The sequence below is a fragment of the Lactuca sativa genome, chromosome 8, assembly GCF_002870075.4.
Source record: "Lactuca sativa cultivar Salinas chromosome 8, Lsat_Salinas_v11, whole genome shotgun sequence".
Classification (NCBI taxonomy): domain Eukaryota; kingdom Viridiplantae; phylum Streptophyta; class Magnoliopsida; order Asterales; family Asteraceae; genus Lactuca; species Lactuca sativa.
This window is the reverse complement of record NC_056630.2, coordinates 308,912,473-308,984,561: the sequence shown is the minus strand read 5'-3', so window position 1 is coordinate 308,984,561 and position 72,089 is coordinate 308,912,473. Positions and strand designations below refer to the sequence as shown.

Genomic DNA, 72,089 nt, shown 5'->3' with positions numbered 1-72,089 from the left:
AATGAAGAAAATCGTAACGCCTGGTTCCTGGTATGTATTTAACTTATAAATTATTCTTTTTATAGAAGAAACTCGAAGACTTGGAAGCCCCAGACTCGTCGAGTAGAGATTATAAGGGTCGCATATTTAAAGTGACCTACTCGACGAGTTGGGAGGCCTCAACTCGACGAGTAGGCTGAGGGAAATGAAACCCTAATTTCTAGGGTTTTGCACATGTGACAACCCGTATTTTCAAACTTGTAAAAGTCAACCAAAGTCAACAAGGGTCTAAAATATCAAATAGAAGTCAAATTTATTGCTTTATTAATTAAACGAAGTTAAATTAATGATTTTAATATATATATATATATATATATATATATATATAATTAAACGAAGTTAAATTAATGATTTTAATATATATATATATATATATATATATATATATATATATATATATATATATATATAAACATTTTAGTAAAAGTGTTGTAAAAATTAGAAATGGAATGCACAAAAACCAAGGAATCTCGTATGAGAAGTTTCCCCACCGAAAACCCTCGCATGAAGTCATTTCCTCGTAACGCAAACATGTGAAGCAACTCGTTTTCGGCCAAGAACCTTCGGACCAAAAACGAGCATTCGGCCGCAAACGCCTAGACCGCCTTCTGACCGCAAACGTCTTCGGGCAGTAAACCCTCCTCGGTGGGTTTCCTTTTTCGGCCAAAAATACTTACCTCGGTCATCAGTATGGTTATAGGAACTCACATGAAAAAACAACGACTCATTTACGTAGTAATACACTTTTACTTAAACAATCAAAAGGAGTATTTACATTGCATCTATCTTATAGAGCAAACATATTTTCAGTTAGTTTTACTATAAATAAAACTAAATATCATTAAACTAAGTATGGCATTTATACTTGTACCTTCGGTCTTGGAACGTTTAAGACTACAACCCGATATTATTAAGGAAAATATAGGATTTTCCAGAATCACTATCATAATTTTATAGGTGAACAGTTTACAGTTCGAGTTTCTGAAAACAAACACAACTGCTTATCGAAAACAATGCTTTACAGTAGAGCAAATACAACTAAGAACATATTTACAAAGGATTCAACACTCATTTTCAAATAACATATTATCAGATAGTTTTATTTGATTATTAACCATACATTCGGATTTCAGGGCAAATGTACTTTCAAATGTTTTATTTAAATAATAAAACTATATTACATTATTTGTAAGTATTAAATTTCTAAAATTTCCACATAAGTTACACAAAAAACAAAAGATTATATTGTTACTAACATGGTACAAACAGAAGTTCAGAAAACATATATTGAGTATTCTTTCATTAAAGTCTATGATTACTTAATGTATACGTTAGGATTCTATATAATGAAGGTCCTATAAAAAGTGGAATGTGTGATTTTTGCCTTTCTTCCTATTCCTTGTTTGGTTGTGGGCTTAGGACAGATCCACCCAATCAACTGTCCGTTCGAATTTTATTATATATAATTTGTATACACTAAGTAATCTTAGGAGGTAACAGTATGGGTCATACTAAGTACATGAATCAGATTATCGAATCATAGGTTATAAACATAAGAAACTTATACTTTTTAGTCTCAAAGTACTAAGATTATAATTTGTTTACTAAGAAAATATTGGATTTTCTGGAGGAACATATGAATGTTTCTAATAATAAAGAACATATTTTTTCCACTAAAATACTTATGAACTCACCAACTTAAATGTTGATACTCTCTTTTCAAACCACTTGTATTCTCAGGAAAGTTAGTAGCATGTACTCTCTCGGGCGTTATGAAGACGGAGCATAGTAGCATTACGCCTTATCTTTTGCTATAGTTTTAATGTTAAACAAGTAATGTTTTGAACACAATGTAAATATTATGTTACTAATACAATGGTTGTTGTTGCTTAGATTACTATTTTACAATTTTTTTGATATTGTACATGACGTCATCCGCCCCCGAACATTTTCGCTGTTCCAGTTTAGGGGTGTGACAGCACCCTATTTAAAGAACATAAACTCCCCTAACCAGCCCCTCATCAGCCTCCTTAAACCTTAAATCGTATTGCGAGATCGTTGTTGGGAAACTAGAGGTTTTGAGTGGATTTTTGTGTGTTCTTATGCTTGGTGAAGGACTTAGAAGAGCTTGAAGGTCATTGAGCCTGAGGAGAGGCACTACATCTGGGATCTCACCTGTCTTTGGCAACTTTTTGAGGTATAAAGTCTCAAACTTGGTGCTTAATAGCTTAGATGTGTCTTGGTTTTGTTTTCTGGATCTTTTAGACTCCATTGTTGGAGCATGATAAACCATAATAGTTGTGATGCTGGAAATTGCCATTCTCAATGGTAATTGGTCCCTAGATTCATAAAAAGGGGTCATAAACCCTTTCATGCTTAAGAAAAGACCATGTCCGTAGAAGTAGGTTACTATATCTCGAGTTTAGATCCATTTGGGGCATGAAAAGCCATCAAGTTGTCGACTTTACAGATATATACAATGGAAACAACGTAGATCTATATTTTGGAACCTTACATCTGAGGAGAGGGCTTAATAGATTAAGAACTATAAAGAACTCGATGAGTTGGTTCGGGGGTGTCCTGATTCTGTGAAAAAGAGAAACTCGGAGAGTTAAAGGGGAACTCGACAAGTTGGATTGCGATTTCACGATTACTGTGATTCATGGGAACTCGGCGAGTTGAAGGGCAAACTCGACGAGTTGCTTCAACTTTGAGCGTTGACTTTAACTTTGACTCTGACCTTGACCAAAGTTGACCGTTAAGGGGTTATAAGTATGAAAGGATACTTAAAGGAAATCTTTTATGTTTAGGAGTTTGAGTTGGGTTAATATTCGGAGTTGGGGACTATTCAGCTACTTTCCAGTATTCGGGTCGAAGGCACCAATGTCGACCTACTAGTAGTTGTTTATAATAGAGATAATTGTCTTTGTGATAATTGTCTGGTATGCCACTATCTGTTGAGATTTATGTGCTAGTATGCTATGTTATTAAGTGGTAGTGTTAAGGGTGAATAGACCCTACAACCGGTTGAAATACACCGGAGGGTAGGTCGGGCACCCAAATATGCCTAACAATATGTTTATGCTATGTTATTATGTGGTAGGGGTAGGGGTGAAATAGACCCTGTAACCGGTTGAAATACATCGAAGGGTAGGTCGGGCACCCAGATATGTCTGCCAGGGTAGGTCGGGCACCCAGATATGCTTGACAGGGTAGGTCGGGCAACCAGATATGCTTGACAGGGTAGGTCGGTCACCCAGATATGCTTGATAGGGTTGGCAGGGCATCCATATATGTCTGGCAGTATGTGATTATGTGGTATGATGGGGGAACGCACTAAGTGACGGGTTTTTGGCCATATGAACATTCCTATGTGCACATGCAAACCCGAATGCTTGGATCTAGGTTTCTCTAATTAAACATGCTTTGAATCCAAGACTTCTAATGACTAACTAGGTATAAGAACAATACAAAATCAGATCTAGAAGTTTACCTTTGAATCTCTTGTTTGATCTTGTTGTCTTGGAGCTCTAGAGTCACAATTGTCACTCCTCTAATGGCTTACAAACACCAACTAGCAAGGAGGATGATTTGAGAGAGAGGAGAGATTAGAAATCGGCCAGGGTTTCTTTGCTTTTTCAGAGGTGCCGATTTCCCTTTCCCTAGGGGTCTATTTATACTTGTAAGGCTCCTAGGGTTTCACCCTTAAACCCTAGTTGGATAATTTTTCCTTAAAGCAATCCAAATCCTTACCAAAGATAAGCCTTGGACGAATTTGAGGCTATCCCAAGCCCTAGAATTCATCCAACCTCTATCCAAGAAGGATTTACAGCCCAAAGTGCAACTATCAAACAATTGACAGTTTATACCCTCTTATTTAATTAATCTCTTTAAGTCACCAAATTAATTCTAATTAATCTATACTTATATTAATCAAATAACAATATTATTATTCCTTATATTATTCTCATAATATATTAATAATATTTATTCTCTCATAATAAATCATCCTATCAAGTTGCTATGGTGAAGGCAACCTAAAAGGACCATGCACAATCGGGTCAAATACTTGTCTAATATAGTTGCAGCCTTAGACACTATTCCAACACTAAGCTTCGTGCTTACGGTTTTTAGTTTTTGTTTCAGGTACTTCTTCTTCAAAAGGAAAGGAGTCGGTATGATCGCAACGCATCATACTATGATTTTTCCACATTATGAGATTTTTGGTGGATTGTACTTTGATATTATTTTCCTATGATATGTTGTGGTTTTTGACACCTGGGTTTGATTATGATTTGGATGGCACAATTGATGTTTTCAAACCACCATATTTATAAACTACTTAATTAAAAATGAAATTTTTAGTCATAAATTTTAGGATGTTACAAGTTGGTATCAGAGCCTTGTTTTGAGGGATTCGGACACACTTCCGGGGTGTTTGGACTCAAATTGAGGGTTTGAGAAATTTTTACAAGAAAAATAATTTTTCCAAAATTAAAATTAAGGGATTTTATAAAGAACAAGGAGTGTGATGAATGCAATCGGCGGGGCTCAAGTAAGTTTTCCCCAAGATACCCATATATGTTATGCTATGATATGAAGTATGAATATGTGAACTGCATGCTAGATTAGGGATAAGGATCTAGGAAGGATGCCTTGTATGCCAACTGTATGTGCTTATTGAACTGCCTGCTACTACTAATTAGTTAGTGATATGATAGCCTGATTAGGATATGCTTGGTTTTAGTTACTCAATGCTCGAATGTTGCTTGCTTTGTGCTTTTAAGAGTCCTAGTTATCTTTAATTAACTAGTAAACGAATACGTTAAGTTACATATTACAAGGACTAAATAATTTGAGAAGGATAGGTCTAGCCCTATTTTGCAGCTCTTGTCTGAGTCTAACTGTTGTAGGGTATGACCTCTCATTCGAAGAATTATCTGGTCTTAGTAATATTTAATGGTATGCACGAGCTAGTTAGGGAGAGATAGCAAGGACTTCTTATGCAGCTGATGGTAGAGAGTGGGTCAGAGATTACCCTAGGGCAAGCCTAGGATGAGATAAGTATTAGAAATTATTTGATTGTGAATCATATACATGGATAAGAAGCGACTTTAGGAAACCAAGGCAAACCAAGGGGAAAGTAAGGTAGTATGGGCCCATACTACTGAAAGCTGAGGATCCGCACTCGACTCTTGGGAAGCTGCGGGGAACCAAGAATAGCAGAGTGTGAGACCTTTTGATGTTATGTATGACCTTGATGATTGTGTGTTTTGTTTCGGAATGGTGGTCACACGTCATGGAGCAGGAGGTTCAGGGTATGGGTCAGGTTCGGGTATGGGTTCCGAGCAGTTTGATGATGGATTGCGCGAGTTCATTGCATCCGAGATTATGAGAGGCATCCTTGAGGCGACCCCAGTGATTTTTGGGTTGATCAAGGAGGGTATCATTGAGTTGATGGAGGATCACCTTAGGGAATTCAGGGGTGACATGGCACCTGGCCAGTCAGGGACTCGTACGCTCTCCTTCAAGGGCTTCAAGGGATGCGGAGTACCAGACTTCTGTGGGGTGAAAGACCCCATTATGGCGAGATGCTGGATCGCAAATATTGATTCTCCATAGATGACAAGCTTCTGCCCAGAAAGGTCGAAGGTCATATTTGTTGCTGGTTGTTTAAGGGAGCGAGCAAGAAACTGGTGGGAGGCGGTTAGTGATACATTGGGAGCCCCAACCATTGAGGCCATGACCTGGTAGGATTTTGTGTCCAGGTTTCGGACAGAGTTTGCGCTAGCTGTAGAGGTTCAGCAGTTGTCAGGGAGTTTTTGGATATGAGGCAGACTATTGAGACAGTGGCGGAGATTACCGCCAAGTTCATGGAGAGGGCCTTGTTGGTGCCGCAGTACGCGGGTGATGAGGAGATGAAGAAAACCCTGTTCCATGATATGTTGAGAGCTAACATTCGGAAATATGTTAGTGTTGGATTAGGTGTCTAAGCTTATAACTATAATTGGTATGTACTTGACCTAAGAGTAGCATGGTCCATTTCGAGTTGCATATCACCAGAACAATTTGATAGGATGGATACTTTAGTAACATGTTACTTATGATTTCTTAATATATTATAAGTTCTAATATGTAACAACATCAATTTTCAAAACAATTTTTCATTTTTCAAACAACATAAAACTCATACAGTACTTTCAAATCTCATGTTCGTCAAATATCATCATAATAAAAACATATCCCAAGATAAAAAAAAAATACAATTCTCCGTTAGTGTGTATGGATCATGTCGGCGCCTTCCCACGATCATCACTGGTACCTGAAACACATATCACACAACACGGCAAGCATAAATGCTTAGTGAGTTCCCCAAATTACCATATACAACACATACGCCACTTAAGGCCATAGCTCTATGGGACCTTCCGATCCATGTGTCTCAGGGGACTTCTGTCCCAACTCAGGTAGACCTTCCGGTCCTACCCATAATAACCTTCCAGTCCTCATCATCTTGACCTTCCGGTCCATACATTGTTGACCTTCCGGTCTATATCATAATGACCTTCTGGTCCATACCATACTACTCATAACATAACATAGTACATACATATCATATAACAACATACATCGCATTCTACACATAGCACATAAGACCTTCCGGTCACACGTAATTACCACTCTAGGTTAAGTATAGTGAGAAGACTCACCTTGTACGAAGTCGGATAAACTCTTGCACTCGAATATCCTAACCTAGCCTCCTCCTATCAACATGATAACATCTCTAATCAAAATCCTCTCATGTTCTCATCTATAATAATGGGTAGAAGACCATTCTACCCTTCTCTGACCTCTCTTGAATCTGATGGGTTTTGGCCATATGAACATTCCTATGAGCACATGCAAACCCTAATGCTTGGATCTAGGTTTCTCTAAGTAAACATGCATTGGATCCAAGACTTCTAAAGGCTAATAGAGTATAAGAACAATACAAAATCAAAGTTAGAAGTATACCTTGAAACACTTGTTTGATCCTCTTGTTCTTGGAGCTTTAGAGTCACAAATGTCACTCCTCTAATGGCTTACAAACACCAACTAGCAAGAGGATGGTTTGAGAGAGAAGAGAGGGATTAGAAATCGGCCAGGGTTTCTTTGCCTTAGCAGAGGTGTCGATTTCCCCTGCCCCAAGGGTCAATTTATACTTGTAAGGCTCCTAGGGTTTCACCCTTAAACCCTAGTTGGATAATCTTTACTCAAACCAATCCAAATCCTTTCCAAGATAAGCCCTTGGACGATTTGTGGCTTATCTCAAGCCCTAGAAATTGCCCAACCCTATCCAAGAAGGATTTACACCCAAAGTGTAACTATCAAACAATTGACAGTTTATACCCTCTTATTTAATTAATCTCTTTAAGACACCAAATTAATTCTAATTAATTTATGACTTATATCAATCAAATAACAATATTATTATTCCTTCTATTATTCTCATAATATATTAATAATATTTATTTTCTCATAATAAATCATCCTGTCAAGTTGCTATGGTGAAGGCAACCCAAAAGGACCATGCACAATCGGGTCAAATACTTGCCTAATATAGTTGCAGCCTTAGACACTATTCCAACACTCTCCCACTTGGATAAGTCTAGTAACTATATGCACAAGTACAATTTGATTTGCAATCGTAGCTCTCAAAGACGCTGTTAAACTCTGATCTAATCAATCTTGTCCTTTAGATAAGGGATCATACAGTCCTATGTTAGATATCATGCTGACAATTCTATGGAATAATTTGTGTAGCATTTTGGTTTCTCGATCTCCGATTCATTTGACATAGAACTTAATCGAACACATCAATTCAGTTCAGACCGGGCCCGGCACATAAGTCAAATCAAATCATCGAGCGGCCGAGATATCGCTTTTACCTTCTTAGGATAAAAGTTACAGATAAACTTCGACTTATATGCATTTACTTATTCATTAATCAACTATACACAACAATGCGTTTTATAACATCGAGTTACTGATGCGTTTTCGCATTATCAATGTACAACCAATTAACAAATAACAAACCATATACCTAGGTTTTAAGACTATATGATATTATCGTCTTGCGATCACCCTTTTATATCATATTCCATAAGGTGATTCCAGCAAGCACGGGTTTGTTCCAATGCTCAAAACTAGTTCATAAGCACTCATTAATGTTGCAGCAACCCTTTGCTATGTCTAAAACCATTTAGACAATCTACACACCGGTTCATGACAATCTTCATTCATATCTACTTCCAGCATATGAACGATTGTGGACAATTTGAATAATTCGATTATTCTTAATAAACTCAATTATTCTGGAAATCAAAACATGCAAAACGAAACAATAGTTAAACAATTAACACAAGACAGTAACATTACTCATAAATAATACTCCTTTATTTAATCATCAAATGTTAATTACATTTATCTATTACACGTTTCTACTACTATCTAATCTATGCTAATATCATCCTTCAGCCCAATACTCCTAGCATGCTGCAAGTACTTAACCCTACTCAGTCCCTTCGTAAGCGGATCTGCTGGGTTATCTTCTGATGATATCCTCTTCACTACGAGTTTTCCTTCTTCTACACGATGTCTAATAAAGTGATATTTTATGTCGATATGTCGAGATCTACCATGATCCCTTGGTTTCTTGGTCAAGGCAATTGATCCTTCATTATCATAGAAAATCTCCATGGGCTCCTTTATGGTAGGTACAACTCCAAGAACAGCGATGAAGTTCTTCAACCATATTGCCTCCTTCGACGCTTCGCTCGCTGCAATGTACTCTGATTCGCACGTTGAATCAGCTACGGTTTCCTGCTTGGAACTTTTCCAAGTCACTGCTCCTCCATTTAAGGTAAAGACCCAGCCCGACTACGAACGGTAGTTGTCCCTGTCGGTCTGAAAGCTGGCGTCACTATACCCTCGCACCTTCAAGTCATCACTCCCTCTAAGGACTAAGAACCATTCCTTCGTCCTCCGAAGGTACTTAAGGATATTCTTAACCACAATCCAATGGGCTCTGCCAGGGTTCCCTTGATATCTGCTAACCATGCTCAAAGCAAAGGCTACATCAGGGCGAGTACAAGTCATAGCATACATGATTGAGCCAATTGCAGAAGCGTATGGTACTCAGCTCATTTCTGCTATTTCAGCTTCAGTACTCGGACTTTGAGTCTTACTCAACTTGGCATTACTTTGTATCGGTAATTCTCCCTTCTTCGAGTTTTCCATACTAAAACGTTTTAGTACCTTCTCTAAGTAAGTGTTCTAACTAAGTCCTATTAGTCTCTTACTTCTTTCTCTTACTATCCTTATTCCCAAAATATAAGAACCCTCTCCGAGGTTCTTCATAGTGAAGCACTTCCCGAGCCAGGACTTAACCTCCTGCAATGTCGGGACGTCGTTTCCTATGAGTAATATGTCATCGACATATAGAACGAGGAAGCTTATTATACTCCCACTGGCTTTGACATATACACACGACTCATCTTCGCTTCGTACAAATCCAAACTCTTTGACTTTCTCATCGAAGCAAAGATTCCATCTGCGAGATTCTTGCTTAAGTCCATAAATGAACTTCTTAAGCTTACATACTCTATTCGGATGCTTCAGATCCACAAACCCCTCTGGCTGAGCCATGTAAACATCCTCAGCCAACTTCCCGTTAAGGAAAGCGGTCTTGACATCCATTTGCCAAATCTCATAATCATGAAATGCGGCAATAGCTAGCATCACTCTAATAGACTTAATCTTCGCAACTGGTGAGAAGGTCTCATCATAGTCAACTCCGGGAGTTTGAGTAAAGCCCTTCGCAACCAATCGCGCTTTATATGTGTGTACGTTTCCATCCATGCCGGTCTTCTTCTTGAAGATCCATTTGCACCCAACGGTCTTACGTCCGGGCACATTATCAACCAAATTCCAAACTTGGTTATCATACATGGATTGGATCTCGCTATCCATTGCCTCTTTCCATTTCGCAGACTCTGGGCCTGCCACGGCTTCCTTATAGCTATTAGGTTCATCAAGGTTTATTAGTGTACCATAACTAATATACGTGTCCCCTTTGGTAGTAATATGAAAACCACAAAACTGGGGTTGAACTCTAACTCTTTCGAAACGTCTAAGAGGTAAGGATTCGTCGATCGGTTCAATCGGAGTTTCCTCCTCGGGTTGAGTGCCAGCGGTAGAGGTTCCTTCATCTATCGACTCTTGAATCTCTTCAAGCTCGATTTGCATCCCACTGTCTCCTTAGCTTATGAGTTCTCGATCTCGGAAAACTCCTCTCCTCGCAAAGAAGACAACATTGTCCTTCAGTCTATAGAAGAGATATCCAAAGGATTTCTGCGGGTAGCCGATGAAAATACATCGCTCACTACGAGGTTCGAGCTTGTCGTGAGTATCTCGTCTTACGAAAGCCTCGCAACCCCAAACCTTGATATGTGCCAACGAGGGAGCTTTCCCTGTCCACATCTCGTGAGGCGTTTTGGCAACCTTCTTACTAGGGACTTGGTTAAGGATATGGGCGGCAGTCTCTAAGGCATACCCCCAAAAAGAGATTGATAATGAAGCACGACTCATCATAGAGCGAACCATGTCCAACAAGGTTCGATTACGCCTTTCTGCCACACCATTCAATTGTGGTGTCCTAGGTGGCGTCAATTGTGAAACTATTCCACACTCCTTGAGATAATCGTGGAACTCAAGACTTAGGTACTCTCCTCCTCGATCGGATCGAAGCATCTTGATTTTCCTGCCCAATTGATTCTCCACTTCATTCTTGAACTCTTTGAACTTTTCAAAAGTTTCTGACTTTTGCTTGATTAAGTAGATATACCCATATCTAATATAGTCATCGGTAAAAGTCACATAGAAGCGGTTCCCATCCTTTGTGGTTGATTTAAACGGTCCACATACATCGGTATGTATTAGGTCATATAGACCCTCACTCCTTTCACACGTACTTGTGTAGGGTGACTTAATCATCTTTCCAAGTAAACAAGACTTGCATGTGTCATCTTCCCTAAGGTCGAATGACTCCAACACTCCATCCTTTTGGAGTTGGGCTATGCGGTTCTTGTTGACATGTCCAAGACGACAATGACACAAGGATGATCTATTCATACTATTGGAAGAATCCATGCATAAAACATCATTTCCTAAGTTGTCTACAACCATAACGGTTTCATAAATTCCATTACATGGTATAACTTCAAAATAAAAGTCACCATTTAGATAAGCCAAAATAGAACCATTCTCATTATTAACAGAAAATCTAAAACCTTGTCTAAACAAACCATGAAATGAAATGATGTTTCTAGCCATTTCTGGCGAATAGCAAAAATTGTTCAAATCTAAAGATAAACCATTCCGAAGCACTAAAGAATATACTCTAATCTTGGTCAGAGGCGACGATCTTCTGTTCCCCATGATTAAATTTATTCTTCCAGCCTCCACATCCCTATTTCTTCTTAGTCGCTGCACATTAGAACAAATGTGGTAACCACAATCGGTATCAAGAACCCAAGAAATAGCATGAGATGAATCGTTAGATTTAATTGTGTATATACCTGCGAAAGACAGCTTGATCTTTGCTTCCTTGATGGCTTGCAGGTACTCTGGTCAACTTCTCTTCCAATGTCCTATCTTGTGGCAGTGGTGGCACTCTGCCTCCTTTGGGTTAGGGAAGTGTTTAGCAGGATCAACTTTGGTCCCACTAGAAGAGGCACCATCTCGGGACTTAACCTTGCGATGGTTCTTAGATGAATCCTTCCTCTTCTTTCCCCTTCCTTGTCCAATAGCCAACACAGGAGCAGCGGGCAGATTGGGAGTTGGTGCAACATACTTGTCCTTGAAGTTGCTCTCAGTGACCCTCAAGAGACCTTGGAGCTTGCTTAGGGTGACCTCTTCTTTGTTCATGTGGTAGGTCATCCTAAATTGATTGTAACTTGGAGGCAAAGAGTGAAGCACCATGTCGATCGCCAAGTCTTCCCTAAAGTCAACATTCAACTTGCGAAGACGGTCGACATACCTTTTCATCTTTTGCAGGTGCACGGTAAGAGACTCTCCATGACCCATTTTAGCGGAAATCATGTTAGTGAAAATCTCATAACGCTCTTGTCTCGCGTTTTGGTGGTATCTCTCCAACAAGTCTTGGTGCATCTCGTACGGGTACATGTCCTCATAGGACTTTTGGAATTCGGAGTTCATAGTGGCTATCATGATGCAATGTACCTTCGTTGCATCACGCTCGTGAGTTTCAAAAGCGATCATTTCAGCCAAAGTAGTGCTTTCAGGGTTGATTTTCTCGAGCTTCTCATCGAGGACATACTCCTTGTCCTCATAGCGAGCAATTGTGCAAATGTATCTTATCCATTCGCTAAAGTTCGTCCCATCGAAAGTAACCTTTTGACAAAGGCTCATCAATGTGAATGAACTAGCAGCAGCGTTGTTTGCGTTCGACATCTACAAATAGAAAGGACAAAGATAGATTAGAATATGAATCCCTAATTATCACCCAATAAGAAAATTAGGGCTAGGATCCAACAACAATATTTACATATTAGAAAAGGGATGCCATAATCTGACATGCAAACAATTTGAAGGTAAGTGAATGATGATTCACTAATTCTCCATCACAAAAACATAACTTTAAGTTCTAAATGTATTGAGAATTCCTAGGTCTAGATGAGATTCATTGAAATTTTTCAATGGCATGTTTAAATCTCGATATGCCCCTCTTGTTTGTGACTGGGATACCAAGGATCACAAAGCGGGTGTGAATTACCATGCAAATTTACATGGTGCCTTCATTGTAACGATCACCTATTCGATGTGCCGGTAAAACACACACGCTCCATCGAACTATGACAAACAATGAATCACCCTTTGCCACCTTTTCTTAGAACCAATTAGTGTGCCGGTAAACCACACACGCCCTACTAACTTCTTAGCAAGGGTGCAAAGTGTAATTTTGTGGGATTGCATCAATTCACTTTTCCTAAAGTAACTAAGATTGGGAAATTTTTGAAAAACATGTAGTTACTTTGTATTTCATATTATACTTTTAATGAGAGATGAGGTTGCCCTATCCTACCCGTTCGGCTAACGACCCTCCACCAATCAAGCAAGCGGTGGGTGTGAGTGTACACCCATTAAGCGCCATTTTATAGGCCGCAACCTTATACCCACCTTATAGATCGGCTTCGTGAATGAGGCCTACTAACGGTAAGACTAGCATTTTGGTTATACATATATATACATATTAATCTTGTAATATTATATTAGTATAGGGTTGAATTTTTTAAACTTGTAAAATTCTAGGGTTTGAAATTTAAATTGTCTAAATTAAGCTTTTAATCACAAAAACATAAATTTCAAAACTTGAGGGCAAGTTTTAAACATTTAAAACATGGAGGATCAAATAACAAATAATCTCAATTAACAATTAATTCCATAATTATCCATATTTGATTTATTTAATGATATCTTGCAGAATAATTTACCAATTTAATCAATATAATTAATTAATTATCACATAAGGAAATTAAATATTTTATTAATTGATAAATATCTTTAATTAGATCAAGATTATAATCATATATATCAAAAAATCGGATTAGGGTTGATCTAATATGATAAAGGCAAGTTTCCATAAGATAAATATCAAAAAATCCCGATTTTGGTCCTTCCTGACGCTCGGACTCGCTGAGTTCTCAACTGGACTCGTCGAGTCCACCATTGGACTCGTCGAGTTCATGACACAGAAACACAAAATTTGAATTTTGCAAGTAAGAAACAAACAATCAAGCATCAATTTAATAGAAACCAATCTAGGCTCTGATACCACTGATGGGTTTTGGCCATATGAACATTCCTATGAGCACATGCAAACCCTAATGCTTGGATCTAGGTTTCTCTAATTAAACATGCATTGGATCCAAGACTTCTAATGGCTAATAGAGTATAAGAACAATACAAAATCAAAGTTAGAAGTATACCTTGAAACACTTGTTTGATCTTCTTGTTCTTGGAGCTTTATAGTCACAAATGTCACTCCTCTAATGGCTTACAAACACCAACTAGCAAGAGGATGGTTTGAGAGAGAGAAGAGGGATTAGAAATCGGCCAGGGTTTCTTTGCCTTAGCCGAGGTGTCGATTTCCCTTGCCCCAAGGGTCTATTTATACTTGTAAGGCTCTTAGGGTTTCACCCTTAAACCCTAGTTGGATAATCGTTACTCAAAGCAATCCAAATCCTTTCCAAGATAAGCCCTTGGACGATTTATGGCTTATCTCAAGCCCTAGAAATCGTCCAACCCTATCCAAGAAGGATTTACAGCCCAAAGTGTAACTATCAAACAATTAACAGTTTATACCCTCTTATTTAATTAATCTCTTTAAGTCACCAAATTAATTTTAATTAATTTATGACTTATATCAATCAAATAACAATATTATTATTCCTTATATTATTCTCATAATATATTAATAATATTTATTCTCTCATAATAAATCATCCTGTCAAGTTGCTATGGTGAAGGCAACCCAAAAGGACCATGCACAATCGGGTCAAATACTTGCCTAATATAGTTGCAGCCTTAGACACTATTCCAACAGAATCAGCTTGACCAAAACCCCAAGGTCAACGAAAGTCAACTCTAGTCAACGGTCAAACTATGACCAGACTCGTCGAGTGCACATGGGTGACTCGGCGAGTCTAAGCGTGTCTTCTGAATCCTTCAAAGGTCTCACACGACTCATCGAGTGAGCCTTCCACTCGACGGGTTACCACTAGTCATAAATCGCAGGGCAATTCCGACTGACTCGTCGAGTTCCCTTATAGACTCAGCGAGTTCCTTCCATGGCAACACCCAAATGACTTTTTGAGGTAAGATCTGTTTCTCTAACTTATAGATCTGACCTTACCATACTCAATAATCATGTAAAAGTCCAACCTTTACACTCATGCAACGTCCATAATGGTTCTTTTGGTGAAATAGCCTTTAAAATGGCAATCTAGGTTCGTATCTCTAATGGAATAGCATAAATCAGGGTAGATAGGACTCTCTGGACCTCTTAAGGTCCAGATCTAAGAAGAACTCCACCTTGGGACCTCATATACTTTGAATCGAAGCTAAAGAAGGCATAAAAGAACCCTAGATTCAAGTTGACCACCAAATACATGAGATTGAGCACAGATTTATACCTCTAGCAGCCTCTTCTGATCAAATGGTGGTAGATCTGAGCTCCTCATCCCTCCTAGCTTGCCCACCTTCCTTCTTTCTTGCAAAATCACACTTAAAATGATGAAAATGGCTTACTCTCTCTCTCTCACTACGCTCTCAGGTGCTCTGGTGCTCTCAAGGGTGAAGGTAGCCGGAAATGAGGGCCATAAGATCCTTTAAATAGGGCACATGCTCGACGATTTAGGGTTTCTGTCCATAACGCAAACTAGTCGAGTCCATTAGTCGAATCGTTGAGTCCATTCATTAAATCCAGTCAGCAATCGCGATCCTACTCAACGAGTTTATGCGCCAACTCGTCGAGTTCCTCTTCTTGACACAAAATAATTAATTAAAATGGGATACCTGGAATTCCGGATGTTACAATTCTCCCCCACTAGAATCAGACTTCGCGCTCGAAGTCTCGCTCTACAAACAACTCTGGATGCTACTCTCGCATCTCCAACACCGGCTCCCAAGTCAGCTCGGACCCTCTCCGATGCTGCCACTAGACCTGAACTCGGGACACCTCCTTGTTCCTCAGAACCTTGATCCTCCGATCCAGGATCACGATCGGCTTATCAACATAATTCAGGCTCGCATCCACCTCAATATCCTCTAGTGGCACTACCGCCGACTCATCGGCCATACACTTCCTCAACTGATACACGTGGAAGGTATCATTTATCTGGCTCAACTCCGCAGGTAGCTCTAAACGATATGCTACCCTGCCCACCCTCGCAGTCACTTTGAAAGGACCGATGTACCTGGGCCCCAGTTCACCCCTCTTCCTGAATCGGATCACCCCTTTCCAAGGAGATACCTTCAGGAGTACGAAGTCTCCAACCTGAAACTCAAGCTCGATTTGTCGACTATCTGCATAACCCTTCAGGCGGCTCTGAGTTGTCAGCAATCTCTATCTGACCTGCTGTATATGCTCAGTTGTATTGTAACGTCCCAAAATTCAAAGCCAAAAATTTCATTTTTAATTAGGTTATTACATAAAACCAAAGTGTGAATAATCAAAATATAATATTATGAAACCATATCAGAGTATAATCCCAAGGATCTCGTGTGTGAAAAACATAGTGTGATGCGTTGCAACCAACCTGGCTCCTTTCCTTTGAAACAAAGTACCTGAAACCAAAACTGTAAACCGTAAGCACGAAGCTTAGTGAGTTCCCCCATCATACCACATACCACATAACACCATCGGTATCTCAACCGGTAACTGCCATCGGTATCTTTCAACCAGTAACCGGGGACTATTTCACCCCTACCATTATCACATAATAATATGCCATAAACATACTGATCACGTACTAACATGATAAACATGCTGATCACATACTAACATATCATAAACAGACAGATAACCATTACATGGGTTCTTTATACCCCTTCAGTATCTTTCAATCGGTAACTGCCATCGGTATCTTTCAACCGGTATCTGCCATCGGTATCTTTCAAACGGTATCCGCCATCAGTATCTTTCAACCGGTAACTGCCATCGGTATCTTTCAACCGGTATCCCCCATCGGTATCTCTCAACCGGTAACCGGGGACTATTTCACCCCCTACCACTATCATATAATAACATGATATAATCATACAGTTAGGGATTACAGGGGTACTGACCTACCCTTCGATCCTAACGACCGAGTCAAGGAAGAACTATTCCCTGCTACTACCACTGACACACATAACACATCACATAAGCATATCACATAAGCATATCTCATAAGCATATCTCATAAGCATATCACATAAGCATATCTCATAAACATATCTCATAAGCATATCACATAAGCATATCTCATAAGCATATCTCATAAGCATATCACATAAGCATATCTCATAAGCATATCTCATAAGCATATCACATAAGCATATCTCATAAGCATATCTCATAAGTATATCACATAAGCATAACTCATAAGCATATCACATAAGCATACCAAGATAATTATCACAAAGACAATTATCTACCAAATACCCATGTTGGTGGGTCGGCGTTGTAGCCTTAGACCCACCCCTACTAAAGGTAACTCACCTCGCACTGCTGAAGTCCCACAGACATAACTCGAAATTGCTGAAGTCCCGCAGACTTCACCCCCACTGCTGGATGACAGATTCCCGAACTGTCAACACCAAAATAACACCCAATTAATAATTGGGTCCCAACACATAATCATAAATGATGGCTTGGATAATTACTACATTACCCCAAGGTTGGCTTTATGCAAGCCCAAGGCCCAATCTGTGACAACCCGAAGTTATTCTGTTGCCGTAACTCGTTCTGTCCGTAAAACCGTCTTTAGCAACTCGTTTCGATTTCGTTTTTGGGCTAAATTATTTAAATTTATATGTTATTTACAATCTCATGAGTGTCCAAAGTCCTTAGAAACTCATGTAAACGGCCCAAATCATATCTAATTAGTGATTCAAAGTCTAATTAGATACAAATGTATATATTTTCATATTACATAGGAACCTCACACGCGTCCAAGCCCCGAACTAACGTTTAGCATCCAATCAGGCACATTCTTCAATCGGTGAGTTCATACCCCTACCCTTTTTCCATGTTTTTCAATGTTTTCAGGGGGGAATACAAGCAAACTATAAATGTTTTCAAAACCTAAAACTGATATATTTCTATAAATATCTGGCTAACCTTTAAATATCTTTACCCCTTATGTATTATGCTAAGCATAAGGGATGTTTTATCGATTATAACTACATGGATTTCAGTAAAGGAAACAATCAAATCAATCAAATTATTATGGGAATAATTTGGGATCTTTAGTTCTTGTTTAATGAGTACAGATTTATGTAAAATTATTAGATAAATTGTGTCTGATTCAGTTTATCTCTGTTTAATTTAGATTATATTGCCAGATAATTCCATTGTATTTAACTGTTTTCACTGTACTATGTTTCAAAATGATTAGTATGTTTGATAACGTCTGAAAACACCATGAATAATTTAATACTAGCTTGTCAGATTCATCATTACCCTTTGGGTTATCAATAAATCCTCCCTGGAAGTGTAACCAGAGTCTCCTGGAGGGAGAGCGTGGAATTTGTTAATAGATCTATTCGGGACTGACAATCCCACACCTAAACTGCTAGCTACAGTTAGGCGGACACGCCTGGGGTGACAAATTCTGGATATCGTCCGACGTATGACGAACGTCAAGGAGGTCTCGGTGTCGCATCAGCATGGTTACCCGACTCACAATACGTATTAATATAAGTTTATTCACGGATTTGATTTTATATCTATTTTCAATCTATAGTATCTATATCTAGTGCGGGATGTTAATCTCATGGTTTTGAATCTATATCTAGTACGGGATGTTAATCCCATGGTGTTGAATCTATATCTAGTGCGGGATGTTAATCCCATGGTTTTGAATTTATATCTAATACGGGAGGTATTCCCATGAATTTTATTCTATAGTTTTGTGTATTAAAAAACTATTTTATATCTAGTACGGGATAGTATTCCCATGGTTTTCAATCAATACTTTTATGTATTAAAAATATCTACTGTTATACTGGATGGTAATTCCCAGTGGTTTTCAATATATAGTTTTATGTATTAAACTATACATTGTGGTATTTAACTAAACTTTGCTTTTAGGAAAATAAGGGTTTTTCCTGGGATAACTGAACTGTTCTTAAGTAGACCGTGTAATTAATGGATAACTAAACTATACTTATAAGAAAATATGGGATTTTCTTGGATAACAAACATTTCGGAAAACCAAAGGAAACTTGTACATTTTCAGAAAACAAACCTCTTATTAACTCACCAGCTTTATGCTGATTTTCAAACTGCTTGTATTCTCAGGTCCACATTAGACAGGTACCAGCGATCCTTTTGGCGAAGACAGAGTGCGTAAAAGACACGTCTTTACGTTTGTTCATATCATATATATGTATAAGACATGTAACTCTTTGTTTTCAGACAATGTAAATGAATCTATGTATTGTAAAGTTTTGTGTTTACTATGCTTACTATGTACATTGGTTGTGATATTCATGACGTCCTCCGCCCCGGAACGTTTCCGCCTTTGGTTTCGGGGTGTGACACAATCTATGGCCCAAAATTCCAACTATGGCTTAAAGCCCAACATATGGCCCAATTTTCCAAATTGGGCTCAGGCCTATACATGGTCTTACTCTAAGGTCCAACATCATATAATCATTAAGGTCCAAACTATGGCCCAACTTTCCAAATTGGGCCCAAACCCCTTACATGGGCCTTACCCCAAAGCCCATTAATTATTCTAGTCCATTTGCTTGATCATGGATGGCCCATTTAATAACCCAATTATCAGGCCCAATAGAAAGGCCCAATAATAAACCCAAGTGAAATTAGGGTTTCACATAAAATGACGATTAGGGTTAAGTGTTCCTACTTAACCCATTAAGGACTTAATCCTTTAAGTCCAATGTTGACTTAGGTTGATTGCAAATAATTATTAATTAATCCCGATGCGATCCCGATAAATCCAAAATTAGGGTTTCATGGCATTAGGGTTTTCCAAACCCTAATTAGGGTTTCCAACCCATCTTAGCCCAATAGGACCGTTAGTTAAGTCCTTGGATCCATTAGGGTCCATTAAGCCCATTAGACACATGTTTGGGCTTTTGTGCCCATTAAGCCTCATTGGGCCCATTAGGGTTTTAGTCCCTTGGCCAAACATCCCCAAACTAGCAATCCCAACACAACTAAGCACACCGCCACCCTACACGGCGGCCGATGGCGGCAGCCACCACCATAAGGTGGTGGTTTTCAGTTTCTTTTATTATACCAAGCTGTAATTTACATTTTACATTGCTAAATATCAAAATAACACACCAAACAAAGAAACACACACACACAACCACCTTTTAGTGGCGTGCGGCAGCAGAAGCGGCCGCAACCACCACGGTTGGCGGCTATGGTGGGTATCTTTTCCATTTTTCGGCTATCAACACTACCCTCAACACACACACACATGAGCTAGACACATGAAACATACCCCATTTGATCACAAAAGCAACTCCAACCAGCCCCCGGTGGCGGTTAGCGACGACAAGACCAAGGAGAGGCGGCAGCAGCAGAGTGGCCGTTGAAACAGATGCAGCGGCGGCACGACGGCGGTGGCTATAAGCTTAGAACGAGTCACCGGCAAGGGAAGAGAGGGATGGTCGAACCGTGAGCGACAGAAGCAGTGGGAGGAGACGCTTCGCCCTCGTCTTCAGCAGTGGCGGCTGTCGGTAGCTTCATCTCTTCGTCGGAATGGATCACAGCGACAGGGGGGTCAGCAGCGCTGGTCACCATTGGCGATTGATGAAGTAGCAGCGCATGGAGGCTGTTCGACGGTTCTAGGTGGTCGGAGAATGGACGTAATGAACGATGGTGTCGCCCATTCAATTCCCACAGCCCCGTCATCCAACGTCCTTAACTAGTTGGACTCATCCTCGCCGGCCGCAAGCACGATGGAAGTCTGATGGTCACTGTGGTTGCTTGGCTAATCAGAGATAGGATGGTAGCGGCGCCGGTAAGGAGGTATAAGGTTGGGAGGCAGCTGTAACATGTTCTTTAGGGCTAGGGTTCGCATTGTTAAATACCCGTCACCCATTCAAACTTCATTCCATAATGTCACAAATAGTCCCTCCCCACAGGATTCTTTTCACAGAAAGTCCATAATTTACTCTTTCCACCCCTGCTCACATAATTACTTACATATTTAGTCCCATAGTTACCATTCAGCCCCTCCTTTACAAATTATTCTCAAATAAAGTCCATATGTTACCCTTTTAACCCCAACCTTCAAAACTCTTTACAAATTGAGTCCGAAATTTACCATTTAGCCCTTGCTTCTCATAATCTATCCATCTTAAGTCCCAATAATTTACCAAGTGGTCCCTACCTTCATAAATATTTACAATACCAATCCGGAACTTACACTTTTAACCCTCAATTACTAAATTATACCAATTTACTCCTTGAAACCAACACCTTTCTATATAATTATTGATTTGGGGTTACTATTTATTCATTAATTTATTTTATTTATTTATTTAATAAACAGGGTGTTACACGTCTGAAGCATTATCTCAGTGCTTCCCATTACTCGTTGCCCTACCTCTCCCAGCAGATGGGAGTCTGACACCTCCGCCCATACAACAACTCAAAGGGAGGCATACCAATACTCGAATGGTGGCTGCTGTTATAGGAAAACTCAGCTTATGGTAGGTACGTGTCCCAACTTCCTCCGAAGTCCAACACACATGCTCGAAGCATGTCCTCGAGCGTCTGAATCGTCCGCTCACTCTGTCCGTCCGTCTGTGGGTGGCCTTCGGTGCTGAAATGCAACCTCATACCCAACTCCTCATGGAATTTCTTCCAGAATCTGGAAGTGAAACGTACATCTTGATTTGACACAATAAATATTGGTACTCCATGCCGTGATACCACCTACCTCATATAAATCTCCGCTAGCCTCTCTGCATAAGAGATCTCACTGATTGCAAGGAAATGGGCGCTCTTCGTCAGCCGATCAACGATCACCCAGATTGCATCGACACCCCTCGCGGTCCTCGACACTTTGATGATGAAATCCATAGAAATTTGTTCCCACTTCCACTGGGGAACCTCAAGTGGCTGCAACTTGCCATGCGGATGCTGGTGCTCGGCCTTAACCTTGTGACATGTCAAGCACCTCTCAACAAACCACGCAACATCCCTCTTCATACAGGGCCACCAATAGTCTCTTTTTAGGTCCAAATACATCTTAGTGGCCCCTAGGATGGATCGAGAACCTCAATCTGTGCGCCTCTTCCATCAGGATGGTACGTGCCCTGCCCGTAAACGGCACCCAAATCCGACCCTGAAAAGGCATAAGCCCTCGACTATTGGTAAAAAGCTTCGATACCTACCCAATCACTCGCTCTCTCTTGCGGTTCTACAGTCTCACGACCTCTGCCTGGGCCTCTCAAATGGTATCCAACACCGGAGTCATCATTGTCATCCTCATATAAATATATCGTATCGGGGCACTCTCCGCCCTACGACTCAAGGCATCGGCTATAACTTTCGCCTTGCCCGACTGGTACAGGATCTCGCAGTCATAATCCTTTACCACATCCAACCATCTCCTCTGGCGCATATTCAGGTTGGGCTGATCCATCAAGTACTTCAAACTCTTGTGCTCCGTGTATATGATACACCGAACCCCATACAAATAATGATGCCATATCTTGAGGGTGAACACCACGGCCCCCGAATCCAAATCGTGGGTGGGATACCTCACCTAGAGAGGCTTCAACTGCCTTGATGCGTACGTTATCACGTGCCCTCTCTGCATAAGCACCACACCCAACCCCGATATCAATGCGTCACAATACACCACAAAATCCTCCATCCCTTCCGGGAGGGCTAATACCAGGGCTTCGCATAATCTCTGGCGAAACATCTCGAATGAGGCCTGGTGCTCTGGACCCCAGCTAAAAGTCACACCCTTCCGGGTCAACCTGGTGAGAGGAACGACAATCTTGGAGAAATCCCTGATAAATCTCCGATAGTAGCCGGCCAATCCCAGAAAACTCCTGCTCTCGGTGGGAGATTTTGGCACCTCTTATCTCATCACAGCCTTAATCTTGGCCGGATCGACCAATATCCCCTTCTGGTTGACTAGGTGCCCTAAGAACTGGACCTCTCGTAACCATAAATCGCACTTGGAGAATTTAGCGTAAAGCCTCTCCGACCTCAATACTCTGAGAATCTCCCTCAAATGCTCCTCATGTTGCTCTTGGGATCTCGAATACACCAGAATATCGTCGATGAACACAATCACCGACCGATCCAACATCGGCCTGCACACCTTGTTCATGAGATCCATAAATGCTGCCAGTGCATTGGTGAGCCCAAAAGGCATCACCACAAACTCGTAATGCCCATAACGGGTGATGAATGTCGTCTTCTGGATATCCTCATCCCGCACTCTCATCTGATGATATCCAGACCTCAAATCTGTCTTGGAGAACCAAGACGCTCCTTGCAACTGATCGAACAAGTCATCGATCCTCGGTAAGGGGTAACGGTTCTTGACCGTCAACTTGTTCAACTCCCGGTAATCAATGCACATCCGGTGTGAACCATCCTTTTTCTTGACAAAAAGGATTGGCGCTCCCCATGGCAAGCTCCCCCTTCCCCAGCAGCTCCTAAAGCTGCGAGGATAACTCCTACATCTCTGGTAGCGCAAGGCGATAAGGCGCCTTGGCGATAGGCGCTGCCCCCAGAACCAAATCGATGCGGAACTCCACCTGCCTCTTAGGAGGCACACCCGGCAACTCCTTAGGGAAAACATCCAAGAACTCACGCACTATCGAAACATCCTCAATCGAACTCGGTCTCTCCACGGCCACTCGTGTATCCATCACATAGGCTACTAACCCGCTGCAGCCCTACTGTAAACTATGTCTCGCTTTGGCAGCCGAACAAAATGCTGACCCACATCGGGTATTCTCGCCATATACCGTAAGCACTCCCCCACTAGGGTCTCGTATCGTCACTATCTGCCGCTCGCAGTCTATAACCGCCCCAAATCGGCTCAACCAATCCATGCCCACTATAACACGGATGTCCCCCATCGCAATCGGGACCAGATCTATCGAGAACTCAATGCCGAAGATCTCGAGTATACATCCTCGAATCACGTCAGTAGCATACACCGCCCGCTCGTCAGCTATGGAAACTCATAGAGGTCGGCTAAACGCCTCTCACCGAATACTGATGTGCTGACTAAATGCTAACGACACAAATGATCGACTCGCACTCAGGTCAAATAACACTAGAGCAGGTACAGAACTCACAAGAAAAGTACCTACGCATATCATAAAATAAGCACAATATCTCAACTCAGCATAAATAAATGAAAGAATACATACCAGTCACGACATCGGGCGTTGTGCGGACCTCCTCCGCTGTCAACTGGAAGGCTCTCCCGTGAGCCTTCGGTGCCTTGGCCTTCATTGGTCGACCCTCAGTAGTTCATGCAGTAGCAGCGGCAGATCCCTGTGCTGATACCTGTAACAGCAGTAGGCACTCGGCCTTCCGATGGCCCTTCTGGTTTTAATGAAAGCAACCCATAAATCCCTTGGGACAGTCCTTGGCTATATGACCCTCCTTTCCACATTTGTATCAAGCATCCGACCGACAGACTCCATCATGTCCCTTGTCGCACTTCCCACAAGTACAGACCTTCTTGCCTATGGATCTTGAATCGGCGGGCTTAACCCGCTTGGCTGCCGGCTGTGACTGTACTGGCCGCCTATCCTTCCCCTGAGACTCGGCCTCCTCCCTGGCCTGAGTCTCCAGCTTAATCTCCCTCTTCCGGGTATTTTCCTAGAGCTCAGCAAATGTCCGATAAGTCGAGTTCGCCATGAACTCCCAAATGTCCTTCCTCAGAACGCTCAAATACCCAGCTCATGCATGCCTGCTCAAATGACACGTGCTTAGGGAAAAACAACGCCCTCTCGTGGAACATCCGCGTGATCGCCGTCACAGACTCCGTTCCCTAACTGAGGGACAAAAACTCTTGTGCCAACCATTCCCTCTCCACCAGGGGAAAATACTCATCCCTGAACATGGTCGTGAACCTCTCCCAGGTCACCGCCTAAATCTCCGCAATAGTGAAATCCACCGTCACAAACTTCCACCAGTCCTTTGCTCCCAAGCGAAGCTGGTTCAGTGCAAACCGAACCCTCAGATTCTCCAGACACGAACAGGTGTAGAAGCATCCCTTGATATTAGAAATCCATCTCATCGCAGCAATCGAGTCCTGCGTCCCATCAAACTCCGGTGGCTTCGTGTTGCTGAACTCCCATAACAGCAACGAGTCACCCCCTTGAGGTCTAGCAGTAGCCACAATTGCAGTAGCTACAGCAGCCGCAGCCTCAGTAACCACTACGTATCTCTCGTCAAACATCTCAATCAAAGTGGTCTTGATGGACCCAAACATCTCTAGTATCTCTGAGCGGATGGCCGCAGCCACCTCATCGTGGAGCATCTGACGAAGCTCCTCGTTACTCACGCCTCTGGTCTTTGGTCTGTGGCGTGTCACAACCATGATGTCTCTGAAATGCAACATAAAAATATCAATGACTTGCTCGAGTGTACTCACACTCAACAACTCAACCCTACTTGTTCCTTAGTATCCTAAGGATTCTTACTTGGACTGCTCACTGATCCAGTGCTTCCAGTAGTATTGGCCCTATACTGCTTTCCACACCGCATTAGCATTCACCCCAAGTCCTCCTCCTAGGATCCCAAATCACAAGTACTCTATACCTTTCTAATCATAAGCTACCTTTCGACAGATCACTTATAAGCTCCTCACTGCTACCTACTCGCTCTCGAAGTATCTCATAGTAGCAGTAATCTCCTAGGCTAAGGCATCACAAATCAGGCCACTCTAGTCCTAATATGAATACCTAGCCTACTCTAGCATGCAGAGCATATCATATCATATCTCATAATACATAATGGAAGGGTATTTTGGGAAATCACCATTTGGGCGCTAGCTGATCGTACGCACTGCTCCTTTATGCTTTTCTCAAGGTCTTTTACTCTTTTAGAAAAATTGTTCCTTTTTATGAAAAACTTCCTCGAATCCTCAGTTTGAGTTCATATACGCCCGAAGGTGCATCCGAATCCCTCAAACCAAGGATCTGATACCAACTTGTAACAACGTAAATTTTCAAAACAATTTTTCATTTTTCAAACAACATAAAACTCATACAATACTTTCAAATCTCATGTTCGTCAAATATCATCATAATAAAAACATATCCCAAGATCAAAAATACAATTCTCCGTCAGTGTGTACGGATCATGTCGACACCTTCCCACGATAATCACTGGTACCTGAAACACATATCACACAACATGGTAAGAATAAATGCTTAGTGAGTTCCCCAAAATACCACATACAACACATACGCCACTCAAGGCCATAACTCTGTGGGACCATCTGATCCATCTGTCTCAGAGGACTTCCATCCCAACTCTGGTAGACCTTCTGGTTCTACCCATCATGACCTTCCGGTCCTCATCATCTTGACCTTCCAGTCCATAGACTGTTGACCTTCCGGTCCATATCATAATGACCTTCTGGTCCATACCATACTACTTATAACATAACATAGTACATGCATATCATATAACAGCATACATTGCATTCTACACATAGCACATAAGACCTTCCGGTCACATGTAATTACCACTCTAGGTAAAGTATAGTGAGAAGACTCACCTTGTATGAAGTCGGATAAACTCTCGTGCTCGAATATCCCGGCCTAGCCTCCTCCTATCAACAACATAAAATCTCTAATCAAAATCCTCTCATGTTCTCATCTATAATAATGGCTAGAAGACCATTCTACCCTTCTCTGACCTCTCTTGAATCAACTTGACCAAAACCCCAAGGTCAACGGAAGTCAACTCTAGTCAACGGTCAAACTATGACCAGACTCGTCGAGTGCACATGGGTGACTCGGCGAGTCCAAGCATGTCTTCTGAATCCTTCTAAGGTCTCACACGACTTGTCGAGTGAATCTTCCACTCGACAGGTTACCACTGGTCATGAATCCCGGGGCAACCCCGACTCGACTCGTCGAGTTCCCTTATGGACTCGGCGAGTTCCTTACATAGCAACACCCAAATGACCTTCTGAGGTAAGATCTGTTTCTTTAACTTATAGATCTGACCTTACCATACTCAATAATCACGTAAAGGTCCAACCTTTACACTCATGCAACGTCCATAATGGTTCTTTTGGTGAAATAGCCTCTAAAATGGCAATCTAGGTTCATATCTCTAATGGAATAGCATAAATCAGGGTAGATAGGACTCTCTGGACCTCTTAAGGTCCAGATCTAAGAAGAACTCCACCTTGGGACCTCATATACTTCGAATCCAAGCTAAAGAAGGCATAAAAAAAGCCCTAGATTCAAGTAGACCACCAAATATACGAGAATGAGCACGGATTTATACCTCTAGCAGCCTCTTTTGATCAAATGGTAGTAGATATGAGCTCCTCAGCCCTCCTAGCTTTCCCTCCTTCCTTCTTTCTTGCAAAATCACACTTAAAATGATGAAAATGGCTTACTCTCTCTCTCACACACAACGCTCTCAGGTGCTCTGGTGCTCTTAAGGGTGAAGGTGGCCGCAAATGAGGGCCATAAGGTCCTTTAAATAGGGCACATGCCCGAAGATTTAGGGTTTCTGTCACGGCGCGGACTCGTCGAGTCCACTAGTCGACTCGTCGAGTCCATTCACTAAATCCAGTCAGCAATCGTGATCCTACTCGACGAGTTTAAGCGCCAACTCGTCGAGTTCCTCTTCTTGACACAAAATAATTAATTAAAATGGGATGCCTGGAATTCCGGATGTTACATAATATATTAATATGAAATCATATTATTTAATTAGTATTGATTAAGAAATAATTTGGAATTAATTATGTGATCAAAAGAGACTAATTAAATATATGGTGATTGATTTGGTAAATCAGTAATTCTTATAGTGTGGGCCAATTGTTATTTAGGATGGGCTAAACCAGTATGGTAATCTATGGATAGTCCATGGAGGTTTAACCCATGGAGCCTAAGTAATATAAAAGGTCATGGGCATTAGGGTTTGCATGGATGTAACCCTAGACTTTGCCACACTATAAAAGGACTCCCTTAGCACCCAAAATCTGCGACTAGAGTTCTTGGAGTTCATTAGAGCCGATTTTGGAGCTAGCAACATCTCTCAAGTTCTCCTTTGTCTTAGGTGTGTTGTGAGCCGTTTGAGGCATCACACTTGGGGTGCTAAGTTCTTAAAGGCCAAATACAACAAGTTCTACAAGCTACATAAAGAGTTAAACTCCTAACTAGTATTCAATATTGTTTATGTCAATTGTATGCTAGTTGTAGGATTAATGCTTTGGAAACAATATTGCATGTATAATTAGAGAAAACATAGATCCAAAGCATTTAGGGTTGTATGTGCACCATACGATGTTGTAGTATACTAAAACCCAACAGTGGTATCAGAGCCATGGGTCGTTTTCTGTTATATTGATGCAAATGTTTGATTTTCAAAGTTGAAAAAATAACATGAAGTTTGTCAAATTTTAAGATAATTACTTGATTTTATGAAAAACTAATTATTTGTAAACTTTGAGTCATTTTACTATAAGAGTTGAATTAGGTCAATTTATTAAAAGATAGAATAATATGATTATTTTATTTGTTTTAAAAGTTTGATCTAAATTTTTTTAAGCAGTTACAAATTTTGTCATAAAATTTTGGAACTTAAAAGTCTTTTTTAAAAGTTATGATGTTAAGAGCTTTGAAACTTCCATAAGTTATGGATGTGAAAAGTCGCATTCATTAACTCTTTAAGTTATGAATTCCAAGAGTCTTCAAAGGTTACAAAGTTTGTTATAAATGGCTTAGAAGAGTTTCATAACTTGCCCTCAAGTTATGGAACTTGGAAAGTCTCTTTAATGGAATTCTAAAAGTTTTCAAGAGTTACAAAACTTGCCCTCAAGTTTTGGAATTTGAAAAGTTTTTTTATAGAGACATTGAATTCTAAAACTAAAGTTATTTGAAATTTTTTCAAAAGTGTAACACATGGGGTTCATAACTTAATAATAAATTAAATAGTTTTAATTTTGTTTTAGCATCTTGATGTTTTGAATAATTCATATTACATCTTTATGGACTTTATTAATAGTTAATTAAAGTGTGTAATTAAAAGAGAATTAATAATTCCATAATGACATGGTTTAAGTTTAATTAAATTAAGAGTATAGTTTAATTAATAGATTAAACCACTTAGTATTTTAAAAGTTTAAAATACACCCTTATACTATTATAATATTAAAAGTTTAATATATTATATGTATAAGTAAAAGGTCAGTCTTACCGTTAGTAGATCTCATTCACAAAGTCGGTCTATAAGGGGGGGGGGGGGGGGGGGGTATAAGGTTACTACATATAAAATGGCGGTTTAATGGGTGTTCACTCTCACCCACCGCTTCCTTGACAGGTGGAGGGTCGTTAGCCGAATGGATAGGATAGGACATTAATTCTCACTAAAAGTATAATGAAAATACCAAGTAACTAAACACTTATAAATTCTCAATCTTAGTTACTTAGGAAAAATGTGAATTTAGTGCTAACCCATGAAATTTCACTTTGCACCTTGTTAAGTCGTTAGTGGAGCGCGTGTGGTTAACCGCCACAGTAATATGGGACTGACAGTGTGTGGCAAACGGTAGCTTGATGTTAATCATAGATCAATGGAGCGTGTGTGGTTAACCGTCACATTGATTATGTGATCTGTAACATTAAGTGTACCAAGCTAATTTGCATGGCTATTCACACCTTGTTTGTGATCCTTGACATCCCAGTCACAAACTTGAAGGGCACAATCGAGATTTAAACATGCCATTGAAAAGTTCAATGAATCTCAAAAGATCTAGGAATTTCAATTCATTTAAAACTTAATAATCAATTTCGTTTTTCATGGTGGAAATTGGTAAATCATCATTTACCTACCTTCAAATATTTTTCAATTGGATTACGGCATCCCTCTTCTGAATTGTAAAATATTGTGTTGGGTCCTAGCCTTAATATTTAATTTTGGATGTTATATTAAGGGCTTAAATCAACTAAACTTGAATTTCTCCCTGTAGATGTCTAGTTTTGACAACTATGGTCTTCCCGAATCTTTTAGAAAAAGCTTTCCTCGTGAAGATGATGTTCCCTAAAATCATACTTCACTTCCTCCACCTCCTCCAATAATTCTCCCTGACCCACAAGCTCGAAGACTTGAAAAGTTCAAGATCACTCAATCCCTATTGGCTAGTAAACACAAAGATGGAAAGTCTATATGTGCTCATGTCTTGGATATGAAGCTGCATATTGACAGGCTGGGAATGTTGGGTGTCGTGCTCCCAAGGAATTTGGCTATTGACTTGGTTCTTCAGTCACTTCCCGAGTCACATAGTGAGTTCGTTAAAGACTACTATGTGACATATCACGACATGACCCTTATTGATCTTACATATTTGCTAATTGTTGTTGAATCAGCAAAGATTTGGCACAATGGTCAAACAAATTTGATTGGAAGATCTACATCCCAAGCTGACATGGACATCCTATAAATGATTCCTTCTCCTAAAGGAAAGGAATTGGCCAAGGTCAGAAGTTTTGATCATAAGAGAAAGGCCAATTCTAAGGCTATTCCATGTGCCATTCAAAATGAGCCTATTTGTTTCTATTGCCAAGGAAAGGGACATTAGAAGAAAAGCTGCCCTGACTACCTGAGAACTTTAAACAAATTGTATGGTTTTACTTCAGGTATGTCCACTGTCTAACTCTATTAAGTTCCTATTTGGAGATTCTTGATACATGATGTAATGTAATTACATTTTGATGTTTTCTAGAATCAAAGAAATGAGATGAAGCTTAAAGGAAGAGTAGATCATGAAGAGATGGATTTCGGTCGCATGGTCTGATGATTGGAATTTTGAGCAACTGCTTAAGAGTTATGATAGATTGCTTAGGAATAGATAACAACATAGTTTTCATATGTATTTGCATTGTAAGGATAAGTATTCCGCAACTTTTATAAATAAAGAAATTTTTTGAAATTTTTCTTATTTTAAGTTTCCTTACAATGGCATTTGTGAAAATTGTTGCTTATATGTTTCCATTGATAGCAATATTGGAAAATATATTTGATTCTTTCGTTTGTGGTAGTGTCAAATTTTACCAAATAAGGAAAGATTCTCATCACCCAAGTTTCAGTTGGATAGAAACTTGGAATCATGCAACTTGTATTGTGTGATGAATGAGAACTTTCATCTTTGGGGAATTATGACTAATTCCTAGTTCACATGTATATGTGAGTCAAGTGAAGGACTAGGGGATCGGGTACCCTTGGTTGTGTGCTGATCAAGTCCACCATAAAGAATGATAAGACTATTCGGTATGATTTACTAAAGTTTAGTAAATATGGTTATGCTTAAAAGATTAAGTGTAATTCTTAATCGTTGAAAAAGTTTCAAAGTATGGCAGAATTAATAAGAAGAATCAAATTAGGTAGAAAGAAAAAAGTTTCTCCAATCTGAAAAGAAGGGAGAGAACTTGAGTATCATGTTTTATAATTATCATAGTGATTATGAAACCATATCACAATTTATTCTCTAAGGATATCTTAGTGCATTTGTATGGCTAAGAAGAGGAATCGTGAATTGTTGAAATGGTTAAATCAAAAGGTGAATCATACTTCATGACAAAATCGAGTCTTAGAGTAACACTCCAAGATCGATCCTCGAGTGACATAATCTTAAGAAAGGTTTATAACACTTATAAAATGTAGAGTAAAATGTTTCTTACTCTTGTACATTTAAAATTGGTAAGTTGTGATGTCTTGATAAGGACAAAAACCAACTAAGATTAATTGTGTGAAGTGTTTATCTTCATAAGAATCTGCACTAACTCTTAAATATTTGTTGTGTCAAGGAATGGTTCATGACAAGAGAATCTTATATGTCAAGAGGGAAGTTGGAGTCTTAAAGATCTTGAAAAAGTTTCAAGAACTAATCAAGAATAAAACCTATTGTTTATCACTAGCACACGACTTGAGGTTTTCAACCTATCGTGTTGACATATTCTTGTTTTTGTGCCCATTCCAGTTAAAAGTTGACTATGCATGTGAGTTCTATGAGTTCTCAATTGTTTGCATAAGGCAAAGCACCTGGATCAATGAAAGTTTAATTGATCAGTATGGGTGAGCTGCTTAACAACTTGGAAGACATGGTAGGCCCTTGTGCTACCAAGTGGCAGGAAATTAAGATTGAGCAAGTTCAATCCATATGAGTTTGGAGTTGTCACAAACCTTGTCTTATGATTATGGTTTGACAAATTCGCACCGATAGGAAGACATACACCATAAAATCTAAGTGTCATAAGGTTTCTCTCCACTTCATGAAAATGATTGTGAGGACACACTTTCACTAAGTAGATTCTAAGGAGATAGCAATTGCGGTACTTGCATTCTCAAATTCGATTATGATTACGAAATCCCTCTTCATAGTTCGAATTGTGAGAAATAGAAAACACAAGTTTCAAATCGCAAAGTTGCAGGGTTTGAAAAGTTGTTTTGCTATAATTAAGGGAGAGAAATTCATACTTCATTTCAATTCTAAAAGCTTAGATTGAGATTTTAATTAAGTTTAGTCAAAAATATATATGAATATTATGTTGAAAAGATTCAACATAAGGAAATTCTATATATGGAAATATTATAGCAAGAGATTGGTAAAGTATCAAGTCTTTATGTGAGATATTATGGATCGTATCCCATATGCTTCGGGTATAGGGTCGATTGCATATGCTATAATATTTATGTGTTCTGAATTTCCCAAATGCCTAGGGCATTCAGAGAGAAATGGACCAGAAGTGGATATGACTCAAATGGTTAAGCAATTGTCGAGGACAATCTGAGGTTTACCAAATATTGGTTGTTTGTGGGCAATTATTGTAATGGATGGACCATATTGACATTATTATGAATAGACAAGATTTGATTGATAATGAGCTGTCATATGGCAAATATTAAAGTGTTTCATAATGGGAATATGGAAACCATAAGTGGAAGTTATTCTTTAAATTTGTGTAAGATTAGAAAACTTAATGAAAGAAGGATGTTCAAAGGAATGTACTTTGAATGTGAGACTTTGTTTCCATGGAATTTCTCTACATTGGAATACTTTGTAATGTCTGTTGCCAAGTCTCTGTGACTTTTGTGCATAGTCATTACATGAGAATCATAGCATATAAGTTTAAAATCTAACAGATTATAGCGAATGGCAAGAATTTGGTATTCTTACATTTACGATAAGGATTTGGAATTGTGAAATGAATGTTATTGAAATGCTTTCAATTGATCTATTTCACAAAGAAAGGACCATAGGCAAACATAGTGTACATGCTTGGAGCATGGGATAACTATTGTTCTAGTTCAAGTATTAAGTTGATTAATCGAAACATTATACAATGAATAATGTGTAATCAATATGGCGATTAGATAAAAGGTGTTTTATTTATATTCATAAGTTTTGAGACCATATTGGATTCAATTATTCTTGTGTTTCACTTTGCAAGTTTTGACTTCCCGAATAACTAGGTTATTCAAAGCATCCACAATCGATCATACTTTGGAAGTAGGTATTGAAGCTAGACTATCATGAATGGGTCTGTAGATTGTCTAAAGGCGTTTAGACATAACACAAGTTTCCTATAGTATTCATGAGTACTCCTGTAATAAGATTTAAGTATTGGATTAAACTCATGCTCATTTGAATCACTTCATGGATTTTATCACGAGTAATTGTGAGACGATAATATCATATATTCTTGAAACCAAGACATGTGAGTTGTAGTTTACAAGTCGGTTACACATTGACATATGTAAATGCACCAGTAACTTGGTGTTATAAAACATATTGTTGTGTGTGATTTGATGAGTAAGTACAAGCAAGCATTTGATTTGAATTTTAGCCATTCCTTTTACCCTTAGAGGGATAAAAGCGATATTTGTGGGCCCCTCGATGATTTAGTGACGACAACCCTAAGCGCTTGGCCAAGCCTGGACTTATTTGATTTGTTCAATTAGTCGGTCGTCATAAATCGAAAATCGGGAAACAACAAATGGATAGAGAGAATGATTATAATCCGTGTCTCATGTCCATACGATATCTAGAATGGAGTAATATATGATCCCTTTATCTAATAGACGCGTCAATGACTAGGTTAGAGTTCGACATCGGCTTTTAAGAGCTACGATTACTAGTCGGGATTTTAGAGTCGTACTTGAAATAAGAGTTATTAGACTTATCCAAGTGGGAGACTTTTGGATTAGTTGTCTAAGCCCATAACTATAATTGGTATGTACTTGACCTGAGAGTATCATGGTCCATTTCAGGTTGCATATCACCAGGACAATTTTATAGGATGGGAACTTGAGTAAGAGGTTACTTATGATTTATTAATATATTATAAGTTCTAATATATTAATATGAAATCATATTATTTAATTAGTATTGATCAAGAATTAATTTGGAATTAATTATGTGAGCAAAAGAGACTAATTAAATATATGGGGATTGATTTGGTAAATCAATGATTCTTATAGTGTGGGCCAATTGTTATTTAGGATGGGGTAAACCAATATGGTAGTCCATGGAGGTTTAACCCATGGAGCCTAAGTAATATGAAAGTTCATGGGCATTAGGGTTTGCATGGATGTAACCCTAGACTTTGCCACACTATAAAAGGACTCCCTTAGCACCCAAAATCTGCGACTAGAGTTTTTGGAGTTCATTAGAGCCGATTTTGGAGCGAGCAACATCTCTCAAGTTCTCCTTTGTCCTAGGTGTGTTGTGAGCTGTTTGAGGCATCACACTTGGGGTGCTAAGTTCTTAAAGGCCAAATACAACAAGTTCTACAAGCTACATAAAAAGGTAAACACCTAACTAATATTCAATATTGTTTATGTCAATTTTATGCTAGTTGTAGGCTTAATGCTTTGGAAACAATATTGCATGTATAATTAGAGAAAACATAGATCCAAATCATTTAGGGTTGTATATGCACCATAGGATGTTGTAGTATACTAAAACCTAACAGTTAGTTATTCGGCGTGCCCGAATTTGGATGATATGATAGCCAGGGAACGAGAGAGGGAGATTGATATAGAGCCATTAGGAAGAGGAAGGCGGAGGTTGGGTAGACGACTGGGGTTTCGGTGAAGAAACCCAAGGGATTCAACTCGAGATCGAAGGGCCAGCAGGATCGGAGCCGCTATAGGAAATACAGGAAGCCACACGAGTGAGTTTGCAGAGCAGGGGGATCGAGCTGCTAGAAGTGCGACAAGACTGGGCACTTTAGCAAGGATTGTAATGCCCCTACCCCCACCATTCAGACATCAGACCTGATTTGCTTCCATTACAATCAAAGGCCCATAAAAAGGCCAACTGCCCAAGATTGGTATCAGGAGTGCGAGTGGCGGCGCCAGTTCCAACAACCCTACGGATCACACATGGTCGCTAGGGAAAGTCAGATGCTCATGTGATGAGGAGCCGAGCTTTCCAGCTGACCGCCAAGGAGGTGCGTGTTGCACCAGATGTGGTGACAGGATCATTCCATGTGAACGGTATCCCAGTGTTGGTATTATTTGACTCGGTGGCTACCCGAACGTTCGTATCTCTTGCACTCAACAAGAGGTTTACCGAGTCTACAAGTATGTTCGATTGCAATCAACAAGAGGTTGAGATTGCGGATGATCGATCCATTCGGGAATCAGAGGTTTATAGGGATTGCGTACTGAGGATGTATGGTAAGTGCTATCTCGTGGATTTGGTTCCTATTCCTCTACGAGGGAACAAGGTCATCATAGGCATGGATTGGTTGAGCCCTAATGGGGCGATGATTGATTGTGAGTAGCAGTTCGTTTGGGTTAGGAAGTGGTGTAGAGTTGGTGATTCAGGGTGAGAGACTGTAGCGTGGACTGGTTATGTGTCGCCTATGTTATGGATACTCAGGAGAAAGGTAAGGTGACCGTGGAGGATATACCAGTTGTGCGGGAGTATCCAGACGTATTCCCGGAGGATTTGCCCGGGGTACCCCCAGAGAGACAGGTGGAGTTCAGGATTGACCTAGTTCCCGGTGTGGCTCTGATAGTCAAGGCACCGTATCGGTTGGCTCGTCCCAAGATGCAGGAGTTGTCTACATAGTTGCAGGAGCTGTTAGACAAGGGATTAATTAGACCGAGAAATTCACCCTGGGGAGCCCCAATTCTATTTGTGAAGAAGAAGGAAGCATCCCACCGGATGTGTATAGACTACCGGGATTTGAATAAGGTAACAGTGAAGAACTGTTACCCACTCCCAAAGATTGATGACCTCTTCGACCAGCTTCAGGGAGCATCTTGGTTTTCCAAGATTGATCTGCAATCATGCTACCATCATATGAGAGTCAAAGACAAGGATGTAGAGAAGACAACCTTTCGGACTCGATATGGTCATTACGAGTTTGTGGTGATGCCATTTGGGCTCACCAATGCTCCTGCCGCATTCATGGATCTCATGAACCATGTATGTAGACCAATGTTGGATCGGTATGTGATAGCCTTTATTGATGACATCTTGGTTTACTCTAAAATGCAGGAGCAGTACGAGGAGCACCTGAGGGGCGTTCTGGAGACGTTAAGGAGGGAGAGACTTTTCAAAAAGTTCTTGAAGTGCAAGTTTTGGTTGCGCGAGGTCCAGTTTTTGGGGAACCTCGTCAACCAGAACAATATACTGGTTGATCCGGCCAAGGTAGAGGTCGTGATGAGAAGATGGGAGGTTCCGAGGTCTCCATCCGAGATTTGGAGTTTTCTTGGTCTGACAGGTTATTATCTGAGATGCATCTAGGATTTCTCCAAGATTGTTGTTCCACTGACCCGATTGACCAAGAAGTTGGTGACATTCCGTTAGGGGCATGAGCAGCAAGCAACCTTCGAGACTTTGAGTTAGAAGTTGTGTGAGGCACCGGTATTGACCCTGCCAGAGGGAGTTGAGTATTTTGTAGTGTATTGTGACGCATCTATAACAGGCTTAGGCACAATGTTGATGCAGAGAGGGCGCATCATCGCTTACGCCTCGAGGCAGCTGAAGCCTCACGATGCGAATTACCCAACACATGACCTGGAGTTAGGGGGAAGTTGTTTTTGCTCTCAAGATTTGGTGACACTACCTCTATGGGGTCCGCTGTACTATCCACACGGACCACAAGAGCCTAAGGTAATTGATGGATTAGCCAAATCTAAACATGAGGCAGCGACGTTGGTTGGAAGTGGTGAAGGATTACGATTGTGAGATCCTTTATCACCCGGGGAAGGCCAATGCGGTGGCTGATTCTCTTAGCCACAAAGCAGTCGCGGCTCCGATTCAGGACATATGCGTGATTACTTTGCTGCTGGAGCGGATTCGGGAGGCTCGAGTCAAGGATTTGAAGGAGGAGCGTCGAAAGCGTGAGTGGATCATAGGGCAGGTGGCTTCATTCGACTATGATAGTTGTGGATTGTTGACCCTGCATCCTAGGGTCTGGATTCCCTACTGGGGTGGTGTGCACTAGGTACTGATGGAGGAGGCTCACAAGTTGAGATTCTCCTTTCATCTCGGGGCGACGAAGATGTATCAGGATCTTCTCCCTAACTATTGGTGGTCCTGCATGAAGTGGGACATAGCTTGGTATGTGGAGTGGTGCTTGACTTGCAGGAAAGTTAAGGCCGAGAATCAACGACCTCACGGCAAGACACAGTTGTTAGAGATTCCTGTGTGGGAATAGGAAGGATCACTATGGATTTCATCACAAAGATTCCCAGGACCGCACGTGGGGTAGATTCTATCTGGGTCATCGTGGATTAGTCAACTAAGAGTGCACATTTCATACCGATCCAGGAGAGTATTTTTCCCGAGAAGCTGGCAGACATCTACATCAGGGAGGTAGTAGCTCGACATAGGGTTCCGGTTTCAGTAATTTCTAACAAGGATGTGTGGTTCACTTCCAGGTTCAGGAAGAAGTTTCATGACGAGTTAGGCACTCGTCTGCGCTTCAGCACAACCTTCCACCCGTAGACGGATGTTCATAGCAAGCGCACCATTCGGACTTTGGAGGAAATGTTGCAGGCATGCGTTCTAGACTTCGTAGGTAGGTGGGATACCTACCTTCCATTGGCAAAGTTGCCTTATAGAAATAGCTACCATGCCAGTATTGATCGGCCTCCCTTTGAGATGCTTTATGGTAGGAAGTGTAGGACCCCAATATGTTGGGGTGAGGTGGGACAGAGGGTCATGGGGAGTACTGAAGTGGTACTCAAGACGATGGAGAAGATCCAGCAAGTTTGAAGTAGATTCTAGAAGGCCCAGAGTCGGCAGAAGAGCTATGTCGACCGATGCCAATCGGACTTGGAGTTTTAGGTGAGGGATATGGTCATTCTAAAGGTGTCACCTTGGAAAGGTGTCCTCCGCTTCAGAAAACGGGGGAATCTGGGCCCCAAGTATATCAGAACTTTCAGGGTTATAACCCGATTGGGCAAGGTGGCGTATTGGTTGGATGTTCTGGAAAAGATTAGACAGATCCACAACACTTTTCATGCTTCACAGTTGCAGAAGTGCATAGTCGATGATACCGTGGTGGTTCCTTTGGAGGATATTCAAGTGGATGACAGCCTAAACTACATCGAGAGACCGGTAGCCATTCTCGATAGGATGACGAAGGATCTGTGGAACACGAGGGTAGAGTTGGTGAAGGTGTAGTGGCAGCACCGCAAGGGCTCAGAATGGACGTGGGAGTCGGAAGATGAGATCAAATAGCACTACCCAGAGCTATTTCCAACCACAACAGACTTCGAGGACGAAGTCTGAGACAAGTGGGGGAAAATTGTAACACCTGATTCCTGGTATGTATTTAACTTATAAATTATTCTTTTTATAGAAGAAACTCTACGAGTTAGAAGCCCTAAACTCGCCGAGTATAGATTATAAGGGCCGCACATCTAAAGTGACCTACTCGACGATTTGGGAGGCCTCAACTCGACGATTAGGCTGAGGGAAATGAAACCCTAATTTTCAAGGTTTTACACCATATTTAAAGAACATAAACTCCCCTAACCAGACCCTCATCAGCCTCTCTAATCCCTAAATCGTATTGTGAGCTCCTTGTTGGGAAACTAGAGGTTTTGAGTGGATTTTTTTGTGTTCTTGTGCTTGGTGAAGGACTTGGAAGAGCTTGAAGGTCATTGAGCTTGAGGGGAGGCACTACATCTGGGATCTCACTTGTCTTTGGAAACTTTCTGAGGTATAAAGTCTCAAACTTAGTGCTTAATATTTAGAGCTCTCTTGGTTTTGTTTTATGGATCTTTTAGACCCCATTGTTGGAACATGATAAGCCCTCATAGTTGTGATGCTAGAAATTGGCTTTCTCAATGTTAATTGGTCACTAAATTCATAAAAAATGGGTCATAAACCCTTTCATGCTTAAGAAAAGACTATATCCATAGCAGTAGGTTGCTATATCTCGAGTTTAGATCCATTTGGGGCATGCAAAGCCATCAAGTTGTCTACTTTATGGATGTATACAATGGAAACAGCGTAGATTTATATTTTGGAACCTTAGATCTGAGGAGAGGGCTTAATAGATTAAGAAATATGAAGAACTCGGCAAGTTCTTAAGAGAACTCGACGAGCTGTATTGGGGGGTGTCCCGATTCTGTGAAAAAGAGAAACTCGGTGAGTTAAAGGGGAACTCGACAAGTTAGATTGCAATTTCATGATTAATGTGATTCATGGGAACTCGACGAGTTGAGTCAACTCGGAGCGTTGACTTTGACTTTAACTCTGACCTTGACCAAAGTTGACCCTTAAGGGGTTATGAGTATGAAAGGATACTTAAAGGAAATCTTTTACGTTTAGGAGTTTGAGTTGGGTTGATATTCGGAGCTGGGGATTGTTCAGCTACTTTCCAGTATTCGAGGTGAGTTACCTTCCTTTTATAAGTGGGTCGAAGGCACCAATTCCGGCCTACTAGTAGTTGTTTATAATAGAGATGATTGTCTTTGTGATAATTGTCAGGTATGCCACTATCTGTTGAGATTTATGTGCTAGTATGCTATGTTATTACGTGGTAGTGGTAGGGGGTGAATAGACCCTGCAACCGGTTGAAATACACCGGAGGGTAGGTCGGGCACCCAGATATGCCTAACAATATGTTTATGCTATGTTATTATATGGTAGTAGTAGGGGTGAAATAGACCCCGTAACCGGTTGAAATACACCGGAGGGTAGGTCGGGCACCCAGATATGCCTGCCAGGGTAGGTCGGGCACCCATATATGCTTGACAGGGTAGGTCGGGCACCCAGATATGTCTGATAGGGTAGGTCGGGCACCCCGATATGCCTGGAAGTATGTAATTATGTGGTATGATGGGGGAACTCACTAAGCTTCGTGCTTACGATTTTTAGTATTGGTTTTAGGTACTTCTTCTTCAAAAGGAAATGAGCCGGCATGATCGCAACGCGTCACACTATGATTTTTCCGCATTATGAGATTCTTCGGGGATTCTACTCTGATATTATTTTCCTATGACATGTTGTGGTTTTTGACACTTGGATTTGATTATGAATTGGATGACACTATTGATGTTTTCAGACCACCGTCTTTATAAACTACTTAATTAAAAATGAAATTTTTTGTCATAAATTTTGGGATGTTACAAAAATTGTAATTGTGCAAAAGGACATTAACAAAGCTTCAGGTCCCTTGACTCCTACAACTACCATATGTATTGCAAAACTAAAGAAAGAGGCATCACAACTAATGGATGTTTTATGTGGGAATGGGAAATATCAAGTCACTAGAAATTCGTTGGAACAATTCATGGTAGATATGAGCCAACAAACATGTGCATGTCGAAGGTGGGAACTAATAAGGATACAATGTGCACATGTAGTCGCAACTATATGGGAGATGTTAAAAAACAAAGAACTTGATAGGATACCTGAAAGTTGGGTTCATCGAACGTATTGGTTAGAAACATGGAAGAATATGTATTCTTTTACAATTAAGCCAATCAATGGAAGGAACATGTGGGAGAAGTCTACATGCCCAACAACCTTACTCCCTCCAAAACACCATGTTCCTGTTGGAAGACCAAATAAAAAAAAGAAAGAGATTTGCCATGAAAGTTGATGATTTGGTGAAAGATAACCGACTTTCAAGAGCGTAGAAGTCAGTTACATGTTCTAAGTGTAAGAAAAATGGGCATAATGCAAGGACTTGCAAGGGACAGAAAGTTGGTCTATCAAAAAGTTCAAGAAATGTTGGTGGTGTTGGAAGGGCAAAAGTGAAGACTGCATGTGTTAAAGGGAAAGGTGTCCCACGAATGTGGCTTTTTGTGCTTATGTGTTGTTTTGGTTGCTTTTGATAATCAATGTTTGAAATTGGAAGTATGTTATATGTTGTCATGGTTGATGTTGACAAACATTGTGGTATTTTGAACTAGGTTATATGTTGTAATGGCCGTGTTGGTTGCTTTTGATAAACAATGTTTTAATTGTATTAACTAGTTCTGGCAATGTACTTCGTTTTATTTTGGTCATCTCTTTAGTTTTAGCAAACAATGTTGTAATTTCCATCTCTTTAGTTTTAACAAACTATATTGGTCATCTCTTATGCTCATTTGCATACTATGGTCCCAATGTACTTTAGAAATTATAAAATACAACAAATTTAAACATAATATCATTTTCATTGATAAAAATGTACCTTGATACAAATCATATTCATTACAATGCATTCTAAACAACTACAACTTTATCTTGAACATAACATTACAACTTGTAAACAATTATCTCAAAAAAAAAATCAACTGAATATTAACAATGTCTTGGGATTCCAATTTTGGACTTTAAGTTATTGAATTTGGATTTGAAGTCCTTCATTCTTTATTTCAGCCTCATGACCATGATTTTCTTCAACTACCCACGAGATAAAGCCAGACATTGGTCTATATACTCTCAAAAGCTTCGATTAGCACTAGGGGTGTTAACGGGGTGGTTCGGCTCGGATAATAATAAAATTGTGAACCATCACCACGAAGCAGGTACTTCATGTGCACTAACCGAAACAGAACCGAATTGACAAAAAAACCGAACCGAACTGTATAAAGGCAGGTAACCACGGTTTGGTTCACGGATACTTGCTAAATATAAAAAATCAAAATACAATCAAAATTACAAACTCCATTCCAAAGATTTCTTTCTAAAAATTAGTAAGTCAAAGAGTTATAGAAACATAACGAAGTTCAAATAACATACATTATAATTTGTATAATAAATATTGAAAAAAATATAAGAAAACATAATGTAGAAATGTAAAACTGGAATTGCCGATCATGATTTTTGTTTGGGATATGACTAACAGTTCAACGGAAATGAATTATATATATATATATATATATATATATATATATATATATATATATATATATATATATATATATATATAACCGACCTGTTTATATCCGATTTTTTCGGTTTCGGTTTTTTCGGTTTCGGATCGGCCAGTTCGGCTCGGTTTTTCAGTTTTATGGTTTTTTTGCACACCCTAATTAGCACAGACGGGCTGTCAATAGCTTCGATTAACACATACTAGGGTTACAACAGTGTACCTATAACAGACAAGCATAAAATGCCCTACGCGGGTTTCTCTTCGTCGTTGAAGTTTGTATAACACCTACATTACCATAATTGCATTTCACCATGTTTGATTTGCAGCGTCTGTGATAAGAAAAGGAGGAGAACAAAGTAAAGAACACGATTGATAAAAGAAATGAGGGGGAAAGGAGAACAAACCAGGTTTAAAGCCTGAGAGATATGAAAGGACAAAAATACCCCTAACGTGCTTTCCACGTTTGTGTTTGTGTGTGGGTGTGTGAGTGAGTGTGTGTGTGTGTGCGCGGGGGGGGGGGGGGGGGGGGGGGGGGGGGGTCTAACCTCGAAACAAACGGAATGTTTAGTGAGGGACCAGACGGGTTACAAACTTTAACATTACGGGTCATCCGAATTAAAAATCTTGCTCAGGAACTAAGCATACAATTTACCCCAAACCACAATGACCATCGGTGTAGCTTACCCTATTTTTTAAATAGTTTTAATTTAAGAAAATATAAAATAAATAAAATTGATAAAGATGTCATTTTATAACCAAACGTACATAAATTGAAACCGAATGGACTTTCTTTGATACCAAAAAAATGAAGAAGTAAATTTGATATTCTAAAAACCATATAGACAAGATGAATCTTTTAACATATAAACTCTCCAAAATTGTAATCTTCATCGTAAATGTAACAAAAAATAATGTAAGTTTCATGAACAATAAAAATCATATATATTTATTAAAAACAAAGAAAAAGTATGTTCCATGCGGTAACAACTTATTTTATCCCTTTGATTTATGGGTCAAGATGGTTTTTGGCCACTTATCATTTCATTGATTTATGGGTCATAACAACATGGTCAGATTACACATAAAAATATACTTTTGGCCACTTATCGTTTCATAGAGTATACTTTCAAATCGAACCTTTAATATTAAGTAATCGAAACTTTTAAATATATAAATATATCTTTAATAAAATCAACACAAAAAGGTGTTTACTATTATACTATATTGAATAGGGTCCAATAGTTATAGTAGGTAATGGTGTGTTAAAGCTATGATATGATTTTATAGGTCTTTGGTGGCTCTTGTTTAAAATGACCCCACCAAAATCTAAATCTACCTTGTGTCTACTGTTATACGTCATTCATAAAATAAATTAAACAATTTACCCATCCATATTTATATTTTTAATGTAATTCTTTATAAATTTATTTATGTACTTTTAATTTTATTTAAATACCATGTCGACAAGTTAAACAAAGACGATAAATTTTTTCTTTCCTATTTAGTTCTCGTTATTTTACTGGCTACACATGAAAGTATCAAAACGGAAAAATATTAATGCATTATAAAAACTATATCTCATCAATCAATTTATGGGGTTTTACAGATTTGAAAGAACGTTGAATGATTTTTGACTTGTTCTTACTTTTTAGATTTATTTGTTTTGTACAATGATAATAATTGCCAAAACCATTTATTTAAACAATTAAATTGAAATTGTCCGTCTTTTGTATGGTAATAACTTGTTATATCAAATTATATATTATAACATATTATTAGTTGTGAGACCCATGTTTTATATGAGTTAATTTAAAAAAAGTTAAATAAAAATGTCAAAATATATGAAAACTTTGAATTTATAAAAAAATAAAAGAATAATATATTATTATAATGTAAATGTTTTTTATTTTTTAAATTTAAACAAATAATCCTTTAATAAATGAATGTTTTTTTTTGTCACGTGTCACAGAGTCATTCAATTTGTCAAATATCATGAATTAATTTTTTTTACATGTCATTTTATAAGTTTTCTATTTTATTAAATTTCACATAATATTTTAATATAATAATTATAATAAATATAATAATAAGTTGATATGAATTTTATTAATAAACTTATTTTTAATGTTAAAATAACCACAAAATGATGTTTGAAAATTTGAATGAAAACAACAAAATAAACTTTTATATATTATAAATAAACATATATACTATCAATTTTTTTATAAAGGTGAATTAGTTTTTGTGATACATATTTAAGTCTCATAATATTCATATTTATATAGAATTAAAATTGAATTAAAATAATATAATTACTCCTTTTTGAAATATAATCAATTTACTAATATTTCTGTGTGGCACACAAATGTTCTTAAGGCCAGAAAAGAGGACAAAGAAAGCGAACAGAAATGGGCGATGAAGCCAACGGCTAAATGCTACAACATTAAACAGAGAATTCTGCAAATGGATTTCTACAGATGGTATTTGTATCTTTCTCTTTAACATTTAGGTATAATTTCAAAGTTAAATTGTGTGTTTTTCTTTTACTCAAATCCAATTTCTTTTGCTACTACGCTCATGATGAATTGTAGCGAACGATGATGGTAGAAAAGATTACGATCATATGATTATCGATATGTTAAAGGAAAAGGATTGGTATGAAATGAATCGTAGTAATCGTATGAGTAGAAAAACAAATTGCACACCAGGTGTTCGATTATTTGCCAATACGAGCGATGAGTTGGTATAGTTGTGCTAATTGCTGGTATACTTGTACTGTACAAGATTTGATGCATTTGCGTTGGTTAAGTGATGCATAGTAATGAACAATACTATAATATTCATAGCCTTTGACTATTATGATTAAACAAATGAATCCTAAACATCTATTTCCTAATAAACTTCTCAAAAAGGGCTTAACTTTGGTCGTGCTTCCCAGTTCCCATTGCCTTTTAAGTCTAGCATACCAGAAAAAACTAACATGGTGTGTTGTCATCATTTTACTTCAATTCTTGATTAATCCTTGTATAAAATATAAAGGTTTTTCAAGAATTTATCTGTAATGCTGATAGACAATAAGGATGATGATAAGATATAATGATAAGTGATAACCCTAAAGAATATTATCGTGTAAAATGTGAAATACAAAACACCATGTAATGGAATTTATGATCCTTAAAGTTGAACTTTTTTTAGCTTCAAAAGATAGGGGACAACCAACTCTTCTTGGGTGGGAAGCGTCGAATATCTTGTGAATTTCAATTATGCAGAATATTATATGAAAAATAGGAAATTTTCAAAACAATAATGTGAAATTGTCAACAAGTCAAAAGAGTTGACCATTTGTGCGCATGCTCAGTTGCATCTTGTAATGTAAGAACTTGAAGAGGTCATCCTCCACCTTGCTTCTTGTTGTCTAACTTATTCATTGATACTTGAATACTGCAATTACATTCTTAAGATTCCACATAAACCATATCACCATAACATGAATCCAATATTGTTCTTCAAGTTTTGTTTAATGGGTAGAGGAGGGAAAGTTAAAACTTGACAAACTTAGTGCCTTCTTATTTAGGAAATTAATCCACATCCTTTTTGGGAAATATTCCAAGATTACAAATAATTGAGTGTCTTGATTTGGGTCAATGTTATATAAAGAAATATATGCATTTTAGCACATCTAATTATACACATTATAGCTGTTGTAGAGATTTTTCACATTCTACAATATGAGTTTGACTTAAGATTTGATGAGATAATGTGGTGAAATGACTTCAAATTATTTATAATCGTAAAAAAATGTCTAGAAATACAATGACACAATTTGACATGTGGATTTTTTTTAGTTGTAAAGTGTAGGAGGCAATTGACTCTTCCTTCTCAGAGGCGTCGAAAGAAACATCTATTCTATCCTTTAGTTTTGACATACTTATGTGGTTTGACTTTTGACCATTACACAATGAATTAAAAAAAAAAAAAGTAAATATGTTTGATATTTTGCTGGAAGTCAACATGTTGACTTTTTGTGTGCTTTTGCTTATGTATCTTTATAATTCTTGCTCTAAGGAAATGATAACTAGTAGAAGTCAGCTCCTAGCTACAGCCAGCTCATTCATGTTCTTATTGTTTAGTGGAATGCAACTAACTGATTCACCAAAAGGTAAGATATAGCATGCACTTATTTGAGTTATACAGGCCTTGAAATTTTATTTTTATTATGCATTTTGAGACTTTATAATCACTAAAATAGAATGTGGAAAAACTTGTTACATGGTATTTACAAATTGCTAACTTTTGTTTTATAAATTTCATGACATGAGGAAGATACAAAAGTTAACTATATATCTTATAAATGTTAATCAATAACAATAAAACATCATATCATACAACAAAAAGTCTTACAATAGACTAAAACTTCAAGTCTTTTCATAAACTATCATCATGTTCATGGTAGCATGACATTATCATCATGAATGTCATCTTGCAAAAGAGGAGTTTTTGAGCTCTCAATCATATTCCCTTCAACAATTCTATCTTCTTTACCTTTTCCCCACATTACACCATAAAATCCAATCACAATCACTCCTGATCCAAGTAAACTGCCAAATATTTTAAACACAAACTGTCAACAACATCTCATTAATTAATTAATTAATTAATTAATTAATTAATTAATTACCTTCCAAGATAGAGAGAATCTCCTAAAAATATAACACCCATAATAGCTGCAATCACAATCCCTAATGGATGAAACATAGCAACAAAAAGTGGCCCTTTCATCTTCACACACCATGCTCCAATTGTGAGTTGAAAACCAGCCCCAAAGCAACCCTACATTATACATTATCATTTTCATCCATCACACAGGGGTAGTTTAGTCATTTGACTAATTTCATACTTTTTCTTTTTCTCAACTTACCGCATACAAAATCGCAAGAAACCTAGTTTTAGACTGTAAACTAAATGCACTCAAATCGTGTTCCAAAATCAATGAAGCTAAAAGCGAAAGGACGGTTATAATCGAACAATAAGCCAACATCAAAATCAGGACGGCTGAGTATCTCTTGAGGATGACCGCCTGTAAATGTTTTTATCGTGAGTAACACAGCCTGTGAAATTACTGAATTACCCTTGTGTTGGTAGTAATCTAGTTTTAATAACCTAATCTACCTGTGCAATAATGAATAAAGCAGCTAAGACACAGTCGATTAGCATTAACACTCCACCAAGGATGAACTCTGATGATTGACCAAGGAGATGTTGTGGAGCGACTAAAGTTAAATGAGAGGTTATAATTGCGGGGCCCGTGTAAAAAGTTACGATTATAGCCCCTAAAATTGAAACTAGGGTTCCAATGATTTTCGCCCACTTGGTTACCCCTCCATGGTCTAGTCTTTCTACCCTGAAAGAGTCACAAAGTCAATTACCTTTGTACTACTGTGTTTGACATGCATTGGACTGGAACCGAGACTGATGTCAACAGGACTAGAACTGCAAATTTTTTGCCACACCCAAAAAGATGTAACAAGACGAGACAGAGACTCACTCTCGATCTCAATCTCTCGTCTGTACAAAAGACGTAAATGCCCTCATTCTCATCATTGAAAACATCCGTAGAAAGCTTGTCTAGTCCTGTCCAGTCATGTATAACAAATGCAGCCGAAGGCTGCATTTGTTGCGTGGGACAAGACAAACTTTCTAGGGATGTTTTCAATGATGAGGATTGAGGGCATTTACGTCTTTTGCACAAACGAGAGATCGAGATCGAGAGTGAGTCTCTGTCTCACCTTGTTACATCTTTATGGGTGTGGCAAAAAGTTTACAGTTCTGTTGACATCAGTCTCGGTATCAGTCCAATGCATGTCAAATACAGTATAAACTTGTATGTTGTATGTTATGTCCTGTTTAATTATATAGTAACTTTTTTTAAATAATGTGAAATAAAGATTGTTGATTACCCAAATATGATGGCGAGTATAAAAGTAAAGCCTGGTATGAGGTTAAGAATTGCCGTGGCAACTGTAGCGGAAGCATATGTAAGTCCAGCATATCCAACCACCTGTACCAAGAACCTGAAAATATATATTTTTTTTAAATAATAAAAAAAAAACTTATTATAAAATCATAAATTAAATAACTTTTTTTATATACGAAATCATAAATCTTAGGTACCCTAGTATGCCAACAACAAGAAAACCACCGGCAACTGATAAAGTTAGAGGAGGGCGATTCGATGATCTGCAAAACAAAAATTAAAAAAGAATTTATAATCTAAATTTCTTTCAAGATTTAAATAAAAAGAAGAAGAAGAAGTAGTAGGTACCTATGAATGAGAAAAGAAGTAGGAAGAAGAATAAGTGATGCGAAAAAGTTGGAGTAGAAAACATAAGAAAAGTTATGCATCCCGGTTTCTATAGCTTTCTTCCCAGCTAAAGTCAACCCCACCTGTGCAATTTGACCAATCACCATAGCCAGAAATGGCAATGTGCCTTTCATCTTCATCTTCATCTCTCTCAAAGATCTTCAAGTCTAAAGAACTTGAATGTTTATATTTTATACGAAATGTAGTAGTCAATAGTAATTTTAGTATCAACTTGAAACCAATTAGAGATCAAATCTGATGAATTTGTTATTACCAGGACCACATTGAATGATACAATTTATATTTTTTTATTATAAGAATTTAGCAAGATCAAGATTTGTTACTTTGTTACTAGGGGGACCACTTAGTTATCTTAAACATCACATGATTTATTGGTATTGTTTTTTTTTTTTTTTTAATATATAAGTACATCATGGGTGACTGACTTATTTGATTAGTTTATGATTCAGTGATAATTCCTAGGTTTTTGTTTAAATTAGATTATCACGTATATATAAGATAGTTCATAGAAATTGAGTGTTTTATCAAATTATTGATTAATTAGAGTCCCTCAATAGATTGAGTTTTTTTTTTTTTTTTGATAAGTGATGACAGTTATGTAATTTGATAAAAAAAAGAGTATCTTGACCCTACTGAATTTATTATATAAATGTACAAGTTATATTGCGGGATGTACTATGTTTTGGAGAAGGGGTTATCCAAGAAAGTGAGTGTTTAATTATTAGAATCTTGTTTTGTTGTGAGGAAATGACCAAATTTTCAACGTTTGGCGTGTCAAATTAGAGTGAAGCCGTTGGATGAAGATTGTACAGGTTACATTGCATGATGTACAAGTTGTTATAGCAGGATTGATCTAGAACAAGAATCGCCCATGGAATCGGCCCTATACCCCAGGAGAATGACTGTTTGATTATTAGATTCGTATTAGGTTGGCAATGACATAACAAATCCATTCCCAATATACCCTTTGAAAAGTTGTGACTTTTAGTATTTTACTAATTTTCTGACCAAATTGTTTCTCCGTTTTTTTGTTTATATATTTCCATTTCTAATGCCTTGCTAGGTTTGATAACTTTGTTTGTTCAAAAGAAATAATTGAAATTAAAGAATTACAAATAAAACAACAGTATAATAATTATTTATAGGTATAACTCTGGTAAATTACAAGTTTTGTTATGCACAATCTTTTTATACACTATTCTATTCTTGCACAATTTTGGTCTGTAGAAAATTGTTTTAAAAAAAAATGAGGTTTTTATTTTCAATTTGAAGTAAAAAAAATAATTAAAAACGCGTTACAAACTTTTAATCCAATAGAACAAGGACACTTTACTCACGTGGCATTCTTTTTTTAATAAATCCAACCTTATCCAGAGTTTCAATCCCAAAATTGGTGATGGAGATGGAATGAAACATTACAATGGAATAAATTGATTACAAAAAATGATTTTTTTTTTCTTTTGCGTAGGGGGTAGTATTTTTCTATGATACATTTGTGTACGCTCTAAACCATTGAAGTCAAGAAATCTCTTACACTATTTTGTAAATTTTAAAGATAGCGTTTAGTAATTTGCTGTTGATTATTTTTTGTAAATTTTGTCGAATCAAGAATTTATTTTTATGTATCGAACCTGACCATTCTATTATTACATTTGATAATGGTAAATTTTAGAATATGATAAGTTATCTTGCATTGCCTCTGTCCAGATTTATGTTCGGTTTGCATTGAAGGTGATATCTTCACTTATAGCTTTGATTCATCCACTTAAAAACAATGTGCTTCGATCAAAAAACACATAACATCAACTCCCATTTGGCATAGTGATTGTGGTTGAATAGAAACTCTTCATTTTCAAAAAACACAAGAAGCCACCAACATGATGATGATGATGATGATGATGATGATGATGTGCAGAGAAGAGTAGTCTAAGATGCAGAGAGTAGAGAGCGAAGGCTGAGCTGATAACCAAACCTCTCACAGCACAATGAAAAGAAGATATACAATAAATTGTTTAGCAACCAATCACAAACATATGATATTATACTCATCACAAAAGCATTAGAAAGTCATTAAGAGTAAATACTAAAAGTATGAAAGAGACCTCTAAGTTTGAAGAAGAAGCTGAACACATCAAAAAACATCACCCTTTTGCACCATATCAGCCTTTACACTCTGAAAACAGAACTTCATGTCAGCTTACAAACAAATACATTTCTGTCTGTATATTTACTTATTTAGAAAAAAAAAATACCCATTTCCATATGGTGAATCATCACGCCTTGAACGGCGATAAGGAGGTGGTGATCTGCTGTAGCTACGACCTCTGCGAGGTGATATGCTATAACGAGGTGGCGGAGATCTTCTTCCACGAGGACTATAACTCCTATAAAAAAAATTAAATTATCTGCTAAAAATCATGATATATAATAAAACAACTAACCTCCTTCCATAGCTTGGACTCCTACGTCGCCTTGGACTAGGGCTACGACGCCTTCCACCTCGACCCCCAACTCTCAGGCGACATTCTCTTGCAAAATGACCAGGCTCACCGCACTCATAACATTTCAAATCCTCACCTCCACCACGCCCACCACCACCTCCTCCTTTCGAATTGTGGGATAGCTCCACACGCCACTCATTCTTCCCTGTTGAATGAAAGACATAATGATCATGATGATGATTAGCGAACTACTAGTTGGAACAAGAACCATTAAAGAAGGTCATGATCATATAGGATTTTGATTTTCCATGAATGCTTTGAAGTTTGAACATACCATCAAGTGCCCGAATAGCATCTAGAGCATCCCTGCGATCATCAAACTCCACGAACGCGTAACCAGGTGGTCTCCTAGCAACCCACACGCTGCATCAATGTCAAACAGATAAGGAGAGGGCGAGAGGCGCGTCATTATAGATGGAAAACACTCAAAACAGAAGTTGATAATAGCAGATGAAACACTTAAAACTACGAATTAATGTACAACTCACTTCCTTAGAACGCCATAGACGCGAAATTCATCTTCAAGTTCTCGCTCAGAAACTCGCGGATCCAAATTGCCAACGTAGACACGAGACATTGTCCTTTATCTATATCAAAAAGCCCTAGAATTTGAGAAAGCTTATTGCTACGAATCAAACATCAAATACAAAGTGCATATCGCTCACCTCCGTCGAGATTTTACGCCCTTGCGATTCAATCAATGAATTGAAAGACGATCGTGATGAACGAAAACCCTAATCAGAATGAACACGAATTCAAGAGAGCGAAAACAAGGAAGTAAAGCAAAAAGACATGATTTATTTGAATATATACTCGAACGCATTTGGGCTTTAGACAATGGGCCTTTGTTGGTCTGGGCTTATTACCCATTAGACATGTACTTTCTAAACGGGCCTTGATGATGGACAAAGTCTGCTTATTTTTCTTGTAACTTCAATTATTATTACGGGTTGCTTAGGATATTGTGGACTTATTGAAAATCAAATTTTGGTAGTTGATAACTCAATTAAAAGATGTTTGATAATAAATAACTGATAAATTAAATGATAACTATAAAATAATATAAAATATATATTTAAATATATAAGTAAAAAACTGACCTTACTTTAAGTTTCTTTTAGACATCTCTGGCCTTAAAATTGAATTTGAAACAACATTTTCAATTTTATTATATCAAAGTTTTCATCCAATGATTTTTTTTTAATTCTCAAATTAAGACATTGTCACAACTTGAAAATACAGTTTATTAGAATAAAGTTCAATTTAACAATAAATAAGAAAAAAAAATCTAGCTAATTCTTTCAAGTTTTTTCAAATTTTCGATAAAAATTAATTTTACAAGAATAATCATTAGTTTTGTAGGATGTACGAAATTAGAAAATGGGTTGCGAAATGAGCTATTGGGTTTTTTGAAATGAAGTAAATGGCCAAGAATTGTCCTGTATAAAACAATTGTTTATAATCCGTGGGAATTACGATTATAAAATTAATTAAAATTTCATAATAAAAACTCACACTTATTAATTCATTATTTTAAATAAATTATTAATTAAGAGATATTTTTTTTAATTATATAACATTATAATTGTTGATTTAAATAAAGATGTGACATTATAATATGTATTAATTTTATTTTAATATTTATTTAAATTTTAATAATTTAATATAATTAGAGTGAGAAATTTAAAAATTTTGAAATAGAGAATTAATAAGTTGACATGTGACATTATATTAATTAGAATACCTAATAAGATGACATATGACAACAGAAAAATAAACTTATATTTATATATATTAAAAGAGAAACATGATTGCATTATCTTCAACAATTAGGCCTATTGATTGGATTTCATTCTTAGATTTTGCACAATTTAATCATTTTGCTGACATCATTATTTGTTCAAACCTATTATTTTTTGTCCATCAATTTTATAAAACGTATCTTAGGTTTAAAATTAGGAAACCTAATAAAGACAATTAAAACTTATCAAAAATAAAATGTTTAAAATTACGAAACCTAATAAAAACAATTAAAATCACCAAAAATAAAATAAATAAGACAGAAGTGCCCTAATTCAGTCACTTCTTTCTCGTTAGCACGCCTACCTTCTTTTTTTCTCATCGACACACACACGGAAGTGTCGTAATCCTCCATCTCGAGTGTCACACCCTCGAACCTGGACGACGGAAACGTCTGGGGGCGAAGGACTTCGTGTACAGTATCATAACAATTGAATATAAATGAAACATAGCAACCAAATATCATACATTGGAAATACACACTTACATAGTTTACATATTAATCTTGTTCATCAGTTACACAAAGTAATAAAAGAAAATTAATTTTCTTGAAGTCGCACCACTTGATCTCCAAGTCGAGCTAATTACCTGCTACTAGATTCCTGAGGATACAAGACGTTTTGAAAAGCATCAACTAAAAAGTTGGTGAGTTCATAAGCAGTTTTGTATAAAAATGGTTTTTGTACTTGTTTAGAATAGTTTTCATAGTGCTTTCAGAAATCCGATATTTTCTAAAAAGAAATGGTTTGAAATATTTGTGTTTGATCTTATATTAATGTATGTGTGTTAGTGTTTGTGAGAATAGAAAGAGAATGATTTCCAGACAACCCGATGTTGTCTGCGATAGATAACGCTGAAATCTCAACCCCCGTGGTTGAGTACCGGTGCGTATAGATTACCGTTTTATCAAAAAGAAGGTTTCCCGTTTTATCCAAAAAGAACATAGAATGGTTTCCCGTTTTATTCAAAAAGAACATAGAATGGTTTCCCGTAAATCTCATAACGTTAATCCCTCTAAGTGAGCCGTCATAACCATACTAAATAATGACAATTTCACATGTCTTGACATCTTTGGGACACCGACAAAACAAGGTAAGGTTTGTCACCCTAGACTGGCTTAGTCTAACTGTAGCGAACAACTTAGGTGTGGGGTGTCACCCCCGTATAGATCTATACACAAAGTCACACTCTCTCTACGGGAGACTCTGGTGCCAAATGAAACGTCTCACTAGATCCTTAAATCAAAGTTTACACGGAAAAAGAAGAAAAACATATAAAAACTCATTCCCAGGCCTAATAAACATGTAAGTGGACCACTAAGACCCACTATACGTGTCTATTATTTCCAAGCTCAAAAGGAATATGAATGTATATTGTGGGCCCAATATACATGTAAAAGGACAACTAAGGCCCACTAAACATGTAAAAGGACACTAAGGCCCACTAAACACATATATTATTTCCAAGACCAATAAGGATATGAATATCGTTTTTAACCCGTTTATTATTGTTTTGTTTATTTTAGTCCAATTATTTGTCAAAATGAGATAAAAAGCCATTTTTTGTAAAAATGACGTTTTTGGCATAATAAGCCACAAATTTTCAGTTAAGTCGAAATTTGGATCCGTAAACTCTAGAAGTTTGGAAATTTTTTCTACTTTGTTCACAATTTTTCTCATAATTTTTAATGGCCTCAAACAAGTGTGAAATTGCTCATCTTCACAGGCTGGTCTGAGATTATTTCAAATATGATAGGCAATTTTGTAAAATTCGCCAAAAATTGTAGAAAAATCGTATGAAAACATGAGAGTAGTCATTTTAAAGGTAATAACCTGAACTTTTTGCATATAAAACAGTTTCGAAAAATATTACCATTAAGGGGGTCAAAACAGTTCGAAATTGGACCAAAACTTTTCTGTCAAGGGCTGATTTTTGAGTTTAGGTTATCCAAGTTTGTTCACCACACTTGTTTTTGCTAGTTTAAGTGTATAAATCCCAGATCTACAAGTTTACATGTATTATATGTGATAACACATACTTTTCTCAAGGTTTTTATGAAGATCCAAGTGATAAACTTCATGTTCAAGTAAAGATCTAATAGTTAAACAGATAAACATGCACATATACATAGATCTAACACAAAAGCACTTGTATCCTCCCCCAAAAACATTATAAAACTGAAAACAAGGGGGTATGAACTCACCTTGAAGATTTCAATTGGTAAATGGAGAAGAAAGGAGTTGTTGGACCTAGCTTGGTGTAGTTTTGAAGATCACTCGAAATTGGATGGAGTTTCTAAGAGTCATACACATGAAAATGGTGGGTAAATGGAGTGATCTTAAGAACAAACATGAAACAAACACTTTGAGTTTCATAAAGATCTTACCTAGTTTGTGAGTTTTGAAGAAAGATTCTTCAAGATGGCTTCTCCCTTGAAGATGATCTTGAAAATTTTGAGGGAGAATAGGAGGATTTGAGAGTGTTTGGAGAGTAAATTGGAAATTGATTTTTGTGAGTGTGTGTGATGTGTTGTAGCCGAGAGTTTAAGGTGGGGAATAGGAAGGATTAGTTTAGTGGTTATTACATGAAAGTTTAATATCTTGAACCTAGATATATGGGGGATTTTTGCATAGATACACAACATATTTTAATGAGGTGTCAAGTATTAGGATAATCCTTTTTTTTATATAATGGGCTAACCTAGTTTGGAGAGGCATTTGGCCCAAGGTTGGCCCAAAAGATCAGGTCCGATTTTTGGTATGGCCCAAAAGTGTTTTTTGGCCCATCAAAGTTTAAGAAATGGGTTTTGGTTTCAAAGGGCCCAACAATATTAGTTTTCAGCCCAACTAAAGAAGTCTTAGTATATGTTCTCGGCCCAAAATGCCCAATAAGAATATCTTATGGCCTAAAGAACTAAGTTGAGGGCTTATTGGCCCACTAGGGCCCAATAAGAAGGGTTTGGTCCATTAAGAGTGTTTTAGCCCTAAAAATGATGAGATGGAGTTTTAGGCCCACTATGACCTAATAAAGGTGTTCACATCTTAATCTAATTTTTGTCGGTTGTGACACCGAGTTATTGAAGCTTCCTTCCTCTATGCTAATCACATACCACTGTGTTTATTTTTCAAATTTGATGAACAAAATCCTAATTCTACTCTTGCTTTAAAAAAATTTCCTTTTCTATCAGGATTTTCATATCAATAAGTCATCATCATTACCGGTAAGCTTTTTGACCATCCCATGATTGTCTTTGTGTTTCCTCCATTTGAAAAATTCGTCTTTACCAACATATGCATCCTATGATCTCAGATGGAATCAGAGATTTAATTATATGTTCATCTTCTTTCTCCAACCCACTCAAAGTTAGTGTAACGCCCGTAGATTAGAGCTAGTCAATTTAGAGACGATAAGCATCAAAAATGAATTTTGATGAAAGATTATTTAGAATGAATAATCTTAACTAAGTTATAGTATATGTCACAAGGTTTCCGTGCATATAAAGAACGCCGAAATCCGAGTTATAACGAAGAAGTTATGACATGTCGAAGTTTCGCGACAGAACCGACACGATGCTAAATGACGTAAAAAGTGAATTTATGTTAGAGGGATATTTAGCCTTAGCGATCTAAACGAAAGTCGTAGATTTCGTTAAACCATGAGCGTGCATAAAAAGAACATCCAAATCTGACTTCGTATGAGGAAGATATGATTTTTCTAAGTTTCGACTTAGCGGTATGCAGCCCGAATACTTGATTTGAGATCGAGCGGTTTTTATCCGAAACAATCTAAACGAGAATCGAAGATCTTGTTGATAGTAGTGCAACGGTAAAAAGAAAGACGAAAACGGACGTCGGATGAAGAAGTTATGAATTTATAACGGAGTTTTCCTGTCCCGGCCTACTAAAAATATTAATAAAGATAAATTCGAAATTAGCTGACGGAGTCTAAACAAAAGTTGTAGAGCGTAGTCTCACCTACGCATGGATATAAAGAACGTCGAAAACGGAGTTCGTATGAGGAAGATATGAATTTTTGAAGTTTATTAAATAATAAAAATATATATTTAATCTTTAATTCGGATGTATATCCGAAGGAGTCATTGATCTTATCCGAAGTACGCCCAGCGTACCCCGGTGCATGAACCGCCTCAGACTTAAATGTCTCACATACGTAAGCAGTGACGTTTTTGGCACTACGCCTCGCGTAGCTAAGCATTACGCCTAACGTAATACGAGGCTTCAGCCTCTATAAAAGGCATGCGAGGGCAGCCGACTTCTTTTGCCAAATTCTCTCCTCTCTCCCCCGTTTTGCATCGTTTTGTGTGCCAGAAATACCCCGAAGCCCCGGTATCATTCTCAAGACCCGAAGCAAGTCCCGAAGCCCCGAAGATCCCGAGAAGTGAAATTCCCAAGCCGAAGCTCTGCCCGCGAGAAGCCAATTTTTGTGAAGATCTTCCAGATCTACTGAAGAATACTACTTCTACAAGCTGTAGTGCTATCCTATCATCTTCTGATCAAGTGAGTGTATAGTCACTTTCATCTTACACATAGATATGAAGTATTTTATAAAATATGTGCTATGTGTATATATATTGTTGTTTATATGTGTGAGTGTATAGTTACTTTCTTCTAACACATAAATATAAAGTATTAGCTATGCAATACATTCTATGTGTTTTATATATTATTTGTCTATTTGAGATGGGTTTGGTATTGATGTTTCTATACGGGTGTTAAATGATTTAAACTGTATATGTATCTTATATCTACAAATATGTTGGGTAGAACATGAGTAAATGAAATAGTGGCGACTATGAGACGTAGTGCCTATTGAGTAAGCCTTGGTGACGATATGACTTCGTGTCTATTTGATAAACCTTGGTGACGATGTGACTTCGTGCCTATTTGATAAACCTTGGTGACGATGTGACTTCGTGCCTGTTGTGTAAACCTAGGTGACTATGAGACGTAGTGCCTATTGTGTAAACCTTGGTGACTATGAGACATAGTGCCAATTGTATGAACCCTAGTGACTATGTGATGTAGTGCCTGATAGATAAACTTTGGCAGCAATGGACTTTGTGTCAGTTCCTTAGGTAAATCCTTAGGAATGAATGAATGAATGATAGTGGATTCTTAGGGTAAACCTTTGAGAAAATAAAGGATATATGGGGATGGGTATTTGGGTTGATTGTTTGATAATTGAATATAATAAATGTATTATTGTGGGTTGAAAACCCTATATGCTCACCAGGCTCCCAAGCCTGACCCACTCAGTTTTCTTTGCATTACAGGTAATCGCACAAGGGTATAAGTTGGTGGACTTGACGAGAGATTTTGGATTATAGATCAGTAGTTATAAATAACTGTTGTAAGGTCTATTTTATATTGTTTAGGCTTTTGGTCTGTATCGGAACATGACATCCCGAGGTTTTATTATTTAATGAAAATACATTCTCTTGAGAAACGTTTTGATAAATTTTATCGTATTTTGTTTTGGGAACAAATTCCGCAACTTTTTTAATCAAATGATTACTCTGATTTTATAAAACAAAGCATAAACAAATCGGTCTTTTCTAGCCGTGAAAATGGGGATGTCACAGTTGGTATCAGAGCATTAGTTTAAGCGAACTAGGAATTTGTAGGATTTCTAGACTTAAACTTAGAATGCTAAGCGATGATTGTGAGATGAGTGTCTACCATATTTTAAGACACGAGCACTAGTATATTTTAGGAAAGTTTCCTAAAATGCTTTTGTATGCTAAATGTTATATGTTTTCCATATATGATATTATTTGTTCGGATCTATGGTCTGTTGCCGACCGGATCTGGAAACCTTATGTGTTTAGGATTCTGAGCGTATGTCTACGGTATTAGAACTAGCATGTAAACGTAAGGATGATTTGAATATCTATCATGAATGAGGATCTAATTTTCACCTTATTCGGTGTATAGATAAAAAATGGTGAGAACAAGGATTGGAGTTGGAAACGTGGACGAAAACAGGAATCAAATACCTGTAATAGAGCAAGTAGCTATTGCAGCAGCAGCACCTGAGCCAATAACAATGGTCGGAGTCAATTGATGATTCAGACGATGCTGGATCGTCAGATGGAGGAAACTAGACGTCTGCTTAGGCAGAAATGCGAAGAACTATCAATTCACGTCGAAGAGCCCGAAGTAAATGGAGGGCAGTCTGAAGGAGGAAACTTTAGTGGGATCATTGGTTAAGACGACCCACCGATTATTAGACAGAATAACCAGGATAGAGGAAATGATGTGCGTGGGTGCAAGTATAAAGATTTCATGGCATCCAAACTACCATGTCTTTCTGGGAGCCCGACACCGGTGCAAGTCATGGACTGGATCTCCGAGATGGAGACAATGTTTGAAAGTTGCGAGTGTAGCAACAGACAAAAGACCGCTATTGCAATTCCTTTGTTAAAATTTGGAGTACTGAGCTGGTGGAAGTTACTGGCTGGTTCGATGCCCAAGGGGGAAGCTAGCAAGATGTCTTGGGAAGAGTTCGTGGTGCAACTGGAAATGCAATACTGCTCTGAGCAGGATCTTCTGGAAATCAACAATGAGTTCCAGAATTTGAAGAAGGGAAAATTGAGCGTCACTGAATACTCTACAAGCTTTACGGAAAAAATTGCAAGCTGTTGTCAAGGGCTGAAATCGTAATATTCATTGAATAAAAAGATTTTGTCACAAAAGGATGCTGTTAATCCAAACAACTATCAAAAGTTAAAATAAAATAAAGAAATTCTAGTTAGTTGTTTGGTTCAAGAATAAAAAATTGTTGTTATGTTGCTATTAGTTAAAAGTAAAGTTTTCTATTTAATTATGATTAAAGAACTCTTCAAATGCATATTTATGTTTAGCCTAGAGAAAAATATGAATATATATGGAAGTTGTATAGACAGACATGGCTTTTATCCATTGTAACATATATATTTTTTCTGTTTACGATCACATAATTGCAAATCAATGAAACCGACACTGGGTAGGTACCTATGTAGGTGAGGCGCCGGTCGGTCCTAGAAACGGCGATAGCGGTGCGAGGATCAAAGTAGAGAAGCTCACCTTCTTGTTATCCAAAAGCAAAAGTAGGTCGATGTTTTAAGCATATGGGTTAGTGACAGTTGAATGAAACTAGAAAGAGTGGCAGTTAGATCCTTGAAGAGAAAGGACTTGGCTTCATCTCCCACACCGGTTAGCAATCGAGATAAGAGTGAAACTAAAGCGGGAAGGAGATGAGGATCCAGATTCTATATTCCATTTTTTTTCTTTTTAGTTTGAGTGAACACCCGGTAGCCAATCGATCAGGACTAGGAGCTGCACCAAGACGGATTAGTTCTTATATTTGTTGTCAAATTTTACTATTTGTTACTTAGTAAATGATATGTGTTTTGAACCTATTTTCCTTTTATTGTAAATAGCTTAACAAAAAATCATATTTTTCTATATGTTGTGTTGTTTGAAATATAGTATTTTTCAAAAGAAAACTATTTATTGTTGTCATTTATATAATTATATGTGTTTGTTGCTTAATGAAGATAATATTTTTTTGATGTGTTACATGTAATTTTTGGTATGACATGTTTTCTCAAATAACTATTTGCCAAAAATATACTTTTTCTTAAAAAAAAGGAATTTCTAAAGGGAAATATGTTAAATATGACACTATGTTTTAACATTACATGATTACAAAAATCATCTTAGTCTCTACATTTATAAAATTCTAACTAAAGTCAAGAAGTTTCCCTAAGTAATTTGGTTTTATGATACTTGGTTATTTAATTAAATTTTTGGAAAGAATTTACTGATTCGAAAAAAAAGGAAATATGAAACACTCATTTAATTGAAATTTCTCTAATTATATAAAAGTTGATTAATTAATCAGTTTCTAAAAATAACTTTTAAAAAATTATATGAGTTAGGTCAATGTTATGAACTATCATTATTGTGTTTTATATCAATTATAGCTTTATACTTCAATTTTTTTTCATACAATGAAATTATGTTGTTTTTTTTTGTTTAATTCCGAAAAAAAAACTTAAATGAAAATAAAAAATAGCAGATAATTAAACTAAAAAGACAATTTATGTGACGAGAAAGGTCATCAAACTAATAAAAACAAAAAATATCGTCTTCAAATAGGTTATTCAAGGATTATATAGATATTCATGTATTTGATTTTATTTTTTAAACATTTCAATATAACCAATAATACGAACTCTCTTTATGTTACTTTATTTTTTCTTTATTGTGTCAATTTTTTTATAATTTTATATGTACTTTTTATATGTTCTTCTATATTTTACATGGATCATAATCTAGTTTTTTTATTAGAATAAATAAATTTTTTGGTATTTTCATTTTAATAATATTTTTTGGTAAGATCTTTTAATCTAGTCTCGTTTGAGCCTTTTTTTAATGTGAAAATTTGTCAAGGTTCCTACCCCCCCCCCCCACACACACACACACACACACAAAAATAAATAAATAAATAAATGTTATCTTGACCAAAAAAAAAGTTATCATATTCATATATGAAAAAGGCAGCAATTTACCACGATTTCTTTCAAACCTACGAATTTTCATATTTCAAATTAGCAAAAAAAAATATTTTTCCAAAATGACGATGAATTATGCATTTCGTAGGTCCAATGGTAATTCCACAAGTGGAACCTGCAAAATTAATGGTTATTTTTGGAAAACCTAAATATATTACTTATCTGTAATTCTTGAAAAAAAAAAACTTATGAGGATCAACCAAATTTGTTTTTTTCTCAAAGCTCCATGAGCTTATCAATATCTCATATAGTTTTCAAAAAAACTAACTTATAATTTTTTTTAGTCATATAATTAAAAATCACATAGCAAAAAAAACATCAATTACAACCTTAATTTTTCATATTAAATAATTATATCAGCCAAAAAATTTAATATGATTTTTATATCATGGTATCAAGCATCAATATCTTATTGCTATAAATTTCCATAACTATAATGGCAATTTTCATGCCCATACCTTATCAAATAAAGTATAAGAAATAGGAAAAAACAAGTTTAACCATGGATCAAGTATAGTCATATTAGGATGATCTAAATAAGAAGCAAAATAAAATTTCTTATAAATTTCGTTCTCAATAATTCTTTTATTGTCAAAAATGTATACATGAAAATATTCAAATAATGGAATCTCTAGCCTTTAGAACTGAAAACAACCATACACAATAATAATTCTTTTATTGTCAAAAACGTATACATGAAAATATACATATACGTTAGATAATTTAACAAGCTCGTATTTTGTATTCTTTTATTTTTTAGTCAAAAAGATTAGGCAAACGTTATTAGCACCTATATCTTGACCCTAACATCGAAGTTCGAACATACCTTTTTTCAAATTATTTAGTTTCCTATCGTTTTATAAGTCATTTTCAAAATATATTCGACGATAACATGAACACATGCAAATATTTCAAGAGTATTTAAAAGAATCATAGGAAATTCGAAACATTTTTTTTGTCTGAAAAAAAAAGAAAAAGAAAAACTTAATTAAATTGTAACAAGCAAAGAGCTTATAAAGTTGACCAAAGTTTACCCATGTTAAACGATCAAGTTAAGGGTTCAATTCTTGCGCAGACAAAAGATGTAGATTTAGAAACAATTTAGTTTCTAATTTTTTTTTTAAATATATATGTAGATACTTATTAAAAAAATTATTTTTAAAAATCCACATTGCAATTTGTTAAACAAGTTACACTTTTGTTGAATGTTTAGATAATGACTCGTATACGAATTTATGGGGATGAACGTGTTAGTATGTTAAGAGGTCGTGAGGGAGAGGCCCATTTTGGTCCCTCCAATGATTTGTCTCTCTCAAACTCATTATCAATAAATAATATCTTCGTCATTTTGATGAAGATTATTAGTTGAATTGGTTGTCAATCATTTACACTTGATGTTGTTCTTTGAAATGTATCTCATATAAAGTGTATATTTGTAAAAGGTTAAGGACTTAAGAGGGTATTATATTCCGTACATATTTAGGAATTGAACTATATTTTGTAATTATTTATCATTGAACTTATTTTTTTTATGTGTTTAAAATATGAGAAATTAAATATCTTCCTACTTTATGTTCTTACAAATCCTCCTACCCATTTAAATAATGACATGTGTTATATTAGCATCCTAAAATATCTTTTAGTTTCATTAAATGAGCTTTAAATATTACACATGTCACCATTTAATTGGGTAGGATGATATATAGGAATAAAAGATAGGAGAATATTTAATTTCTATTAAAATATATCATTATAACCGGATATTGTAGTTTTAGCTGCTTTCCATTACATATTCGATGATCTTTCCCGATTAATATCACTTTTCCGGATATATTTTCTAGCCAATATTAATTTTTTGACGAGTATTCGGTCGTTTTTTCCGTGTTTCCAAAGTCTGGAAAAATAGAAGTATTAAGGATGTGTTTCATTCTAGTAAGTTGTTGTTGTTTTTTTTTTTTTTTTTTTTTTTTTTTTTTTTTAAGTATTTAGAAAATAAAAAAGAGTGGAGTTTTTATTTGGAAAATTGACTTTTCAAGTTAATTATCTCTTTTTTTTGTTCACATTTTAGTATATTTTTTTTGTATACATCTAGGTAACGGATTTGTTGAAAATATGCACATATGACCATTATTACCGGCTGTAACAAGTTACAACTTACTTGACATATATGTGACAATGATAATTACCCATGATGGTAATGAATTATTGGTTTTGTTCACATCTAGGATTTTTTTTTCATATTAAACCATCCAACTTGTTGAAATTGTTCACAAATACCATTGTTTCAAAATTTTAAATCGGTAGTTGAAATCGTTCGTCTAACTTGTTGAAGTTGTTCACATAGTATCATTATTTTTGAAATTCGAGAAACTTGGATCGATCTAACACAAGAACACCATTTGTTTCTTAGGGTGGGGCTCGAACCAGGCGATTAAACTTATGTTTTACGATTATTATCCTAATGGAAGCTTGAGTTTACTCCTCCACTGTGATGGGATTGTGAAACGAGGAACATAGTAGGAGACTAGGTACAAGGTTGTACTAGGCGCGACTCATGTTCTCGCGTATAGTAAGTGGGAGAGTGGGAGAGTAGGAGAGTAGGAGCCAACTAAAGTTTATGGTTTTAGTCTTTTTTAGTAAGTCTAGCCAACCTCAAATCACCAAGGTAGGGTTGTAGGTTCGGACCGAATAACACAGTCATGGCTTTCACTTCTCCATGTAAAATAACGAGCACACAGTCATGATGTAGATACACGAGAGCATGAGCAATGCCTACTATAGCCTCGTACCTAGTCTCCCACTTTGCTCCTCGTTTCCCAACCATTGCACCACGGAGGAGTGAACTCAAGCTTCCATTAGCACAATAATTGTAAAATAGAAATTTAAACATATGGTTCGAACCCCATCCTAAGAAACAAATGATGTTCTTGTGTTAGATCAAACCAAGTGTCTCGATTTTAGAAATAATGGTATTATGTGAACAACTTCAACAAGTTAGATGAATGACTTTAACTACTGATTTAAATTTCTGAAACAATGATATTATATGAACAACTTCAATAAGTTGGATGGTTGAATGTGAACAAAAAAATATTGCCTAGATGTGAGCAAAACCAATCGAGTTCATTACCCTCATGGATAATTATGTAACGCCGGTAGATCCGGGCTAGTCAATTTAGAGATAATAGGGGTCGAAAACGACTTTTTGACAAAAGACTTTTATGAATAAATAATCTCAACCAAGTTGTAGTATATGTTACAAGGTTTCCGTACATATAAAGAACGTTGAAATTCGAGTTATAACGAAGAAGTTATGACCCGTCGAAGTTTCGCGACGGAACCGGCATGGCACCGGGAAGCGTAAATAGTGAATTTACGATAGAGCGAGATTTAGAATTAGCGATCTAAATGAAATTTGTAGAATACGTTAAATCGAGAGAGTCCATAAAAAGAACGCCCAAATCTGACTTCGTATGAAGAAGTTATGATTTTTCGAAGTTTCGGCTTAGCAGTGTACAACCCGAAATTCGAATATTAGATCGAGCGGTTTTTAGCCGACACAACCTAAACGAGAATCGAAGATCTCGTTAATAGTAGCATAACGATAAAAAGACAGACGAAAACGGAGTTCGTATGAAGGAGTTACGAATTCTTCGCTATCACTTAACAGTATAATTTCCTATTACTGTTAAATTTAAGATCGGACGAGAATTAGCCGACAGAGTCTAAATGAAAGTTGTAGATCTAATTTTTACCTAAGCGTAGATATAAAGAATGTCAAAAACGGAGCTTGTATGTGAAAGTTATGAATTTTTGAAAATCGGCTGATTTCCACCCAATGTGCGATGCCACGTGTCAGCACCAGGCTTTGCCTTGGAGCCTAAGCAAGCTCACGAGGTGAGTGACCCCAATTCAGCCTATAAATAGGTTGCGAAGGAAGCCGAGATTTTCACACCAAAACTCATTCTTTCTCTCATTAGTTTCTTTCTCTAAGGTTCCTAAACCATCCTAAACCCTAGGGAACCCCCTTTAGCACCCGAAGGAAGCCCTGAGACTCCCGGAGTCCCGAGAAAAAGGGTCTTTCGGTTTCGAAACGCTACTCCAAGCGAAGCCCGGTTTTCTTTAAAACCTGCTGTTTTATCGAAGGAAAATTGTTTTGAGAGTATCGAAGCGCTGTCCGAGTGATGAGTCACCACTTTCAGGCGAGTTAATTGATGTTGCCTGAAATACGTGTTAAAGAACATACCTGATTATATATGATGATTTAGGACAAAGAGTAGACCTAAATTAATTATGAGGAATATTGGGTAGTATCTTCTTACGAGTACAAGTGAGTTATACTCAGAGAATAGAAATTTAGTATATGTCATTTATCCGGGAGCATAGATTAGACATAGTCATTGTCCCTAGTCCGAGAGTATGGATTAGGCATAGTCATTCGCCATTAATCCGAGAGCATGGATTAGTCATCCGTCCCTAGTCCGAGAGTATGGATTAGGCATAATCATTCGTCATTAATCCGAGAGCATGGATTAGTCATCCGTCCCTAGTCCGAGAGTATGGATTAGGCATAATCATTCGTCATTAATCCGAGAGTATGGATTAGTCATTCATCCCTAGTCAGAGAGTATGGATTAGGCATAACCATTCGTCATTAATATGAGGGTATGGATTAGGTAAAGCCGTTCATTTCTGATCCGAGAGTATGGATTAGGTAAAACGGTTAATCTTAGGTTTGAGAGTATGGATAGTCTCGTTGTGAGGATCGACGGGGTGGGATAAGAGTTGCTTATACGTATATGGTGAAATTGTATAAATTATATACATGATATAACATTGTGGGATTGAAATCCCTATGTACTCACCAGGTTTCCCAACCTGACCCACTCAGTTTATTTATATCACAGGTGTTGACATGAAGTCACATTACACTGAGAGATTACGGAGATATAAATCACTAGTGGTAATGAATGTAAGTTCTGTTTATGCTTATGTTTCTGTATTGACGATGACATCCCAAATGTTTTAAAAGGATTAAAAATATTTTTCTTTGGAAATGCTTGGATAACGTGTTTATCATGTTTTACTGGGAACAAATTCCGCAACATTTTTATTAAAAGATTTACTTTGACTTTTATAAAGCATAAACAAAATCGGTCTTTTCTGGCCGTGAAAATGGGGATGTCACAAATTATATTTACCATGTATATGTCACGTAAGCTATAGCTTGTTATAGCCGATAATAATGGTCATATGCGAACACTTCCAACAAGTTTGTTGTCTACATGTGTACAAAAAAAGTTACCAAAATGTAAACAAAACCAAAAATTAATAACCCTAATAAAACAATTTCCCTTTTTATTTTCAGTTTTTAGTAGAAATTTAGAAAAAAAAATATTTGGTTTAAACCTATTAAGTTCAATTTTCCATTTTAGAAAATTAGAAAACATTTTTTATATGTATTTTCTATAAGTTTTTTAGTTTTCCGGTTTTTGTTATTTCAAATAATACAATATATAATATATTTGAATAGAATTTTTATTTTTGTGGTTTTACATAGAAATAGAAAATGTTTTATATACTATGTTTGTTACTCTAAACATTTTTTAATGTTTTTTTTGCTGTAGTTTTTACTAGAGCCTTGTTTTTATTTAATATATTGTTGGTTGTTAAAAAAGTTAAACTAAATATATTTTCAAAATTTTTCTTTTTCTAGAAAATATTTATAAAAAACAAAGTATTTTTCAGCAACCAAACGCACCATAACCTTTCATCTTTCATTTCTCTGGTCAACTCTCCATGTTTCCATCTTATCTGCCCATTACCATTTATTTACATATATAGAAAATATGATAGCCTAATTTATTGAAATGTAAGAACATCAAAGAACAGTGTGTGAAGATTTGAAGCCTAAAAATGTAATCACATAAATCAAGGGTTAATCACAAATTGAAGCAAAGATTCTACAACAATGGATTCCACAAAACAAAAAGAAAACTCAAGATTTGATTTGTAGGCTTTTATCTCCATCGTTTATAAAATTTTGTTTACACGTGTTTCGGTTTTAATCACCATCTTTTAAAAGAACATGCACCATAACTAAATTTGGCATTGCCACCATTAAGTTTCAACAATGGTTGGTAATGGTGTATGGGGTTAGTCCATATATAATAATGTTGAGTCTAGTGGATTGCGTCATGTGCTCGGTCCATAGCCTAGTTTAAACGACGGTATTGGGCCTGTCCAGCCGTGCATTATTTTGTTTTAGGATTTAGTATATAAGCTGCATGCATGCAGACATAGAAGATATCGCTTTTACTGTTTTCGTTTTCATTGCTTGTAAACCCTAGCTCGATTCTACAGCGAAAGTTCTTCATCGAGCTCTGCTGAGGCGTGACTCAGTTTTGAATCATAAGCTCATATTTGATTCTGTTCTATGTTCTCTATTATATTTGTTCTTAAACTATTTGATTTCTTTTATCGTACTTGTGAAAGATCTAAACGATCTAAGAGTTTTGAACTCATCATTTGGTATCAGAGCAGGAGACTGTGTAATCTATACACACCTCTTCTATCGAAGAAGTTCATAGGGTTTTTTTCCGCATTGATTTATATTTATTGAGCCGTCATTCTTCATTGGCGTATCTCATTAATTGTTAATCTAACCCTAATCAAAAAATTACAAGTTTGATCTTTTATAGGTTTTCGATCAAAAGTATTCACAATGTCTATGGACGATTCTCAAACCAATCCGATAAATATCTCCAACAGCATAGGGTCTACAACAAGAATACCGATCTTGTATACGCAAGACTATGAAGTCTGGACGCATCACTTTGAAGATTACGTGATTGGATCAGAGGACAATGGTTATCTAATCTGGGAAGCAATAACTTCAAGCCCATTCGCTCATTCTAGCACATCAAAGATTGTTAAAACGCAGAAAGAATACACTCAGCTTGTCAATGACATCAAAGACATTCCTCAGGATGAAAAAGAGAAGTTTCAGTGCAACATCAAAGCTCTAAGGATGATAAGGTTTGCGCTGCAATTGGATACGTTTCGTCTGGTAAGTTCCTGTGCTACAGCTAAGGAGATCTGGGATAGATTGAAGGAATTATATTCCACAGATGAAGATTTGGAACACTCTATTTAAACCATCTTGTTATCAGAGTTTGGTGATTTTAAACAAAAGCCTGAAGAAAAACTTATCCAAACTTTCGATCGTTTCAGTCATCTTTTGAGTAAGATGATAAAGCATGAGATTGAAAGAAAGGTGATTGAACAAAAGGTCACTTTCATGAATGGTCTCAGACCTGAATGGATGGCCGTTGTGTCAACTGTCAAAGCTCATGAACAGTTCAAGTCATACTCTCTGGCAAAACTTGTGGGTATTTTAAAATCCCATGAGAATGCCTTATCGAAGGAAACGAATGTAGTTTCGGGTCTAGGTTCTTTAGCTCTTGTCTCCAAAGGAAAGAGTTTGGTTGAAGAAGAAGAGGAATTAGATCTTGTAGACTTTGATCTAACCGACGAAGAATATGCAATGATGGTGTCAAATCCCAGAAAATTCATCAAGAAGAAATTCCCCGCCAACAAGAACCGAAACTGGCAGGGAAGTTATAGCGCCAAACGGATCAAGGAGGAACTGAAGATGGGGTCAAAGACCGAAGAGTCAAAGAAGGAAGCTAAAATTGGAGGCGACTCAGGATTTGACTGTCATTACTGTGGAGGCAAAAATCATTTTGCTAAAGACTGCATGCTAAGAAAGAAAGAAGAGAAGACAAGCGAAGATGATGAGGAAACGAGCCTCCTGAGAAGATTGGAGGAGATAAAGAAAAGAAAGTCTGCTGTTAATAACTCTACTATGAATGCTTTAATTGTGCAGGGTTCAAACAACAGTGATGAGTTTGGAGGTGTGGAGGTCTGGTCCACAGATTCGGAGGATGATGAAGTTAGGAAGCCTACTCACGGAAAAGCTATGATGGCAAAAGCAAAGTAGTCAATGGGAAGATGCTTTGCAGTGACCGAGGGTGTGTCCTAAATGAGGGGATACACAACTGATGGGGGAGTTAAAGAAGAAAGAGAGCGAGAAGACAGATGTTTTGCTGCCAAGCCTGTCAGTGATCAGATCAACAAATGTGATGAGTTGATCAAAAAGGTACAAGATATTCTTGCTTCTCTAAAAATACCTGCTAATAATTATGAAAAGGAATTAAATAATTTGAAGTCAAAATTCTCTAGCATAAGTAGCAGTCTCACCCAAACCCGTGTCACGAATTCTAACCTAACTGATCAAATTAGCAGGATTTCATCAAAGAGTGAGGAACGAAGAATATGGATCGAGCAAAAGGAAAAGGAATTAATTAGATCTAAAGACGATTCTATTTATTTGCAGAGAGACAATCTTAAACTTCTCAAACAGAGAAATGTTTTTTGTTTAATTGCTAACAGACTTTATTTTAACATCACTCAGTTGCATTTTGATTGTGAAATAGGGAAGAAAATTCATCGTATGATTTTACCCTTCCTTGAATTAAAGGAGGATGAAATCGATGCAGAAGCATACAACTATGAAAGCATTGTATCTTCTGATGAAGTGTCTCCAACATATAAGATAAGTCTGGACAAAATTGAATCTTACATAAAGTCCAAGGACCACAAGGACATGCTAAAAAATCTACTTGATGAAAATGATAGATGGAAACTGAGAGCCGAAACTATACAAAAATTTGACTCATTGAATGCCAACTTAAGTTCAGAAAACAAAATTGATGTTGAAAATACATCTGAACTTAATGAGGATGATGATATGAGTGAAATTTCTGTAGAAGATTTGGTGGACTGTTTTGAATTAGCCAAAAATGAACCCAAGTCCAATAAGAACCTTATTTCTGAAAACTCTGTTGAGTTTGCTCGTTCCTCTACCAACAAGTCCAAAGTTCTCAAAGCTAAAGCTATTGTGTACCAAAAGGTTCAAACTACCCCAAATCAAGTTTACACTATTCCGGGAGTCACTCCACAACAAACTACAGAGTTAACCGCGGTGGTAGAAGAAGACAATGCTGGTGGATGTGATGAATTCTTTTGGTCAGCCCCAATCGACAATGCAGACGAGACGAAGGGTCTTTCTCAGAAAACCTCATGGAGAGTGAAAGGTAGATATATACCTGAACCACTAAATGAGCCTACAAAGTACGATATGTCGAGCACAAGTGGAACTAAACCATATGTGGATGAACCGATGCAAACTACGAGTGATACTTCTTCAACAAAGAGTGAATGCTGTGCTCATGCATCTAAAAGAAAGGCCAACATTCATAGAAACCCAAAACAGGCCGCTGATCGAAAGCATCAACGAAACGTAAGATACAAGAAGAATCTCTCCGAAAGAAAACGATTTTGGAACTCTCAGAATCCTGATTTTGTAAGGATTGAAAGGAAATCTAAATTGGAGGAAAACTCAAGGAACCAGAAGCACAATTACGATAGGAACCGAAAAGAAGGTTTCGGTCCTTCAACAGATTGGAACCGAAAGGGTAGTTTCGGTCCCTCGAATGAATGCAACCGAAAGAGCGGTTTCGGTCCATCACCCATCAACAACCGAAAGGGTGGTTTCGGTTCATCTTCCAACTACAACCGAAAGGATAGTTTCGGTCCCTCATCCTTGAACAACCGAAAGGGCAGTTTCGGTCCCTCATCCAACTCCAACCGAAAGAGCAGTTTCGGTCCTTCATCCTACAACAACCGAAAGAAGAGTTTCGGTCCCTCATTCCATGGCAAACGAAATAGCAATTTCGGTCCTCAAGCCTACAAGTCTGATCACAAAAACCAAGAATCCAATGTTTTGCCTAATTCCAAATCTCTAAATTCCTGTCCTTCTGTCAAAAACCCTAGTCCTCCTAAGTCAGCAAATATTAAAGTATTCACCATTAAAAGAAAAGATGAAACAACTTTAATTAAACACACATATATGGTTGATATTTCTCTTACTATACCATGTCCTGTAAAAGGCTCACAAGGACCCAAGAAACTTTGGGTTACTAAATTTGCTTAATCTTTTGTAGGTTATTCGTGATGAGCAGTTTGACGAAGAAAGGTGCATCGATAGTGACTGCTCGCGTCACATGATAGGAAGGAAGGAGGAACTAAGGGAGTTTCGCTCTCTCAAAGATGGCGGTATTGTCAAGTATGGCAAAAACTCTTTTGGAACTATTAAAGGCTATGGAATGATCACTAATGGCGAATTCTCCATAAGAAAGGTTGCATACATTGAAGGGCTCCAACACAATCTCATCAGTGTATCATAGCTGGTGGTCGGTACCGGTTTAAAAGTATCATTCGACAATGAAGGCTCAGAAATTGTCGAGAAGAAGTCAAGCAATGTTCTGTTAAAATCCAAGCG

General features: G+C 37.3%; 2 protein-coding genes and 1 long non-coding RNA gene across 4 annotated transcripts; 1 reads left to right on the top strand and 2 right to left on the bottom strand.

Moving 5' to 3' along the window:
• Positions 1 to 44,772: 44,772 nt before the first annotated feature.
• LOC111884208 (uncharacterized) lies at positions 44,773 to 50,583 on the top strand. The gene is made up of 2 exons (XR_006186132.2): positions 44,773 to 46,582; positions 49,589 to 50,583. It is a non-coding gene; the product is annotated as an uncharacterized LOC111884208 (long non-coding RNA).
• Positions 46,699 to 49,037, bottom strand: LOC111884206 (WAT1-related protein At3g28050). Its single transcript, XM_023880522.3, has 7 exons — positions 48,746 to 49,037; positions 48,595 to 48,660; positions 48,381 to 48,494; positions 47,593 to 47,824; positions 47,342 to 47,500; positions 47,102 to 47,253; positions 46,699 to 47,021 (listed from the first exon to the last, which is right to left on the bottom strand). The coding sequence occupies exons 1-7, from the start codon at positions 48,928 to 48,930 to the stop codon at positions 46,868 to 46,870; spliced, it is 1,062 nt and encodes a 353-aa protein (XP_023736290.1). The 5' UTR covers positions 48,931 to 49,037; the 3' UTR covers positions 46,699 to 46,867.
• LOC111884207 (serine/arginine-rich splicing factor RSZ21) lies at positions 50,367 to 52,088 on the bottom strand. Of its 2 annotated transcripts, none has more exons than XM_023880524.3 (6): positions 51,972 to 52,088; positions 51,795 to 51,893; positions 51,581 to 51,669; positions 51,247 to 51,451; positions 51,058 to 51,189; positions 50,367 to 50,978 (listed from the first exon to the last, which is right to left on the bottom strand). In XM_023880524.3, the coding sequence occupies exons 2-6, from the start codon at positions 51,881 to 51,883 to the stop codon at positions 50,972 to 50,974; spliced, it is 522 nt and encodes a 173-aa protein (XP_023736292.1). In that variant the 5' UTR covers positions 51,884 to 51,893; positions 51,972 to 52,088; the 3' UTR covers positions 50,367 to 50,971. The 2 variants fall into 2 exon arrangements, with proteins under 2 accessions (XP_023736292.1, XP_023736293.1); XM_023880525.3 differs by having other exon boundaries at positions 51,058 to 51,180.
• Between the last annotated feature and the right edge of the window lie 20,001 nt (positions 52,089 to 72,089).

What these genes read in the sequence shown, in the direction of transcription:
- LOC111884207 (XM_023880524.3), bottom strand. Translation starts at nt 51,883, where the DNA reads ATGTCTCGTGTCTACGTTGGCAATTTGGATCCGCGAGTTTCTGAGCGA. An exon ending in GTCTATGGCGTTCTAAGGAA is followed by an intron (nt 51,670 to 51,794) that starts GTGAGTTGTACA and finishes ACATTGATGCAG; the next exon opens with CGTGTGGGTTGCTAGGAGAC. An exon ending in AGTCCAAGCTATGGAAGGAG is followed by an intron (nt 51,190 to 51,246) that starts GTTAGTTGTTTT and finishes TTTTTTTTATAG; the next exon opens with GAGTTATAGTCCTCGTGGAA.
- LOC111884206 (XM_023880522.3), bottom strand. Translation starts at nt 48,930, where the DNA reads ATGAAGATGAAGATGAAAGGCACATTGCCATTTCTGGCTATGGTGATT. An exon ending in ATACTCGCCATCATATTTGG is followed by an intron (nt 47,825 to 48,380) that starts GTAATCAACAAT and finishes TGACTCTTTCAG; the next exon opens with GGTAGAAAGACTAGACCATG. An exon ending in TTCTTGCGATTTTGTATGCG is followed by an intron (nt 47,254 to 47,341) that starts GTAAGTTGAGAA and finishes TGTATAATGTAG; the next exon opens with GGTTGCTTTGGGGCTGGTTT.